This window comes from Notothenia coriiceps, unplaced genomic scaffold (assembly GCF_000735185.1).
Source record: "Notothenia coriiceps isolate Sejong01 unplaced genomic scaffold, NC01 NC01_scaffold00037250, whole genome shotgun sequence".
Lineage (NCBI taxonomy): Eukaryota > Metazoa > Chordata > Actinopteri > Perciformes > Nototheniidae > Notothenia > Notothenia coriiceps.
Window position 1 is genome coordinate 1,322,341 of NW_011369951.1, and position 70,092 is coordinate 1,392,432.

The window sequence follows — 70,092 nt, forward strand, 5'->3', positions numbered from 1 at the left end:
GTCAAATAAGATGCTACATTAAGTGTAGTGTGTCAGCTGTAGTTACTGTTGTTGATGGACAACAGACCCCATAATGCCTGGCACTGGGCTCGGGCCTGCTGGCTCTAACACAATGGAATCTTTTAAGCAGGCTTGCTCGGCCCTCCTGTTATCTGCCCTATCAAGTGTAGTTGCATTCCTATCTCCATTTCAACAGCCCTGAAACTCAATTTTGACCAGGAGGTGTGTTCACTGTAAGGTGAAATACAGAGGAATGTATTTTGGTCAGAAGAGCAAACATTCTTTAGAGTTGGTTTCAAAGAACAATCTGCTTTTTTAGATGAAACAACAGTTGAGTTTGTGCCATTAAAGTATAGTTCCAGTGTTGACTTACAAAAATGGAAGGTGTCCAGTCAAACAGGAAACAAATTGTGGCAATGAAATGGAAAGCAAAACCGATTTCATAAAAATCAAGTGGTTACAGGTGAGGTAAAGGGAGGAAGCTTCACCTGAATTTAACAAACAAAATAGTTTGTTTGGCTTCACTAATTTACATACTTTTCGTAGATTACCATTTATCCAAAACAACTTACAATAAGTGCTAGTTACTTAAAGACATTCTTACAAGTACATTCTCTTTCAATAAGCCAAATAATTGGAAGTTATATTGTATTTGTTTAAAATAAACCAAACCTATGCTATGTAAAGAAGTGAAGTTTTTTATTTATTTGTATTTAATTAAATATTTGGCCAGGTGGCATTTGAAACGGTTACACTGTCCATTGAGAATACATCACAGTGAAAGGAGCTACTGTTGATGCTGCTACTGATGAGAGATTACAGTTGATAAAAAAGGAAGTTGTTGAAATAACATTTGTCAAAATGCAGATAAATCATCTCTCTAGCCTGAGGTCAGTTTGTACTGAGTTGGTATACATGACCTGAGGTAACAGGCACTCAACAACACTTGTGTTTTTTTTAAAACAGTTTATTAATGCCTAATTCCTTCATTTTTTTTTTTACTTCTACTCACCCTTTTTTAGTGATGGAAACATTATTCAAATATTATAAAAGCATTTCTCCATTTTTTGCTTGAGCCGGTCTCCTGCTTGAAAATGTATAAAGTATTCATGGCCTATATTGTCATACATTTTTTTTGTCATCACTTAATGCAAATACTTGAGTCCCATGATCGTCATTCTCATTGCACTCTGTAACGGATGAAGCAATTCACTGTGTCCTTTTTTGCCCCGCCCTTGTTTGACTGGTTTCGGCTTAACCCGTTTGTCCGCCCTCTCTGTTTACTCTATATAACCAGCTCCCGTAGTCCCTGTGAACTCACTTTGCCACTGTGCTGACACCAGCCACTGACTGTCACTGCATTAGAAGGAACAGAACTACATCGTCTCCATGTCATCCGAACAGGAAGACTGCCACCTCTGTAAGGAGTACATCAGGGACCCCGTGTCCATCCCATGTGGCCACATCTTCTGCGCCGTGTGCCTGAAGACCTACTGGGACCATGCCGACCACACGGGCTCGTACATGTGCCCGCAGTGCAGGGTCACCTACAACAAGAGGCCCACCCCGAGACGCATGGGAGGCTCTCGCCAATCCACCATCCAACGCAACAGCGAGCCCTTCCCACCTCCCCCTCCGTCCCCTGACTACAACTACGCAGGACCCCAGGATGTAGGTTGTGACATCTGCATTGGAAAGAAGCACAAAGCCATCAAGACCTGCCTGATGTGTCTGGCCTCGTACTGCGAGAAGCATCTGAAGCCCCACTACGAGTCAAACACTTTCAAAAGGCACAAGCTGGTAGATGAGATCGGCCACCTGGACAGGCAGATCTGTCCGCAGCATCAAAAGGGACTGGAGCTGTTCTGTCGCACTGACCAGATGTGCATCTGTGTGCTGTGTACAGTGAAGGAGCACAAAGGTCACGACATGGTGTCTGCGGAGCAGGAGAGGGCGGAGGAGCAGGTACTGTTTATTTTATTTAAAGCTACAACACTGGGAAATATAAGAATGCTAAAATGTGCTTTAATCAACATAACAATTATTGTTTAATATATGCATTGGTAGTATGTTAAATGTAATTCTTTACTTGAGTTCAAAGTACTTTACTCAAGTATTTGAATTTTATGCAACGGTATACTTATTGTTGTCTTTTACCTCACTAGATTTGTCTGACAGCAACGTTTTAAATTCAAAGCTGTAAAATACAACACTTCCATTATTGCAGCAGTAATATTAATCAAAGCACTTCAAATATTATAGTAAAATAATGACAAATAACTTTTTACTGCACAATCGTAACTTTTACTTTTAAAACATTAGGTTGAATTTGCAAATCAAACTGAAATACTTTGCCTTAAGTAAGGTGTGAATGCAGGACTTTTACTTGTATTGGAGTATTTTCAGTGTGCCATAGTACTAAATATAGATGTTTATATTTCTATTAATAGTGACACCTATGTACCTATTATAGTTTGATGCACTAGTGTGGTAGTTATAGCAAAAGTGGAAGGTAAAGCATGACTCAGCAGCTTAAAAATTGATGAAACAAGCACGTTGTGAGACCCACCCATATGAAAATAATGGTCGCAAGTTGTTATAACAATATGAACGTTTTAAAAATTAATTCAAGGATTTTTTCGTTTTGATTTGTGGAATTGCTGTCATCACCAAAAACAATGTCTGTTGTTTTTGTCATAGCAACGGCTGGGCGCCACCCAGGCAGAGATCCAGGAGAAGATTCATGACCGACTCAAGCAGATGGAGGAAATGAAACAAGCTGTGGACACACTCAAGGTTTGTGCCACCATCAACCATTATATAGAACCAGACTAACCACTTGACATTGAATGGAAAGTTAATTCACTACCGACACAACCACATTCCTTGGTGTAGTAGCGATGACGGCTTCTAAGTGCGCTTGCCAAACCAGTGTGACTACATGGTGATTTATGGCATATGTGTCTGTTTTCTGTACAGAGCTCCGCCCACACAGCACTGCAGGAATGTGAGAAGATGTTTGCCGACATGATACGCTCCATTGAAAGGATGCAGCAAGAGATGATGAAGCTGATCTCATCCAACAAGAGAGCAGCGCTCAGCAACGCAGAGGGCCACGTGGAGCGTCTGAGCCATGAGATCTCTGATCTGAAGAGGAGGGACAACGAGATCACCCAGCTGTCCCGCACCGAGGACCACATCCACTTCATCCAGGTAACTGACAACAGGTCCACAGATAAATCAAATACATTGAGTACCATTAGGGACAGATTACTGAATCGGCCTCAAGCAAAGGCAAGATGGCTACAAGGGGATGTATACAGACCATAAGAAGTAGAACAATTACCAAAAAGAGATGCACAATGAACAAACAAGAGAAGCATAATGCTCCCAAAGATGTCTGTTTGGATCTGTGAATGTCATAATCTCTCTTTGACTACTACCTTTGCATTAAGGACGGATGATGGCACAATATCTCCACCCATCCATCCAGCAATTATTTTACATCCAGTACAGGGGGGCTATCCCATAAGAACACCAGTCAATACAAAGGCTAAAAGACAGACAAACTTGACATCACAAATATTTAATCTAATACACTCTAAGGTATACTGCATGGTGCAAAATGAACAATAAAGTAGTAGAAAACATGTTTTAGGTACCAGTTTTCCTTACATTCCATTTTATCCCTTATTAGAGCTTCCACATGCTGATAGCCCAGACTGAGGCGGAGGAGCTGCCTACAGTGAGCGTTAACCCCTACTTCACCTTCGGCCCGGTCACTAAGGCCGTCTCTGAGATGAAACAGCACCTGAACGAATTCAGCAATGAGGAACTGGTTAAAGTGGCCAAAGCAGGTGAGTTAAAACACACAGAAAAAACTTGCATTGATTCAAATATCTTCAATTCTCTGAACATCTTATGAACATATTACCTCTGTTATCATGCTCTAATTATTATTATTTCTTTTTTTGACAGTTAACAAAATGACCTTCTGCCAACTGGAGGATTCCAAAAAGAAACAGGCAAAATCAATCAAAAGTAAGTTGGCCATTTAAGAAAATAATTTGCCTGTTGATTTTATGTGGACAACATATTATTTTGGTTATACTAAGGGTATTTATTACTTTTAATCCCATAGGAGATCCTGTAATTCATTATTATGATATGCTTTTGTACAGTTTCTGACTTATAAAACCATTTCTCACTATTTTTAACAAAGTTTCTCATTATAATGACTTACGGGATCTTTTATTTTCAACACATTGGATTATATAGCCGATAGAGCTTTGGTGTTTAGAAATATATTAACCCAAATTTAAAGCATTTTAAAAGAGACAGTTAGATAGATTGACAATTCCGACTTTCCTCAATAGGGCTTTGTGCAGTCGTGTTTGATGTGTTCAGTGGAGGGTAACCTGAGGTCACTCAGTAGCCACATAGTTAAATGTTTACTTTGATTAGGATGTCAAAATGCCAGCGGGTTACCACAAACGTTCTCCTCTGAAATAGAATTTGGTTGAGTTTCACTTCAGATCTGCTTAATTGATAAAGACAGGACTGGATTATTATACCAATAATATCAAAACCACCACCACCATTGGGATAGAACATCTATTGTATTGTTGAATAATATGACGTAATAGAAAGTAATGTAGATAAGTAAAGTAAACACACCCTTCAATTCAAAGCCTAGTAATCCATTATGATACAAATATTTGTTTTCCCAGGTGAAGAAGCCACCGCCGTACAAGTGTACAAGTCCATGCCAATGCAGGAACCTCAGCACAGGGACGACTTCATGAGATGTGAGTCTTATTTTCGCTGACTTTTCTCTGCAGTGACAGATCACTGCTCTCACTTCCATTTCAGTCAAATTAAATCCTGATGAGGTTCTCTGCCAGGCCCTGTGGTCGACCACAAATCTGTATGTCCCACAGTGTTGACAGAGACTGGGATTGACTCATTAACAACTATATCAGATTTGCAGTTAAAGTGCTCCCTCCTTCCTTAAAATGAGTTAATAAAACACTGATTAACTAATTTAACTAACTAGACAGACAAGAACAAAACAATTGGAGTTATTATTCTTATATTATAACCAAATACCTAATATCATAAGAATTTGAAGTGGTACTGTTATTTTTAACTAAAACAAAACGGCATAGTCTTTGAGGATGCATTAAAAAGGAGTTCAAAGGTGGTGGGTCTCGCCTTTTTAGTAAATGGACTTCTGTTTGTGGTCAAACTCACGAACAGTGATGATACTCTGGCATTCCAGATAATAGGCCGGGAGATAATAGGCCGGCCAGATCTAGGAGGAGCCCCCGCATGTCCCACCAGCTGTGATCCACAGAGGTGGAGATAAACAGCCAGCAGGTGACATCCAACACCTGTCATTATTATTATTATTATTATCTGATTTCTGTCTCCAGTCAAAGGGTCTCCCATTTTGCCTTTAAATCATTTAATAGCAAAAGTTAGTTCAAAATGTAAAATAACTAGAAATATAAATTTCTGGCAGCTTGTCGCGCAAGCAGGATCGGTGCTGCTGTAAATAGGCTTCGTCATCTTAGGCTTCGTCATTTTCATTTAACACAAGCAATTTGAATTTGGAAAGTAGAAGTGTAACAAAATATAAATACTATTGCGATAAACATTATTATGTTTTGTGTTACTGTATTGATTATCATAAGCACTGTGTTGATCAATAACCAATAGTTGATCATAACAAATATGTCTGCCAGCACCAACACTTTTCTAAGTGGTATAAGTATATAGGCAGATATTAATTCTCCCTCTATCCTTTGTTCATATTCTAGAAAAAGGGTGCTCTAATGCTGGATGTTACAGGGACTGTAATAAATGCAAATACAAATCCCACTGTGGCAATAGCATAAAAAACATCATTATTTTTAAAGTACACTTCTTTTACTCAGATTTGCATATGGCAGTGTTTTCTTTATAATATGATGGCTTTTCTCAAATAAGATGGAAAGAATTCTCAAAATATCGCAAAGTAAAGCAATATATTGACACCATGTCCTGTATCATGAAATGTCTCTTATTGCCAGATTCTTGTCGATACACAGCCCTAAGTAAATGTTCATTTATCTTCCCAGATGCCTGCCAGCTGACTCTGGACTCCAACACGGCCTACAGACAGCTCTACTTGTCCCGAGCGAACAGGAAAGCCGTCCTCAAGAGAGACCCCCAAACCTACGGTGATCACCCCGCCAGGTTTGACTCCCTGCCCCAGGTCCTGTGTAAGGAGAATCTCTCTGGAGGACCGTACTACTGGGAGGTTGACTGGAGTGGAGAGGGGGCCGCCATCGGGGTCACCTACAAAGGCATCAAGCGGACGGGCTACGGAGACAACTCCCGCATCGGCTACAACCGCAAGTCCTGGAGCCTGTTCTGCTCTGATGCCAGCTACTCCGCCCGCCACAGCAAAGACCAGATAGAGATCAACGCCCCCTACTCATCCCGTATAGGGGTGTTCCTCGACCACGAAGGCGGTACCCTCGCTTTCTATGGAGTGGGGGAAACCATGTCTCTCATCCACCGCTTCAAGGCATCCTTTGCCGAGCCTGTCTTCCCAGGCTTCTGGGTTTGGTACGAGTCAGGCATTACCCTCATCCAGTAGGGATTAAATACACTTCCTATGATTAATGTACAACAGTGATTCAGTGTGTAGGTATAGATTACAAGAACAAAGCCAGTACTACTTTGTGAGGATGTGTTATAATTTTTTTTTTACTATGTGTTGTGTATCAGGGTTCTTGATGCTTGTGACTTTTCTGCAAATCAACATGTTTGAGGATCAGATGTATAAAGTGAATGCATTTAAATTATCGTTTGAAATATTGAATGATGTACTTGATTGAAACATGTCACAAGATCATTTATGAAGATGTTGTACTTATTTTGCTCAATAAACATTTTATATCAAGCATATACGGGGAAGTCTTTGTTGCATTTTTACTTCTATTGTCACTCAACAGGCTAACTACCTCTCAGACTGCTTCCTGAGCGCAAAAAAAGAAGAAGCTTGAAATAAAAGAGAACTGTTTGTTATTATTTATCTTAGTTTTGTCCAGATTAAATCTTCTAGGGTTTCATGGGCTATAAATATCACATCTAACGGGTTATAAATATCACATCTACCATGCTCTAAGAGTCTAAAAAAAGGCTCATGTTTCTAAGATCACCAATGTTTAAAAGTCAGATGTTTATGATATGATTAAAGGCAAAATTAAACGTTTTTTAAAGTAGTTTATATGCTTTATTTTTCAAAGTCAGTGTGGTATTGGACTGGAAAGTGAAGCTGCTATCAATACTCTCTTGAAATCCACTTCTTTGACAAAAACAGTTATGTTACCTTCCAGAACACTGAGGTTGCTGTTCTACTGCTGACTCCTTTGGTTAGTTTTTTTTATTGTGTGACTTTGGCTTTGGTAAGTTGGGATTCACTGTCGTCTCATAATAAAACAAACTGAGTAAGGCAGGGGGAAAATAGCAACATCTGAAAGGTACAATTACTGTTTTTGTCAAACAAGTATGGTGGCTTTGAGAAGAGAATAGAAAGCAACTTCAGTACCCTGTCAGAAAGGGGTGTTTAAAGGCAATATAAAGCCCTCAAAATACTCTTAATATTACATACACCTAAACCAACATGTTTTGTCTTTTGTTTATGTGGCTAACATGCTGGTACTTATATCTGTTTCTCCAAACCGAGGGTGTGCTGACTGTCCTTGGCTATAGGAAATACACTGACTATGGACAAGTACCTCCTAACCCCACTTCCAAAAATCCACTATCCCTTTTAATGCTTTGTCTGTGTAGAGCAGTGTTGGTTTTGCGGAGGTCTGAGAGGCAGAAGAGATTTGAAAAGGAGTAGGTGAGGTGTGACTGAGAGTCTCCTGACTTTACAGATGGATGAGCATCATCTGGGAAGCAGTTTTAAAATGTTTTTGGCAGTCTTACTTTTACGATTGTTATCATTGAGTTGGTCATTGAAAGCATAGATTCAGGCAGATAAAGTATAATTGATGTGACAAATAAGCTTTTCTTTTGCAAAATAGCTGTAAAAGTGTCTAGGTTCCAGTCAATCATTGTAATAGATAACTATATGCAAGTGTCCATGTTTCTTTTCACTAAATCTTAATGGCTTGTAATGGTAAATCAGCCTGTATTGACATTTTGTTTTCATTGGCACAATTTTAGCAGTGTCAAACTATAATAATGAAAAAACATGTTTATCGTTTGGACTTGCATTTTGTCAGTTCTATCTGATCATTTTAATCAACTTCTCCTTTGGTTTGAACACCAGGAAACAACACAACTGTTGACAACGGCAAACTAAATGTGTCTCGGTTCCAGTTCTCTGTAACGTTGTGGAATCCTAAAACTGCAGCTTTAAGGGAAAGTTTTTGATGATACAGGGAGAGGATATGAAAAGCTCCTCCAGAAACCTTGAGGTTAAAGTCAGCGGGTGACTTTCTCCTTTGTTCAGTGGAATGGTATCTCTGATTCATACGTTTTCTGGAAAAAAACTAATCCCACAATTTCTATGAGTAAGCAGAGAAATTTGCAGTACAAGGATAATTGATTGTGCGATTTAGGTAAATATTGATAGAAAAATCTATTTATCCCAATCCCCATGTATTTGAAACAATTTCACATTAAAAAGGTATTTCATTTTTAGTGCAGATACATATGCACTGTCAAAATATTGCCATTGTGTATTATTAATATTTCTAGTTAAATGCTTAATTAACTGACATCAAACATTGATTGATTACGAAATACATATTTAGAGCAATTATATGTGACAATTTGTTAAGTTTTGCTGTTGCAGCTGCTCTGCAAAGAAATTTTTAAACGACTTAAATTAATTTTGAGGCTTGCTACCTCTAGTGGAGAAATGTAGAATATAGTGCTCACCAATGCTGTCTTCATGGGCACCTGTTCACCTCACTCTGGAAAAGCTTCTGTGTAAGAAGATGAATCACTGTTGGAGATAGAAAACATTATATAACAGTGATAGTATAGGCCTAGCAAACAGGTCTCGTTGAGTAAACAGTAGGCTTAGTGGTTCGGTTTACCTATGCTTTAAAAGTTCAAACACAGAAACTATTATGGCATTGGTTACTTCAAACAACATATTAGAGGCTACCTCTCCCTGAACAAATGTACCTTCCTACGCTTAGTTCTTTTTTTAAACTTCAAACATACAAACATCATGTTAAGTGATTGCACACTTGTCATTTTGCACCACCAAGAGTTAAAAGACATTTTGAATGTAAATTAGTCAACAACGTGATAACATGAATGTTTAAGTTTTTAGACACAACTTGTTTTTAAATGGCAAACGTGATGCAGAGAAGCTAAATAAATACAACAAAATAAGTTAAATACACAGTATAACATAGATAAAATGCTTTACCTTTTTTCCGTACACCATGTAGCGACACGAGGCACGAAAGTCATTGACACGAGGTATAATCGCTTAAATAACGCTAGGCTGAAATTCAAACTTAGATAAACGGGCAGTCATTCCTCCAGCCACTCCCTATTTAATACACCTGTAACTTTATAAACGTATTTCATTTTTGCATCAAATCATTAGGCCACCCTGTCTGTAGAGGGCAGTCAATCTCAAAACGTACATAGAAAAAGAAAGGGTTGTTTCTCGTCGGACAGACTTACCCTGCGTACCACTGGAAAGAAGCGCCGCATTCTCACATTTTCGCAAGTGTGGCTGCACAGGTGAGTTACAATCATAACATAATTGTAATACATTATTATTAACTTTTCAAATCATAATACTGTAGAACTCTTACTATGATACAATCTCTTGCTATTCGCCTTCTAATCAAATCTTTGTAAGGTAACGTGAGCTGCTGAAGACAGAAAATCGTTTCATGGAGCTAGCTAGTTTGCTAACATAACATTAGCTAGCGTTAAATACTTTGCTTCGTTCTCGCTGAGGAGAAGATAGTAGGTAACATTTGTGGCTTCTGCATATCATCTAAACAATCTCATGTTGCTGATGACTGAGATGTGTGTTTTGGCAAAACGACAAACATGACAAATTAAAAGCCAAAGCGACATGGCTAACGCTCTCATACACGTTTGTGTTGTGGCATGCGTTACAACTGTCGCTATGACAACCGACCGGACAAGACATACTCAGTAGGTACATTGTTATTTTCCAGCTCAGATATTAGTGCTGAGTCTTTATGTGAAACCTGATGCTTCTTCTATGTATTCAAAAAATCTAGGACAGGAGTACTGAACATCTCACACCGGGCTCATTGTTAAGAGCGTTGGACAATATACATTCGAGATCTGGATTAGATAATTGAAATATGTATGGTCTTTAATTGTTAATTAATTGTCCAGAAATAAAAAACTCTTAGATTCTACAGTGCTCAATACCGTTGTTTCTTTTCGCATGGCAGCTCGCACACCTCTTGAAGTTTTGTGAGCTTCTTTCAGCCATGGTATTTCTCTCCGCTCATGAGGAAGATCGATTATTCCTATCTTCCTCTTTAGCTCACCAATATACACACTACAGAGTCACAAAGTGATTTTGACTATTTCTTTGTGACTGTGTTGTTATTAGAGTGTACCTCCTAAACTTAATATAACGGTATTTTCCTACTAATAAAAATAATAGTTGAGCGGGAAGAATTATTTTATTCTGAAACTAGTTATTGTGTTTTTATTAAAGATATTTTTCTGTCTGCTTATAATCAAATTCAGATGGCGACTACAAAGGTCCCAGAGGTCCGTGACATCACACGGATCGAGAGAATCGGTAAGCATCCACATTCACACTGAAACCCTGACTGTTTAGCTTCAATGGAGACACATTAATGATTGCTTGTGCATATTATGATCAGGTCAACGTTGATTGAAGTCTTACCAAACAGCAAATCCCTCTTCCAAATGTGCTTAATATTCATGTGTACATTTCTATTTTATTTTGTGTTCAGGAGCACACTCTCACATCCGTGGCCTTGGTTTGGATGATGCTTTGGAGCCAAGACAGGTAGCGTTCAGTCTTCTTCTTCAGTTGGCATTACAAACCTAAACAGATGTGTACTGTTGTATTTAGAGAATAACTTTGTAGACTAGAAGTACTTGGATCCCAAAAATGTGACAGATACAGCTATATTGTAAAAAGAAAACGGAAATATATTCAGATGTGCATTAATATTTGTGTGACTTCAACCTTCATATGTTCATGTTCACCTGCAGGTGTCTCAGGGGCTGGTGGGCCAGCTGGCCTCCCGTCGGGCAGCGGGGGTCGTCCTGGAGATGATCAAAGATGGCCACATAGCTGGCAGAGCAGTTCTGATCGCTGGCCAACCTGGCACAGGAAAGACTGCCATTGCTATGGGTAAGTGTTACGTTGGAGGCTTTCCAAAACACAACTTAATTTGATCCTCCCGCTGTGGAAGTCATATTGTTGTTGTAAATGGCTGAAGTTATTGTTAAAGCAAGATCTTATTTTCCTGGCCTCGATTTATTTTATATTTTGTATGCAGGCATTGCCCAGTCCCTTGGCCCTGATACACCCTTCACAGCGATGGCCGGCAGTGAGATCTTCTCCCTGGAGATGAGCAAGACCGAGTCACTCAGCCAAGCTTTCAGAAAAGCCATCGGAGTGAGGATCAAGTGAGTGATCAAAAAAAATATTTGTATTATGTCATTTTCATTGTTTGAAATGAATCAGTATTCATTGTGTGATTCTTCTACAGAGAGGAGACAGAGATCATTGAAGGAGAGGTGGTGGAGATCCAGATTGATCGACCGGCCACAGGAACGGTAGGCTGCTGACGTGACAACTTCAAGTGCACTCCCGACTCGCAATGTTCTTTTGATGCCAGAACACACTACGGACCTGTTTACTCCTGTTATTGACATGCGTCTTAGGCAATTGGATCATAAGTAGATAGTAATAACATCAATACGACAACGAAAATGTATTGGATCCCTCAAAGCAGTTGTTGACGTATTTTCCTATTGCGTCCTGGTCTGGGATGCATCTAACCTTATGCATCCTGATCCATCCCAGTAAAGAAACATTTTGTTCCTCTTTTACTCTTTCCGTTTTTTGCTGCTATATACTGCATCACTGCTTTTCAGAGAGAACTTATAATCACTAATGGCGTTCCCCCAAAATGCAACTCAACAATATAGCATCCACTGACTTAGGCACAATGTTTTAAAAAAAAAAGCAATGAGAGAAATCACAAGTGCGTCAAACATATTAGTTGATTTTAATTTCAAATATTCATTGCCTAATAGGCAGGCAATCATTTTTTAAAAGTTGTACAGGAAAACGGTACACCATCTTCTGTCCTTAAACAATCTTATACACATTAAACTTTCTCTTCCAGGGTGCCAAGGTGGGCAAGCTGACTCTAAAGACTACTGAGATGGAGACAATATACGACTTGGGAAACAAGATGATTGACAGTCTCAGTAAAGAGAAGGTTCAAGCAGGGTGAGTTTATATCTCTTCACACTTCAGGATCACTCAGGATAAGATGTGTAATCTAAACTGTCTTTCTCTGTTTTATTTTTTTCTCAGAGACGTTATTACAATTGACAAAGCCACTGGAAAAATCAGCAAGTTGGGCCGCTCCTTCACCAGAGCCAGAGACTACGATGCCATGGGAGCTCAGGTATCCTCTATCTGTCGCATCAATACAATTCCACCTTCAATGTTTTTTGGACATTAGCCATGTGGTTTCTCAAAATGCATTAGCCTGTTTTTGTAATGTCACCACATTCCTAGTGATTGATTTAATTTGACAGCTTTTCAGAATACATATTCATTGTATTTGTGTTCTGTAGACCCAGTTTGTTCAGTGTCCAGAGGGGGAGCTGCAGAAGAGGAAAGAGGTGGTCCACACGGTGTCCCTGCATGAGATCGACGTCATCAACAGCCGCACACAGGGCTTCCTGGCGCTCTTCTCCGGAGACACCGGAGAGATCAAGGCTGAAGTCCGCGAGCAGATTAACGCCAAAGTGTGTGAGTGGAGGGAAGAGGGCAAGGCCGAGATCATCCCTGGGGTAAGTGCAACTCTGTGTTTTTTATATCTGCTTTATCTGTGATTGTCCTTGACTAATTGTTCATGTGTCTGGTTCCAGGTGTTATTTATCGATGAGGTGCATATGCTGGACATGGAGTGCTTCTCCTTCCTGAACCGTGCCCTGGAGAGTGACCTGTCCCCGGTTCTCATTATGGCAACCAACAGAGGCATTACTCGGTAATCATCGTCTACATTTTTCTTGCATTTTATTATTAAGTTGTATTTTTCACGAGTTTTATAATAAAGCTTTATTTAAATGGCAATTTTTATCAGCACGAAATTCCCCTCAGATCAGATGTTAAGACCTTTTCAGATACATGCAGCATAGCAACAAAATATAAGATTTGAACAGGTCAAGAGACAAAAGGAGGTAAAAGGTATGACACAAGACTAAGTTAATCGATGTACCAATGTAAAACCCTATAAAATAAAGTAAACATATATGCACAAAAAAAATAATAGTAATAAAAACTTCATTATTCTAATAAAGCTTAAAAATATTAAAAGACCAACTTAAAAAGAAAAAATGTTGCAATTAAAACTGTTCAAGTTTATAAATGTGGGATTATCATTTTTTGGGGGATTTTTTTATTTCTAACAAATCTTGTATCAGGCTATCGTGTTTCTAAACCGTTAGTAGCTTAGAATTAAATTGAATACAGTACGATTCTGTAAATGATGTTTTTATTTATTATTATTTAAATATGCACTCTGTTATTGCTCTTAGCATCCGTGGCACCAACTACCAGAGCCCTCATGGCATCCCCATCGACCTGCTGGACCGCCTGCTCATCATCGCCACCTCCCCTTATACTGAAAAAGAGACGAGGCAGATCCTCAAGATCCGGTGAGAATCTGAGTTCATCAGCTGTCGGCAAACTATCTTCACTTCTTCTCAGCGTTGTAAATCTAACACGAACTTGCATGGTTTAATTTCAGGTGTGAGGAGGAGGATGTGGAGCTGAGCGACGAGGCTCACACCGTCCTGACTCGCATCGGCATGGAGACGTCTCTGCGCTACGCCATCCAGCTGATCAGCACTGCTGGGCTGGTGTGTCGCAAACGCAAGGTAAGCTCAGTCTGAAGAAGCAGGGCATATTTCTGCAGCTGTGACACAGTGGGAAAAAACTGCTTCCTCATGGATAGATTATATAACGGCAGTTTAGTCATGAGTTTCTGCAGTCTTAGTGTTGATGTCCTCTTTGTTTTTGCTTCTTCAGGGGACAGAAGTCCAGGTGGAGGACATCAAACGGGTTTACTCTCTGTTCCTGGATGAGGCCAGATCCTCTCAGTACATGAAGGAGTATCAGGATTCCTTCCTCTTCAATGAAACACGTGAGTTTGATGTTCATCCTCTCTTTCTAAATCAGGGGTTTCAGGCTTTTTGTTACAGGGACCCCTTAAAGAATACATACATTTACAATTGAATTACTTTTCATAGTAATAAACAGAAAGATATTTCCATTTGAGTCATGTGAATGACCTATTTTAAACAGAGAACCATTATTATTTAGATTGCATTTGGACTCATCTTGACGTCACCGATTCATGACACAATCATATCGGACCATCTAATGAACAATGCTTGTTTTATTGATGAATATAGTCCCCATCTAAACAGGAGATGCTACATTTACAATTATAAAGGATTACTCAAACTGCTCTCTATAGTACTGATGGCCAGTTGTTTCAGAGCAAAGCAGAGAATAGTGATGTAAGGAGAATTAACTTATGAAAGAGTTGAGCTCTGATCAGCATTTCACCAGTAGGCTAAGCTCTCCCATCATTTAATTTAAAATGAACAAATATTAAAGAAGGGCAAACATGTTTCTGCACAATATTCCTATTTCTAATGTTCATATTGAATAATCAAAATGTATCTGTCTACATTTCAGAAGCCCCTACCATGGATACCTCATAATGAAGATGAGTGCTTTGTTTTCTTACTCTGAAGTGTTTACGTTGTCGATCGTCTCAGCGCTTGGAGTCAATTCAAAACTGGACTGTGTCTAAATTTGAATTCAGCATTGAACTACATTAGGAAAGAATTCAAATGTATAAATTAAATGAATTCCTCTATCTGTTCACCTCTGTTCACCTTTAGTTCTACATTGTTTGAATAAAAAATGTTCACTGAAATGTCTAGTTAATTCTGAATTTGCCACAAATCTGTTCATCATCGAGGCCTTACGGCAGGAATATGCATTCCTTCAGTGTTTTCTTTTTTTGTTGACTTGTCTTTACATGGTTTATTTTTATGAAAAATATTAAACGGGCTTTTCTAAGCACACTTGGATGATTTGTTTTCCTTTTTATCATTCAGTCTGGAACGTTACAAAATATAATTTGTGAGAAAACATTAATTTGATATCATACCACAAATTTCATTTTGAATTTGTTTATGCGACCAGCACAACCTTCCTGGATAATGAAAAAGCTTTTATACAAAATAAAGCCCAAAATAAGAAATGTCTTTCTATTTCTGATGAATTATTTGTATTGTCTCAACACACAAGCAGTATTATGGTGTATTCACACTGATGCTGGTGAGCTCAGTGAATGTTCGAGTGTGCTCTTTTACACCTACCTGTAACCAAACGCAACACTAATATCAATGTCAGGAAGCACAACTCAGATTACACCACTAGAGGTCATAAAAAACTGTTTTTCAGGCCTTGCTAAGTGACTCTTTAAAATTGCATTTTTGGAGATGGGTGGTGTTGTTTGCCATCTCTTACAACACCTCTTTAAATATACATAATGGTATGAGACTTTTGTTTTGATACTTGGACAAAATATTTTTAATTCCTGGTTACATTTTGAATTATTTAAATATATCAAGCCAATACAATTTAAGACACATTTCAGACCAATTTAAACAGAGAAAAGGCTAACACCACAGATTGAAAATGACAAAACAGCCTAAGAGTGTGCGATAGCTTGAAATTGTTGCCACAAGGTGGAGCCCAAAGATCTCTTTCTACAAACTGTCTTGAGATAAAGGAAGCCCTGAACACGTTCTTCAATGAACAAGTCAAACAGCATTTCTGACAACCTAAAAATATCTTCCCCTTGCAGCAGGTAGTTTATTAAAGACGCCCGCCTGTATGATGGGTGTGAGCGCTTTCTGTAGATGACTGCAGCTAGTCCACACCTCAATCTCACACCCAGCCTGATACACTGTAAAGGTATTACCATGCTCTGCCTCTGAAACACACACACACAAATACACACACTCACACTTTTATTTTATGTTTGGATAATCTGATGCTTATTACCACAAGTCCCGATCTTGTTTTTATTCATAATTTGTCTAAAGCCACATTTATTTATGCTGTATTTGTTCTTAAATGTCTTTTGCTTTTAATCTGTAAAGCACTTTGAATCGCCACCTGCTGAAAAGTGCTATATAAATAAAATTGCCTTGCCTTGCCTTGCCTTAAAGCCTTTTCATTTGAACTGCGAAAAGAAATTCAGAATCAAAATCAGAATTATGATACTTTATTAATGTTGGAGGCAATTGGGTTTCATGACTCCATTTTCCATCCATCCATCCATCCATCTTCTCCCGCTTATCCGTGGTCGGGTCGCGGAGGTAGCAGTTCCAGCAGAGAGCCCCAAACTTTCTTTTCCCTGGCCACATCAACCAGGATGTGGCCAGGGAAAAGAAAGTTTGGGGCTCTCTGCTGGAACTGCTACCTCCGCGACCCGACCACGGATAAGCGGGAGAAGATGGATGGATGGNCACACACACACACACACACACACACACACACACACACACACACACACACACACACACACACACACACACACACACACACACACACACACACCAACTGACATTGCCCCAGTCTTAACATGGTGTCAGTCTGCCATTCAACCAGTATGTGAGCAGAATGGAATGAGGCCACAGGTGCTGTGTAAGTCTTTAGGCTAGAGCTCCGCTAACACACCAGACTTACATAAGAACCTCCAAGAATTAACCCATAACGTCAGGACTGTAGTAGAAGACAGCATTTGTGTCTTTGTAGGCTGTTAGGATCTTGGTATATACCAGGTCAAAGGCCTGGTCAGTTGTATGCCTGATAACTCACATTGGTTTACGTTAAGCGTAAAAGAGACAAAGCTGCTATCCAATTTTTAAAGTAAATTGCACTCCAATAATAGTTTTATAGTTAGGGTTTCTGTGAATCATTTATCAACTACATAGCCTCACCCTTCCTGAAAACAATGAAGTTTCCTCTACTTGTAAGGATCTATTTGTCTTTGTGAACAAAAATGCCCATTGGCTGTGCAATACTCATGTCTTCTAATGTTAGTAAAAACACTGCTGATGATTTTGCCATCTTATTGGAAGCATTGTTGTCATTGACAAAATCAAGTTCAACAAGTTATAGAGATCATGTCCATATATCTTACAAAAGGAAGATAATTACTTTGACAAGCCTAGCCAGTTGTTGGTAGGAAAGTAGGTTTATGGTCAGTGTCTATCAAAAATGTTCTACAGTTGGATGGAAGCCTCTCTGATTCCCTTTTACACTGTGGGAAGTTGTGCTTAATCAGCTGTTTTCGGGTGATCACAGCTGCTCTTATTTTGTCTCTTGCCCTCGTGGTATCCCTTGGTACCTCCCCTCTCACTCTCTCCTCTCCCTCCCTCTCTATCAGCGGTTTGGCAGCTGTTGTTGCCTCGTTGTCACTCCCACTGGCACCTTATAAGAGTTAGAGATGAAGGGGAGATGGAGGGAGAAGAAAGGGCCACCTGTGCCTTCCTCTCTCTAGTCATGCATGGCAGGGAGCTTTAATTTTCTCCACTATTGATTCCCAAAGCCAAATAATTGCATTGCGATGGTGTTCAGCAGCCCCTCTCCTGCTGGGACGAGAATAGAAACGATGACCTGATGTTGCTTCGACATCGCGCCGCGAATGTGTGCGTCTCCATCTTTGGCTGTTTTTATAGGCCATGTCTCGGAGGAAGGCAGCTGTGGGGCGATGATTGGCACCCTGCTCCCTGTCTCCTTCCCCCTCAATTCCTGTCAACGACAGAGTGACTGCAATCCAATCAGGATTTTAAGGCCAGTTTAACAAGCAGGCTGTTAACCCCTCTTCATGTAAACATCCTATCAGATCTCTAATCCCCTTTTATTTTTAAACACAGCAGGAACAGTATGAACAGTGGGAAGGTGGGGGTGTTGTGGTTTTAAAATAGGCTTGTTATTTCATCTTGTTTTTTAGTCGATATGGGAGTGATAGAGCATTTGTGGCGAAAAGGTTTTGTGCAATATTTTCTCCTGCTTCTTAGAAAAAGAGGCTGCAAACAGATAAATGCCTGACACCACGGGAGGCTACTCTCCTCGATCTGGCATCAACAGATCAATTAGAAACACACACACACATACACACCCCTCCTAGTAACACATGTGCACAATTTATACACACCCTAGCAAGTCAAGGTCAAAAATAAGGCTGCTAGTCGCTCATTTGCTCTGTTTTCATTCGTCGTTAAGAGTGTATGTGTAAGTAATGTGTGCCTGTATGTGTGTGACAGCACTAGTGTTCATATCCCATTAGTTCCAATAACAAGTGTAGCATACAGGAACACAAACGGGGTTCTCTGTCATTTCAGCCGGAGCTTGTCATTAAGCTGGTTGCTCCTGTAGTTACTACAGGAAAGAAAAACTCCTCAACACCCGCACTCAAGTGCTCTGCTGGATCTCAGCTCGGTGGCATGTCACCAGCCACAGGAAATATCCCTGGGAAAATATAACTATATGTTTTTATTAATGTTGCAGCTTGGATTGCAGTCTGGAACTCAAACTGGCTGCACCTCTCACTACTGTTTTCCTTTGCAAAGTATGCACCTTTCTTTATTTTTAACACATGTTTGCCGGTATTGAGCTGAGATGATGCACTGTTGCCATCCAGGCCTGGTATTTGTAGCGGCGTGTAATTCTCCCCAGCTGCAGCTCTCACACTGAGCAGGTAGAGGGAAAGCTCTGCTGTAGTTATCAGCTCTCAGAGTAGATTTAATAATAGAAAAAGGGATTTAAGTTGGCATTAGATAGCGCTTGACGGCAGCGTCTGCGGGAATTAGCTGCTGAGTTTGACAGAAACTGGCGAGAGAGTGCTGCATGGGTATTTCCCAGGCTGCATGTGGTATTTATCAAACGGCATTGGTAATCCTACACCGGTGGAGTCAGAACGGAGAGAATTAGCGGTGATCAAAAATCTGAGGAATGCAGAAATGTACGAAGCGCCACATGAAGGGGAACCCAGCAGGAAGAGATGTGATGTCTTAGAATGTCTGAGCTAAGACGTTGGCTCTGGTATCCAACTCAAACCAAAGTTATGTGTCACACCCTCCACAGGCAGTCCCATTAATCATTAGGGGTAAAGAGAACAAAGCTGCCACTCCCACCTGAACTGCACACCTGATTAACACAACACACTGTTGCCAAACTGCACCAATCACCATTGATAAAAACAAATATATACCACTCTGAATATCCTTATTCCGCTCTCTGTATCTCTTCATTTGCTGACTATATTAATCAGTGGCAACATCATGGTAATATCTTATCCCAACCTTTGTAGTGGAGAGTATTTATTTCTGCCACTCTTGTTCCATCTGAAGCTCATATTGAGAAGACAGGAAGAGGACTAAATGACTACGCTCCATTTGGATACACAGCAGCCTTTTTATGAGACCCTGAACTCCAGTAAACAGCATCAGATTTAGTGCTATGTGTAATAGAATATATAGAGACGGTGCAAACCTCCAGGCTGCGTTCAGTTAAACAAACAAATGCTGTCCAAAGCAGTAAACTCGCCATGCCATTCCAACCTCTGTAATACTATATATATATATATTGCACATTTGCATAGTGATAAGTTGTCAAATGTAATACCAAGCTGAACATGTGTAATGTGAAATAGAATAATCAATAATAGAAAGAGAGCTGCTATCTAAAAAAGAAAAAGTAGAAATTGCACTACAATAATAGTTTTATATTTAAAATATATTTATTAAACTGGTACACACCCTTTCTGAAAACAATGAGGATTCCTCTACCTATACGTTCACAAGTGGAAAACTTCAGGTACTTTTTCATGTGTACGGAAATGGACTGAAGATAAGATAGAGACCATGTTAAATCAGGACAACTGCAGGCTCTAATTCCACAAATGCCATAAAGTGTCTCGTTATGAATGAGAATGCTTTCACTATTAAAGGTAACCACTGAAGAAGCTCCATCAGAATCTTGCTTTACCGCAGATTCAGTAGGCGGTGTTGTCAAATATGTGTCGGCCAGCAGCTCATGCCAAACAAAAGTAGTGACATGTTGGATACCGTGGAAAGATTTATTCATTTGCTGTCTTTGATCAGTTGTCTTTAACGGCATCCATGCATCTCTGCTATCTGATGCAGAGTGGAATATTATGCAATATGGTATAATGTTTCTTTACTGAGGGGGGGTACATGTGGTTGAAGTGCCGGACATTCTGTGTGAAGTGACGCTGACAGACGTGTGAAGATTTGGTTACCTGTTGTGTTTCCACAACATTGCAAGGCCTTCTACCCTACATTTGAACTGGCACCCTTAAGGGTAATGACAAGTGTAGTTCTCACATTATATCTGAATGACAAATGTACTGTATCACAGAGTGTTGATTCTCTGCCCAAACCGATTGGGGCCGTCCCAAAATATACCCTTCGGCTTGAATCAGGTCCAGTTAACTCTCAGGTTTTATTTTTGTATAAGATGATGTAACACATGTCTTCTACTGCACTGAATAAACTTTAGTTGATTTAAGCTTCTTAATTAACTTAATTGGGGAACTTTTTAAGCTGTGGAATTGGTGCACAAGCGAGCATTCACACATATTTTTATTATATATATACAGTATATATTTTTTAATAAAAACTTGTATCTGAATTTCAGATTTGTAATCGCGCTTGGTCCCAAATTGGGATTCAGACGTGGGTCTGGCTTGGACAAAAACTATGCAGGTTTGCAGAGTTGGGTGATTATTATTTGTTGTATCGTATGCTCTTCTATATATTGGTATCAGAAGCAGCAAAAATCTAACAAGCATTTGGACTGAATATCTACCCAACAGTGTGTTGTATTCATTGCAAGTTTTGAGCTTAGTTCTTCTTGGATTTAGCCTATGCAAAGCAAGGACAGAGTTAAAAAAATGTTTTCACTGACTAACAAACAATACTTAGTCACAGTATCGCCTCGGCAAGCACATAACCTTGTAATGACGAAAAAAGCAGAGGCAACAAAGACACTGGAGATGGAAGTTGTATTTATGGAAGCGGTGTGTTTGCGATGTGCTGAACGCTGACACCTATAGACACACACCTCGTCCAAAGTGACACATACGGTGCTGTAAATGGCACCCAATGACAACGCCTGCTACAACGCAGGCATGTCCAGACCTGCAGATAGGATGTGGTTCTCCCGTTCCTCTAATTCTGTCTTTGGCAGCTGAAGGACATTCAAATTCCTTGAAATGCAGTCCCTCTGTTGCACTGTCGATCCTGACTGTCAGGTTTGACAGCTGCGAGGATGACAGCACCTTCAGCTATGGTGGGAAAAACCCAATTTACAAAACCAATACATTTGAAAGAGGACCGGAAGCAGCAGGTTTCAGACATGCCGAATTAATGAGATCTGACTTTAAAGGGGTAGAGAGTATAATAATGATCTCATTCACTAGGATACATTATTGGTTTGCATACTTATGGATAGCAAATATTGTTGCAATCTTCCTCTTTTCAACTTCCGTTTTTTTCCATCAACCCAAAAAAATGGGTTCCTGAAATTCTGCTACTGCAGTGAGAGTCTGTACCACTTTATTTCTATTTTTAAAAAGTATTTAATGGACTTGAATCTGTGACAAATAATATTTACTTTGAAAGTCTCAGAGGTAGGAGCTTAAGGGGAGCGGCAGGACACTTTGTGTGTACATCGTGAGAGGATTAAGCCACCTTTCAGTACTTTCATTTCCACTCTTTCCAACAGAATAACTGTCAGTTCCTTCCAGAGAAATTGAATTATTCCATATTCTAGTGTCTCAATGGCTTTTTGTGAGAATATAAAATAAAAAAGGATCAAATGGTGTGCAGAGCGCTCGGTATCCCACGGCCGGATGCGGGGCCTCACAGGTGCTCTGTTCAGTGGAAACTGGTGTTTCATAGGGAAATGTATCCCGAAAGGCTCAGTGAATATCAATCACACACACACACCCGCACACACACACGCACACTCACACAACATACATGTATCTGCATTTCCTCCCGATGCTCCATTGAGAGTGGCATTGAACATTGAATCATAGGGGTGAGTCATCCCAGGTGGTATTGTTCTGACCAATCAAAGAGGTGTGTGTGTGTGTGTGTGTGTGTGTGTGTGTGTGTGTGTGTGTGTGTGTGTGTGTGTGTGTGTGTGTGTGTGTGTGTGTGTGTGTGTGTGTGTGTGTGTGTGTGTGTGTGTGTGTGTGTGTGTTTAAGCTTACAAAATGAAAATTTGAGTTCCATTTTAGAAGGGTGTCGTGATATAGTGATATTTTAGAAATATTTTAACGTTCGGCAATTGATATTTTTTTCCATTTCATAAAGTCGTGGTTACTCTCTGTATTCGAGGGAAAGAGACAAAAAGCACAATAAACAAAGGGAAATATGAATTTCAAAAATGATATTATAACTTTCTGTAGGTATCACGATAATATTTTTTTTGTCAAATACTTATTTAACTGTAAAATATCCTGTAAAAAGAATATGACAAAAAAAAATACAAATTAGATTAACTTTTATAGTACGGTGCTTCAAGTCACCATTCATTGTCATAGGTCGAAATGTTAAAAGGGTTCCTAAGGTTCTATTGATGATAAAAGATCATACATTATGATGGGGATGGTAATAAAGGATGATAAATGATTAAGCCAGGACTCACAGACATTGATCATACTATTTATAGGTGTGTATCCTCATCAAAAAGAGGTCACCTGTGGATATATGCAGCATGATTCACCTGCGTATAACATCACAGTAATGTGACAGGAACACATGTTATTGTGTGCTTTTAGTCTTCTCACTCAGCTATTGTCCTCTCATGGAATGTGGTAAGACTAAGGTAATTGATGCAATTTGCTCTTTGTGGGACTGTGAGAAATATGCACAGCATCTTTTTGGAATTTGAAGAATATCAGAACTGGTTTGGCACTCCTAGCTAAAGCATTAAAGACCGGAATCGAGATTTATTGTGGGAAATTGTAATGTTTATCATCAGACTGCTTTTTTAAATTCTGTCAGAAGTTCACAGAGAATTCGAGAGACTTTCAATGTTTTCTTTTACCTCTGGCTACAAAGAGAATAAAATAGTTCAGAAGCAATAATGATCATTTATCTTCTCTGTGAAGGCTTTAAAAAAAATACAAATGTGCTTCTACCAGATTGACCTCAAATGGGTTCTCTGCAGTCAGATGAGGCAACAATAAAATGACCTTAATTATTCAAACAACTCAGTAATTTCACCGGGAATCGTCTCTGTATTCACCGCAACGCTTTGTGTGACATTGCACCGAGTATACACTATAATTAAGTCATGATGTCATTGCCATTAATTAACCGCACAACTTGTTTGCTTAACTCTTGTCACTGGTGAGGAATTTATAATTGCTCGAGGCCTATGAGGAGGTAGTTATCAGATAAACAATGGTTTTCAAAAGGAAGGAATCTGTGTTTGTTTAGGTAATAGCCGGAATATGTTGTATAAGCCTTATGACAAAGGCGAGATGTCAGGCAGAGCTGAAACTCAGAGCTGAAACTCAGAGCTGAAACTCAGGGCTGGTTCAAGTTGTTTTCCAGTCTGCTGTTGACTCACTTGAAGAAGTCACTAATGGCTATCATAATTACACACCAAATTTCAAACTATAATTATGAGAGTCAAAGGTCTTTCAATAATAATGAAGTTTTTTTTATTTTTTTATTTGTGACAGCGAAAAATCCCATTATCAGTTCATGTATTTATTTATCCAACAATGTTATTTAGTGTTAATAGTTTCATTTAAATAATTTAACATTATGTATTCATACTACAGATAGAGACAAAAGCATATTGTAATAATTTGCATATAGAAATGAATGACAATATTACAATTATGACGTTCAAACAAACATCCACTTTACACACATTCTAACAATAGTAATATATTAAATACATTTAAAAACTTTTTCTTTTTTTTAAATGTAATAAATATTTAAGTATTCAACACGTATTATCAGTACATTTCAACAAGTCCTCCAACTCATACGACCAAATAGGTCGATTGTTCAAGTGCTTATTATGACCTTTAAATGCAAACGCTACGGAGGGTCGTATATTCACAAATAACACTCTCTGGAAAATCCTAAAATGTAGGATAGTTTGGCCATTAAAATGCTTTTTGAATAGATTTCTAGCGAGAAGTGTATATTGTACTTTCAGAATCCACGTCCGGTGGATGTGTACGATCTATAGTTTGATTTAGGATTTTCCAGAGAGGGTTATTTGTGAATAAACGACCCTCCGGAGCATTTGCAATCAACGGGAGCATGTTGTTTCTTACAAGACCACTAGAGGTGCTACACTTTTAAAACGTGACTATGGGTCGTAATAAGCTGCTGAACAATCGACCTATTTGGTCGTTTTTTTGTAGGAGGACAGGCTGGAACATTTATGTTTTATCAATCCTATGATTTGTTTAATGTCATACAGTAGGTGTAGGACATGATTTGGAGCTCATTAATAAAAGCTGCCTCTACCACACTGAAAATGCAGCTTGAGTCAGACTGTCTGAACAGAAGTCAAAGCTGACCATTGTTCTATAATAGAGGTTATGAAAACTTTCCCCCCCTTTGGCCCGCAGTGTAAACAAACACAGTCTCAGTCTCCTCCAGACTGCGACTCCTCACTGGTAGGGCTTTCCTGCTGCATATTTGTAACATGTGCACTATTTATGAGAGATTTCCATCTTTGGTGATTAGCCAGGGCTTATCTCTGATGGCACAGTCGAAATCACACGAACACCTGGACTCGCGGTGTTCCACTATACAAACAGGAATAAGCACGACCAAGACAATGGTGAGACTTGTGAGGACGGGCAACATATTATGCGTATTATAAATTCAAGAGCTGTTGACTGTGTGCCAATCAAACCTGTCTATTCATTCAACTGCTAACTAATTATGTGTTCAACAGAGCGTTTAACGTGTTTTAGATTGCTTAATTTGACATTATCCACTGTAGTTTGATTTATGAACATTTAACTTTTTCAATTTACGTTTCTAGTTTTGGGTGAGACCTGGCATCTGTGAATACTTATTTTTAGTCATGGTTAGTTTGTCTTCTATACAATGTCTAGAAATACTCTGAATGGCCAGCAGGGGGCAACTCCACATGTTGAGAAACGAAGATTGAATAGAAGTCTATGAGAAAATTACTACTCTTTTGATTGGTATCCTGATTAAACATTTTCCTAATGATTTAATGATCTCCACAACTAGTTTCAAGTCTTCTCCAATACATTTAGAGTAACATAGACAATAAAGGGGGGCTACCTTGTGATAGGTAACACTGGTGTTGCCCAATTTGGGCAAGTTATTGTCTTACAACTTTAACCCATTCACAGTGTGTCTTGTAAAGACTCGTGAGCATTTTCATTTTAGCATTATTTTACTTTAAAGAAAACATACCAGATCCATCAAAATGAGATGTGCTCAGAGGAGGGAATCATGTTTTCCAAGCATGACAGATGTCTTCATTGGGCCCTTGTAGAATTGCGCAGTCTTGACAGAAGACTGACAGAAGAACAGTGGGATGTTTTTTACACTTTCTTTAAAGTGACAGGGCATTTCCTGGGAGCATGAAGATCCTCTATAAAGGTTACATGTGAAATCAGTGTGCATCCGGTCTCAGTAACAACATGTGTTATCCTCCCTAAATCCAAATCTGGAGTACAGCGGGGATGTAAGAGCCGACTCTGATTAGAAATAATGTAATAAGAGAAAAAAATGCAGCAACGCAACCCGATTGAGTTGAAGGGTGTACCTGTTTTTGCTTTAAATAAACAACCTGCCAACATTCCTCTATGCTTCTTGTCAAATAAAAAAAGCATGTGTGAAGGTAATTCATCGTGTTATTATTCTGTCAGTTAAAAGCAGCTTCTTGTCAAAATGTTTATCTGACACGTGCCCTTTTGGAAGTTCAGTCAACAATGTTTTTTTTATTAGATTTAAACTAAGAATGGTATTAGAGACATGTGTTTGTTCTGCACCAATGATTTATAAGGGTTGGCGTTATCTCTTTCCCCAGCTTTGTTGCTTACTGAAGCTTAACTCATACCATTTATGCAGGATATTAAAGAATATATACACAGGGCTCCCTCCTCTTGCTCAGAAAGCAGCAAGGTTACAACTAAATAAGTGTGAGCACACAACTAGGACGTGATTTCATTCGTGCTGACACTGCTAAGAGGTGATAATGAGCCTCAGTTAAAGGGCATAGCTTATCAACAAATCACAAAATTACCTGGAATAAGAAACACAGAGAGAGGGGGAAGGGTGGTCCTGCTAATGACTTCTAATAGGCCTGTTAATGATATGAGGGTATGTATTTCTATCAAGCTAAGGAGAGCAATGATCTCTGGCCCCTGGCTTTTAAAAAACCCATGTGGAACAAGCTGGCTGTGGCTGATAGTGGACCTCTCCCTCATTTTATCTCCAGCTTGCACTGCAGAACACCCTGCTCTGTGTGTGTGTGTGTGTGTGTGTGTGTGTGTGTGTGTGTGTGTGTGTGTGTGTGTGTGTGTGTGTGTGTGTGTGTGTGTGTGTGTGCGTGTGTGTGTGTGTGTGTGGTTTCCCCAGTACTGCCGTGGCTGCAGAGTAAGCTAAAGCCGTAATTTAGTGTTACACAACAAACCTGCAGCACTTAGCCACATAAATGCTCACATTGAAGGCTGTCGAAAGAGAGAGGAAGAGGGGGGGGGGACGTGAGGCTGAGGGGGAGAACCTACTGAGGGGGAGGGACTCATTATGTGAAATGAGCAGCACCTGTGAAAGCCCAAACTGTAATTGATTCATTCATTAATAATAATAATTCAAATTAGATTTTAAATTACATTTCGCCTGCTATTGTTTAACCTCTAAGTAATTACATTCAATATATTTTAGAATTGACAGGAATTATACAGATTATAATTAATTTCAATACATATATTTAAAAAATATGAGTATTTAAATAAAATCAAATAGATTTAAATGCTTAAAAATAAACTCTACCATGATTCATTTCTGTGAGTGTATTTGAAATGAGATTTTCTTTTTCAAGATGACACAAAGAGGTCATGTTGAGTAGGGTTATTTGAGCCGTTTTTGTATTTCCTGTATAAAATACAAGTTTAAATATTATACGGAAAATATATTTAGATGTTAAATGTCTTAATATATCACTGTAATATGAATTGACATCTATACTGTATACACAATCATTTTACACTATATTTCTTTAAAACATTGGATTACATTGCAGAATAGGCATTGTTTGGAGCTTAGTAAAAATGAGTCTCCTCACAAAAGCGCTCATATTTTGAAATTATTCCAGCATCAAATGTATTTATATTATGTGCATGTTTCTGCACCAGCATCAGAATAAAAACCACATTAACGTAAAAAGTAAAGAAAAAATTGAAAAATAAGGTAGAGAAAACTGAATAAAACAAGGTTAATGGTAGCATAAAGTCTTATTTAAAGTTATGATTTACATAATGGTATTGAAGCTTAGCTGACAAAATAAGGCCATCAAATAAATAAAACGTGGTAGATTGTATAACCAATTCTTGCATACTTGCTTTTATAGCATTTGTTGGGGTAACTATTCCGCATTATATGATTACAAAACCACATCTTTAAATTTGTATCAAACCCTCATATCACATGTTCATAAAGTTATGCTTTGATCTGATTAATGCCCCCTTATCCTGTTGGTTGGCCTGAGAAGATGTGGGATGGTGATGTCTTATATAACCCCCACTCTCCATTTTTCTCTCATGTCTCTCCTCCCTTCCTCTTCTGTATGTTTATGCTGATGATGTGTCAAAACACTTCAGCCTGCCTCCCTTAGTGCTGTCAGGAGAGAAACATTTTGCCCTCTCCCCTCTGCAAAGACGCGGAACACAGTTTGAGACATTAAAGATTCAGCTTCTGTTTGGGTTGGTCCTCCTCATAAATATTGACTAAAAGCCCCGAGAACGAGGACTAGTTGTCCCCTCAGCTGCGGGGCAATTAGGGAGGAACATTTTTTAAAGCGCTTGTGTTCTTTCATGGGACATAAGTCTGGTTGGTTGTAAGAAATTAAGATGGAGGAATTATTTATGACCACAAGGCCACCGCAGTCCTCTGGTGCTGCTTTGTGATATATTGCTATTAATATCCTTGCATCTGTTGACTTTAATTGTAATTCCCGCAGAGTGATACATTAAATCCAGACATGTTTTTTTTAAATTCCCAAATAACTGATATAATAAAATCTAACTCCCTTTTTTAAGAGCTACTGTTTTTGGCCACTTTCCAAACTGTAGCTTTTCGAACAATCCACAATAAATATATCCCACTTGATCTCTTATATAAAAAAAAGATTAGGTAAATACAACATTAACCCTAGCTTTCCTCTAGTCATTTTTGACTGTGTAATCTACTTCATTTCCAACTGTCTTTTGTAATTTAAACTGATTTTCATCTCCATATTACTTATATTATGTTTTTTACAACTCCTGGTGAAAATATATTTCTGTCCTCGGTCAAAATATAACTTGCAGTTTTTTAAATAATCTCTAACAATCAACAACATACCTTATATGTCTAAAGCAAAGGCAGAAAGCCATAAATCAATATACTCGAGGTTTCCCATCAAGGGTCTATCGCTCTATTTCCACAAATCGAATCACTCACGACCCTCATCACCTTTCTCAGAGACATCCCTCAGTGCTGTATGATCTCTATCTAATATTCCCCTTGCTAGGTTTCGTGTAGTGTATGTCAGGTTATGAAGGATAATGGAATCCTAATTGGTTGTGTTGAATGGAGGTGTCCTCTGGCAGTCCTTCAGTGTGCCTCTGGCTGACTGCTATCACACAGTCAATCTGGACTGGGTCTCGGCCTCATAAGGGGACCTGAAAGCTGAAACACTTGTCTGGGTCCAGTTGGAATTCAAGTTATGTTTGTGGGTCAACCTGAAAGATAACACCCCCTTATCCCCGTAAAAAAAGAAAAAAGGGAATGGGATTTTTCTGGTTGATTTTGGATTAGGGCAGAAAATAAGCTCTATGGCAATCACAGGATACCCACAGTTTTTGTGAAGAAAGATAATCCTCACAAATGATTGAACACCACTTTTAAGATTTTTTAAGTGTATTGCCAGAAGTAAAAAGCATTTAATACTTGAAGCTGTAAATAGCTAAATGCAATACAAAGGCTGAGACACGTATGATTGCGTCTGTATTAGTAATTTTATGTCCCTATATGCAACTAATATTTTCTCTTCTCCTTCCTTTCCGCAGTCTTCATCTGCAGCTTCATGGTAGCGGCTCCCATCTTCGGTTACCTGGGCGACCGCTTCAACAGAAAGGTCATCCTGAGCTGTGGCATTTTCTTCTGGTCCATTGTTACTCTGTCCAGCTCCTTCATCAGCATAGAGGTATGACACTGCATGACAGAAAGTATGGCAGCACCAGAGCTGCAGTCTTATTCTATTAGGCAGCCGTCACTGTGACAAGCTAATTATTGTGTTATGATCTGGATATGCTTGATGTTAAGGCTAGTAAAAAAATGACAGGCTCCTTATGTTGAACACCCGCTTTGCCTTTGTAGACATTCTTTATGTCCCTCCCTCCCTCTCCCACTGGCAACTAGCCAATCAACTAATGAAAGCCCATGCCTCAGACTTGTCTCAATTACAACTCTTTAGAAGATAAGGCTCTGTTGTTTCACTGCCCCTTGACAAGTGGATTTAGATTGGATATCTCTATAAGTCCCTGTGCGCTGTTGAATGCATTAAACAATACAATTATTCCCGGAGTGGGGGGTGGGGTGTCCCGCCGTCACATTACAGTAAAAGGCTCTGTGCATGCGGCTCGGGTAGACCGAACCATTATACAGTCATGATGGACGGTCTCGATACAATTCTGACGATCTGAAGTCGCTCCACAGGGATGTGTGGCATTAAAAGCTACGTGAGTTACATGCGGCATGCGGCCTGTCTGCAGAGTAGTGTCATGAAGTCCCGCAGTGAGTAAGCCAAAGCTCTTCAGCCCAGAGCAGTTGAAGGGAACGACAGCTTGGAAAGGTCTCAGGATGTCCTTCTCCTTAAATACTCTATAGAATTGTCTGCTTGGAGACAAGATGGCAGCCATTCCCCAAGAAGGAAGTCAACTCATGCTGCTTATGGCTAAGATAAAAAATGAAGGGCCTCTTCCGCTCCAACAGATGCCACAAATGCCGCTGATTGCTGATGAGGAGATGGGATCCTCAGCTCCCGCAGTACTTTGCCCCCAACTTTAACTTTCCCCTTTGAGGCATAATCCTGAGAGTGACAATCAAATGGGACACGAGTAGATGGCTCTTATGCAACAGCTGTCGCCATGAGAGATGAAAGACATGACGTGTAATGAAATGTTAATGACCACTTACAACTGAGTCCTATCATTACGCATTTAAGACACTGTGGGGCATTTTTGAGTGATCTGCAGCAGACTCAGAGTTCAGATCTTATGTAACAGACATTTGCCAGTGCTTAAAAGCGAGATTCTACCCTTTTCTCTGCACGAGCACAACAGATTATACTCGTAAAATGATCACTTGCATGGCATTTGAAACACATTAGTGGAAGTCTATTTATAAATTCGTACCCAATGGAAACATGATTCATGTCATTAAATATTATCTATAAATAGGGTGAGACCAGGATAATGAATGTTACGGTCCAATCTCTCTGATTCATGACCCTATCAAGTCTATAAAATGTTACCTTCTATAGTCATCAAATTTGTCGAGTGTCAAGCCTTCTAGGCCTTATTAAAGAGATATAACGCATGCATTAAAATAAACTATCTATGTACGCTACAATTTGCATAGTGGTAAGAATTGTTTTCTAAAAAAAAAAAATCACTACCATTACAATCCCACTAAACGATGGGCCATTAAATAAGAAAATAGACTGACTGTAAATCATTCAAAACAATGTGACAAACAGAAAGACATACAGCAGGGAGAGCTCAGCTGTGATCAATCATGAAAACAGTGGCTCCCACATAAAAGAAGAAACAAACAATTTAAAGAGAAAGTTCTCTGCAAAATCAAAATAGACTACACATTTGTTAGTTTTTTTCTGTAGTGCTATTTATCAATCTAGATTTTTTTGGTGTAAGGTTCTGTATGTGGGAGGTATTGATTATAGAGATGTCTGCCTTCTCTCCAATATAATGGAGCTCGATGGCACCCGGCCTGGTGCCCAGAGCACCAAAGAAATTGATTTGAAAAACTCAACAGCAATGTCTCTTTCATAAAAACATGCCCAGTTACTTAAGATAATCCACAATACCTGCTGTGAGCAGTTTAATGCAGGAACTAGCAAGCTAGCAAACTACAGCTGTTAGGCTAGCCCAGTGTTGCTAGGTGAGATAGCCATATGCTTCCATTCATCTGCGTAGTGAGACACTTCATGAGTGTAATTTGGTAAAAAATCAAATGGAAGAAACTGCTCACAACAGGGTTTATAGATTACATTAAAAAGCAGCGTCATGATTTTGAGAATAAAACATTGTTGTATTGTTGCGCATTGAACACTGGGCGCCATTTAGTAGTCTTGGAGAAAAGGCAGACATCTTTATGGCCGATATCTCCAACTCACACCAAAAACATTTATATTGATAAATGGCACTACAAGTAAGAGGAAAAATATGTTTTCTTGGATTTGGGGGAAGATCTTCCTTTAAGGCAAATGAAAAACAATTAAACAATAGGTGTAAATACCACAGCGGAGGATATTTATTTATATCTTAAATAGGAGGTATTTGTGTGTGTATTGTAGTCTCCAGTGCATGTTTGATGGCTGTGTGTATGACCCCATGACATGTTGTCACATCCACCAGCGTGAAGCCTCTATTGTCGGCTGAGAGCTCGGGTCAGCAGGGATCACCGTTTCTGCTCTGCGACCTACAGCACCATCATCAATCTCTTTTAACTGCTGACAAACCCTACAGTGGTACACCTCACCACGCTCCATCATGGCACACTCTCACATTATTAGGTCCCACATTGAGCATTTTTTAGGTGGAAATATAAACATTTCCTCCGTAATGTAAGGAAATAATAATGTAAGAAAATCTACGAAAGCTACCAAGTGAAAGTAATACAGTGTCCCTTTACTGAAACATTAACAAATTGCACTAGTTCTACATGAATCTAATAATAATCATGGGACTAATGGAAAAAATCAAGGGCCAATATTTGCAGGATGAGTCATTCCATCCAGGTTGTACAGGAACCAGATTACTATGTATCTTCACAAGCAGATATACCAGAGTCTGTATCCAGTGAGTAGTGGTTTCCATGGAGACAGTTAACAATCCAGCTGCCTACACAAGTGCCCCCGCCAGTGTGCATGCTCTTATTAAAGTCTTTTAAGTATTCATCTTTTCATTTATCACTTTATTACCTCTGATGGACGATAATATGCCATGCTAATTCAATACAGCTAAATTGATTACACATTAAAATGCTAATGTGAAGCTACTTGACAATTTCATTAGGTACATTTATTTTTGGTTAACCAAAGATAATCTCCTTAACATTTTAGACCAAGTGCAACAACATTTTGGATGTCTTGATATATGACAATAGGCAATATGTTTGCCTTGTTGAAAAAGGGTGAATGTCTAAGGATAACATGGAAAAATATTAAATGTAGCCAGGAGATCATGAAAGACTGCATAAGACTGCAAAGAATATTTTTACCAATATATTTCTACCTCTGATTATCTTATAAATAATCTCCTAGAGAGTCAGACGATATGACCACATGGGAATTTGTACACCTGCTTAGTATTTTAGGAGTATAGGAGTATAGGTAGACTTAGACCGTCTACACTGTGCTACACTGAAACTTTTCTTAGGAAAAATATTTCCGACAAAGATAAATAGCCGTTGGGTATTTGACAGTGTGCTCTGACTCTGAGCTTCATAACATAACTGATATTTTTTTTTTCTTTTTCTCTCTGCAGTACTACTGGCTGTTTGTGCTCTCCAGAGGCCTGGTGGGTATCGGAGAGTCCAGCTACTCCTCCATCTCTCCCACCATCATAGGAGACCTGTTCAATAACAACAGCCGCACCATGATGCTCTCTGTCTTCTACCTGGCCATCCCACTGGGAAGGTAAGTGCCAGACAGATACCGGAGAACCACATTTCTATATTTAGAGGTGTTCCTGTAGACATTTTATGAAACTATAGCTTAGTGCTTTCATCCAATCCAGCAGGTTCTTTACATGTTAAATCCAAAGGAGAATGAGCATCGACAATTTAAATTAGCCTCACATAGAAAAAGGTCAGGCTAGCTCCTATCTGGCTCTTTATTTTCTCGTGACACACAAAGAGCCCTCTGCAGAAAGAAAAGTAGAACTTACAATTGGCTGTGTGAAGCTTAAAGGAGGACGAGAGGCTTTTTGGGTTGTGGCGTGGGGCTGTGAGAGTATAGGTATTATTAAGCTCAAATCCCCTGCCTTTTCAGTTTATTCAATCAGAAAGAGGGCCACAGGGAAAAAACAAACAAAGCCAAGTAATAAAAGATGAATGTACCGGTGGATGCCACTTGAGGTTTATCGTTTTATACAGTGCCTAACAGTATGTGTCTGAGCAGCAGCATCCTGCAGTGTTTTCCAGCTCCTGCACGCAGGATCACAGACAAGGACATTTTAAGTAAATAGGGGATATGCTGCTCTGTAGATTGTTAACATAAAAATTGGTTGGCAACTTCCAATTAGTTGCATTGTTAAATAATAGGTTGATTATTTTCTTGATTAATTAATGAGTTAGAAAATGGCGTTCAGTGTTTCCTTGAAGCTCAACTTGATGCCCACAAATGTTTTGACCAAAACACAAAGACTTTCATTTTTTTGTAACTGAAGAGTAAAGAAACCTGCTAATATTTACATTAAAGAATCTGTAATCAGAGAATGTTGAAATGTATTTCTACTCAAACCATTTAATAAATTACATAGATGGCAATTCATGTAATAATTTACCACAAATCAATAAATCATTGCCGCTTCTATTGGCTGATTCGAGACAGTTGGACAAAAAAGGATGTGAAGTCTAAACTGAGTGGTTGTGTAATGCCAAAATGTTTGGGTCACAGTAAACTACCCAGCAACAGAGACAATAGAAGGTGAAAGAGTGGGCCTCAGTAAAGTGCATTCAAACATCCTATCCAGTCTCCCACTTGTTTGTACCAAGGTTGTTATGACCGTTTCCAGGAAATGACCTCAGGAATTAGACCGGATTCACAGGAAATGGATTCCCCTGCTCTCCCTTTCCCCCCATAATTTAAACTTGGCCACAGAGACAGCTTTCTGTGCCGCGCCGGTGCTTGATCTAAGCATATTTTTCATGCTCCAGTTTTATTGTGGCTGTTGAACTTTCCAAACACTCTCTGGGTCGACCCTGATAAGATTAGCTGTTAGTCACCTACTGGAAATATCATATGCTGTCTGAGCCCATTTATACTGCTGTGTTATTTTTGGAGATCTAATCATGGAAGCAGACTGTTTCCCCTTTGCTCTGTGTGTGCATGTTAAGCCAGTTAAACATGTTTTGGCCATTTAGCAGCCACTGCTGATAAGAACCCACTGTTAAGTCACATTTGCTTTTTATCTGGTTAAATAAAGGTTACATTTAAAAAAAATGGAAAACAGCACCTCCTGAGGCACTGACTGCACATGCAGAGAAACAGGTTCTCTGAAAAATCAGGAAGTCTGACTGACTTTTACTGGCTATTTCTACCTAAGGTACTACAATAGGGTGGGTGACAAATATAGAGGGAAAACCACATGAAATGTCTAGGTATTTCGCTACTACATCTTTAGTATTTGAGGTAAAGGAACACCATATTTTTTAAAGATACTCCCTCATTTGGTTTTATGATTGCGGTCAGGTGGGCTGGCACTAAAAATGAAAAGTCTAGTAAAGCCTTTTTTTTGTCCAACTGTTTTAAATACGAAAAAGGCAGTTTATTATCACATAAAACAAAGACATGTAGGAAATAGCAAGCTGGAATCAGATTATAATTGTTGCTTTAATAACGACTAAGATGAAATAGTTCAGGTTATACTTTCAAAGACGGATTAGATCTGTACTGTATTGTTGTGTTGAAATTATGACCACAGAGTTAGCTATCTGTCCTTTACTCTACAAATCCTCTTTGTCCTTTAAATGCTGATGCTATCCAGCAGTGGAGGCTTATCACAGCATTAGGAGCGCTTTATCTGATCAGATCTGGCAACATTTTCCTCAAAGCATTTAACTGCTATGTCCCTGTATGACGCACAAGACACACTTAAACTCAAGTAAAATGTGGTAGAATTCAATAACACTGTGACAACACACAGCCTCTAGCCTTCTGACAATTACTGGAGCGCTCTGTTGGCTCGTGGGCGGTACCTTTGCACCTGCATTTTGTGCACGAATCACACTTCCGTAAATATACCAACGAGATAAGTAGCTACCGGTGCTTTGATCAGTTAATAATAATAAATAATAATAATAATGCATTTATTTTACAAGGCGCCTTTCAAGGCACTCAAGGTCGCCGTACAACAAGGTTAAAAACAGTTTTTTTTACAAACATAGTTAAAATTAAGTTCATCACTGTCATAAGCCCTCCATGTCAAGCAACCAAACACTCGCCGCAAACAAAAAGGATATAGGCAGATGTGGATTATGGGCTCATTTACTTTATATACTGTGTACTGGGTGAAGCAGGTTATGAGCTATTTATATAATGTGTTGTGTCTTTCTGTCTCTCTGCAGTGGGTTGGGCTACATCCTGGGCTCCAGTGCCAAGATGGCTGCAGGAGACTGGCACTGGGCACTGAGGGTAAGGTCATCCTCCAACACTGCACACAAACATGGACACAACTTTAGACAGATGAAGAGCCCCTCCTGCAGGGCTCGGCACTGAGGACTGTCTTGGATCTGGGGTCAGAGAGGTCGGTGGTGGCAGTAGCACCTCCGGGAGGGGGGGGGACAGCCCTGACATTGTAGGGAAGTGACAGAGCAGAGAGAGCTCAAGGCTCTCACATACATCCACATCATCAGCAGCTCAGCCTCCAGCCTCCTACAAAACCCTTTCTAAAATCAAATCAAAAAAATGAAACATCAAACTCACTCAACGTCACCTTATGTCAAGCTAAAAGGCTGTGTTTGTGTAATGTTTTTCCGTCCTGATCCTAAAGCGGATTTGCGTAATGTTAAGTTACGCTGTGCTAATTAACATTAGTGCTTAGGTTAGCTCTAAGTATGTTGCTTTAATAATTTAAAACATGTGTTTTGTTTGTTACACTATGTCCGTAATAGGTTGAGTTTTACGTCACCAGCTTACTATTGCCTCTTCAACAGTCTATTTTTTAAACAAAAGAGAACAATGGAGTCCATGGGTGGGAAATGACGCATTTCAGGAACAGATGCTTTTCAAAGAGCGCAAAAATCCTTTGCAACAAATAGCCTACATACTGTATGTTGCCAAAAAGGCACCAACCTAGTATGAAGACACATTTTTTATTCATACTGGCTCAACATTGAGATGGTTCCATTTTAATTAAAGGCTGATTCAAGCTCTCAAGAAAATGTATCTGAAGAAAATTGGTGAGATTTCCAACCTTGATAAGGTATTGCTTTAACAAAAAATCCATATTGGACAGTTGTTGTTATTTTTGCAGTAGCACACTTACTGCATACTTAAAAGCAGACATAAGTGTTAAATCAGGACCATAAATAACTGTTGTCATAGCATTTCTTTACAAGGACTCCAATGAGTAGGCCTACCTGAGACAAAGCGCTTAGAGACATACCAGCAGTAATGGAGAGCACCAATGAACGGTCTAACGGGACTCCCCAGGAGCAGCCGACTTTGGGGTCAGCTTTTAAAAATCCTAAAAACAAAGTATGACCTGTATCTCATGAACCGACATTTTAAAGGAAGACATTAAACATTCCCTCAGCATGGCGTGGAGGAAGGGATTCCTGGAAGTGACAGCTCCCTAGATTTAAGGAAACAGGACACACGTCCATTTCTTCTTGTCTTTGTGGGGTATTAAAAAAAACAAAGAGCGGGGTAGTTTGTTCCACAGCAGCCACAATGACATTCCAATAAAACAATCTCAAAGCCAATGAATCACTGGTGTGGCATGTAGAGGAAAACAAATACCAAGACATGAAACAGATTCTGTGAGGCGGTATCCTGCTTTAAGGAAAAAAACACTGCAGCGCTTCCGTTTGTTTTTGCCCAACATGTTCCAGCTACCTTGTTTTGCGAAATGTAGTCGATAAGAAAGAATAGTGAGGGGTGCATAGATACAGTATGAGGAGCAGGAGAGGGCAGCAGCTAACTTGTTTGATTGCCAACCATCCATGCAGGGAGTGTCTAATGGGCCCTGTGGGAGTGGGGGTCAAAGATCACAGACTTCTGGTGTCTTGATGAGGGGACATGAGTGCAAAACGTGTGCAAAGCAAATATTAATTTTATTTCAAATGAGCCCGCTTTGTTTCTTCCATTAGGCTGCCTCTCGCTGAAAGCATATTATAATACGCCGATGTGGATCCAATTAAGTTGCTCCACACAAGTAGAAGGAGAAAGGAGACATTATAGGAAAGGAAATTATCAGTGCTGTGTTATCCCGCACCTGAGACCTTACCCACTGCATTGAACCGCATAATCAGCAATGTTATGAGCCACATCAAACTCAGAATTACTCCCTCGGTGGAAAACCAGTGCACACATACACACATCTACACACACACACATTTTACTGTACCCCAGTAATTGTGCATATAAATGGATTTTATAAGCTATAATAATATAAAATGATGAATATCCCTGGCAGATTAAATTGTTTGGTTTTTTGTGAGCAATTTTTATTACTCTACCAAATCCTCCCCCACACATCCCATCCTGCTTTGTGTCCTCCACACAGACACACACATGCACAAACATGCTACCTCATAAAGGATGGTAGTGAACATAATAGCAGGTGGCCACTTATAAAGGGTTTCACCTTGGTGCAGAGCTCACAAAGCAGCTTTCAAAGCCCAAAAGCTCTTCTTGAGTCTTGAATGCTGATGCACACAGAAAAAAGCCCCCCCCCCACACACACATAAATGCACAACAGAGTAAGCAGAGGGAATGTTCTCGGCTCCAAATGGCTTGTATAGGATGTCAGGCGTATCGGCAAACAGTGGACTTCCATTCAGATTGCAAACACACTTTTCTTTGTCCTGAATCTCATGTCTGCCCCCCTCTCAACCACACACACTGTGAACATCATGTCAGGGAGATGTGTTAATACGATCCAAAGCCTCATATGTCTTTCTTGCCCTGATAGGTGTCCCCAGCATTAGGAATCATGGCAGGAACTCTCATCCTGCTCTTCGTACCCGAGCCAAAGAGAGGCACCCCTGACGAGATGGGATACATCAAGACCCGCACCTCCTGGCTCTGTGACATGAAGGCACTCGCCAAGAAGTAAGGCCGACTATCCCTTTTAGAGAACATACAAGGTTTAGGAGGTATTGACCTGTTAACCTGTTCAGAGATTAGGCCCTAACATCGTCTATTTTACCCCAATAGATCAAATACTCTATAGCCAGGCATGCAAAAAAGAAAATTCTTCACATTTTGAATATGAATCATTACATATTTGATCTTTTGTACAGGAGTTTTTGTTTTGTATACAAATTGGATTAGTCCATTAAATATTTAGTCAATCATCATCAAATTAATCAACTATTTTGATCATTTAAAGGAATACTTCCACCTCAAATTATATTTTTGTATCATTTACTCACCCCATTTAACCTTGAATCCTTAAAGAAGACTTTGTTTTTCTCGCAAAGTTGATTATTTGATCAATGTACTTAAGGATAAGTATTCTCTTAAGTCATTCAAAATGCTGAACATTAGCTGAATCCAACTTCTCAACTGTTTAACACAGTTGTTCTTTTTATTGAACACGCTTATTACATAAACACATTCACTCCTGGTTAGCCTATACTAGCCATTAGAGGCATAGGAATGTCTACACAGGACACAGTGAACCAGTATCATTCACTCAGCAGCTCTCTGCAATACTGCTGAACTGTGAAGGCACTTTGCACCCTGGACACTGTAGGCCCTTGTTATTATATGACCTGCGGGCTAGACTTCTTTAAGAAATGTTATAAACTCTACTGAGATGTTGCCATGTACATTTATGAGAGCTCAGTACGACTTTTAGCTTTACACAGTCTTCCACATTCACAACCAATGGAAAGTGTTAAGTGTTATTGTTGTCTCCTGAGTAAAACTGTCAACCTTAGCTGCATATGATTTCAGCACCAGAGCTGCTTTAAATTCAAATATTCTCACCTGCAAGATAATGCTTATCTTGTATAACCTCCCTTTTATCAGATGGGATTTACAAAGAGATAGAGACGGAGAGAGTGTGACAGAAAACAGTCGCTTGTTTATGTTTGCCTTTTGTGAGCCAAGATAATCACTTGTTCTAATGGCTTTGTTTCTTTGTCTGGCTAGTCGGAGCTACGTGTTCTCCTCCCTGGCATCCTCCTCGGTGTCCTTTGCCACTGGTGCGTTTGGTATGTGGATCCCTGTGTACCTGGCCAGAGCTCAGGTGGTCCAGAAGACGGCAGAGCCCTGCACCAAGGGGATTTGCAGCAGCACAGACAGGTGAGAGGTTAATGACTAAACACATTAGACAGGCTTTGAAGTCACTGGTGTAATGTGAAACCTAGTAAAAGAGAAAGATAACCAGTATTGTGTTCACAGCTGGATGACCTGGAATGAACTACAAAAGAGATATAGCTGTACAGTCTAGTTCATCTACAGGGAAAAACGCATATAAGATCACGGTTAAAACAGCTGCTTGCTAACTGAAACTTCCTTTGAGTGATTGTCTACAAACTTGCATGGAATATATGTTTAATAACAGTCTCTTCTCTGCTCTCCTGCCCAGCTTCATCTTCGGGGCGATCACCTGTGTGACGGGTCTGCTGGGCGTGGTCATCGGGGCGGTCACCACGCGCCTGTGCCGCCAGAAGACAGAGCGAGCCGACCCGCTGGTGTGCGCTGTCAGCATGCTGGGCTCGGCCATCTTTATCTGCCTCATCTTCGTCGTGGCCAAGAAGAGCATTATAGGAGCCTATGTAAGACTCACTGTAACTATTCTGTGTATAATATGTGTGACAGAGGAACTTTAATCAAACAATGGAGAGGGGTTGTAATAAGGACACATTTTGCTTTCTTATTTCCAAGAATCAACAGTGCCTCAGTGAGAAATGGCCCTCTACAAAGAGTGATTATGTTAATTAAGGATTCGCCTCTGAGGCTGAGAATTAAAAGGGAAAGTCTGGTATCCAATCTAACAAGAGAAGGCTTAGTTAAAGCTCATCAGGTGGAATACAACATGTTAAAGACACCTTGCCTAATGCCAGATCCTCTCAGGCCCACAGGCAGTGAGTGGGTGTCGCTCCTCATAATGAATAGTGTAATTGAAGGTTAGACTCAGACAGCCTCAGGAGCCGCTGCAGGTAGCTGAGGCTCATACCTCATCCAGCCAAAAGTTAAAAGTCACAGGCTAATGCCCAGAGCGCGTGAAAGTCTGATTGCCTTGTGAAGCAGGAAAGGGTGCAACTTAAAAAACCCTGCCCTGAAACAATGCACTCCGAGCTAAGCACCAATTTTCTCACTCTTATCAGAGACATGGGAATAGGAACTGACTCTCAACAACTTGGGCGGTAATACTGCTGGAAACTGGAAAAGATGGAAAATATTTCCCTGCGTGTAAAGGAACTTGCTAACCTTGGCATGCTTGAACCCTGACTTCCTTGCTGTATATGTGAGGTGTGTTCAAGTATGTAATCTTATCTTGGACAATGTCTGTTTATATAGGAATGCGATAACATGCCATTTCAGTCAACAAAGCAGTATTAAATAATAACCTTATTAACTAATTGGAGAATGCTGGTGGAAACAGATTTTTAACAAAGTAGCTACTAAATGATAAATGACTTACTTAACTGATGATTTTAATTTAATAAGTTCAAATATGAACTCAGATAAGATCAAAAGCCCACATTTATTTAGTGTTTGACTGAAGAATGATTTGAGACATGAGGTGCTGAAATGTCCATATTCATTAATTAAATAATTACAGATCCGTCCAACATTATTTTATATATAATATATTAATCTTCTTATTAACACATTTGGGAAAGATTTTTGCTATTAGATTTAGCAATAAGGGTTAGCCGATTATAGCCCCTTAGTATTGAGATAAGTAAAGAGATCTTTTTCAAACAAGTGTAATAGAAGTTCAATCAAACAGGCTGTAACTTTTAAAAGGTTGCCTTCTTCTCAGACTAATCTACTGTAAACTATCAAATGATCGTACAGTACAGCAGCAGTTGTAAGTGATCAGCTCAGGTTTCATGGCGAAGCACCGACAGATGTGCCATGTTATAAAGCGTGACGCGGCTGTAACCAGCGACCCTTCGCAGCTGTTGTCTCGTCAACACACGAGCTAATCTGAGGAAAGGCCGGGCTTCTCTCTTCTGAGGGGCAACACGTCGGTCACGGTGTCTGGTTCGCAGCTCTCAGGACAGACTTGTCTAAATCTCCTCCGTCAGACTCCCTCTGTAGCTTTATGTGTTGTACTGTAGATCTGGCCCACTGGCAGAGGGGTTATTCCCCTGCAGGAAACACACATAAACCTCCCGTAGTAATCCGTACCAGACGAAACCTTGCAATACAGACATACACAGAGATTCCACTGCAACCAAATCCCTCTGGGTCTGTTTCTAAGAAAGCAACACTAGCTGGCACCGACCCGTGTATATACAGTACCCTACATGCACAAATAGTTCAGTGTATATCCAATCCATCATGTTATTTAAAGTTGCTGTCCCACCCATTCAGAAGTGGAACATAAATTCAAATAGTGCAGCTGGATCTAAACTTAGGAAGTGTTCAAATATTTCCTTACAAGAATAAACAATCCTTATCATCCTATGGTGTTTTTCAGCTCGTGGGCCTGAAATGAAGGCCTTCATGTATAATTGGGTCACAGCATAATAACATGTTTGTAAACAACAGCAACCGAAGCACTTTTATTCAGCAGAGGATCCCCACACGCAATGCTGCACAACACCTCAAAGTCTGGTTACCAGTCCTTTGTGCAGTCTTAATTAGCACCTCTAAATGGACCATTCTTTTTCTGCTTCATTTAGGTTTGCATCTTCATAGGAGAGACGCTGCTTTTCCTAAACTGGGCCATTACGGCGGATATTTTAATGGTAAGTACTGGAAACCTATACCTATATAGTGGGTCACTGGAAATTCCCGCAAAAAATGGCAGTCATCCAATCAGTCAGTTTTGATAATTATGTAAGTGGGCTACAGTTTTGGTGGGGGATGATAATTACTGTCTGATTGATTGAAACACTGCTCATGGAAACAAAAAGGGGAGCCCCTTCTCTCGTGTATGGTTTGGTATCTTGTGAAGGGAAGACTTAGACTTTCAGTAAGGTGTACCAACCAGTGCCTGCATTTGTAATCAGTTTGGAGACTGGGGTGAGTATGTAGAGAAAGAGATAGACTCTGACTGACAGATATGCCTGCGGTGTTCTGACCCACTGAGGTGGGCTTTGCGTACATAATTGAAGGCAGCACCAGCCGTTTTAACATGGCTGAGTGAATCTTTCTACCTCTGTCTCATCATCATCTCATGTGGATTTTTTACCCTCCGTTCCTCTCTGTGTGCAGTTTGTCGTCATCCCCACGAGGAGAGCAACGGCGGTCGCCTTTCAGAGCTTCACCTCGCATCTCCTGGGTGACGCAGGAAGTCCGTACCTGATAGGCCTGGTAAGATTTCTCCAGAAGAGGATGTTTTCTTATCCCATTTCGTAAAACCCTTCAGTGTTTCTGTGAGCACCTTATACATGCACACACCATGTATTCAGATACCAATTCAGCGTTAGCTTTAAGTGGGCCAGTGCAAAGTGAGGTACAAGAGGAGCTTTTAGCACACGTCTCGGGAGGGCTGGTGAACAGAGTCGTGATTTCACCAGCGCTCTTCAGGCTGTCAGATGTGTTTTCTAGTAAATCAGGAGGGGCCGGTGTTGCTGTATCCGATTGGTCAGGAGATGAGAGAGAGTGGTTCTTACTAGGAGGCTAGGCCCCTCAAGGTCAGAGTCAATCAACCCACAACAGCCCCCTTAACCAAACAAACCCAACCATCTAAACTGCATGCATACGTCCAGGAGGCCAGATTACAAATGCTGCTTGCTATTCAATGGACTGTAAAACAAGATCCACCGTCAAGCAGCATACTTCTTATTCCAGATAGAGAATGAACTAATCAGAAGTGAAATAGTAACTCCGTGGAGAAATGCATTCTGTTTGCCTTTTTTAGGAAGCAATATACAACACGCAAGTGTGAAATTAAACCCATATGACAATCTTTACATCATATCAAGCCTTTTAAATAAGTATTTATGATGTGCCAGACAAGAGAAAAGACTGCATTAGTGTCATATGTTTACATTGTGTTTTATTTGTTGTGCCTCTGGCTCACAGCCTAGGTCATTTTTACAAAGGCAAAGTGGAAGTGTTTGATTAGTGAATCAAACTGATCCTGTAGATGCTCTGTCGGGTCCTGACAGGCTGGCAGCAGACGCAGCTGCTTGTCGTGCTGCATTCAAAGTATACTGCTTTTCTTTTCCTCCTTAAATGGAGATGTTGAACTATTGTTGAAGCCAGATAAAAGGAGCAGTAAATTATCTCCGAGTACTGACAAGCCCTTCAAAAGACTAAACAAAACTAGTATTGAAGAAAAAATCAAAATCCTGGGGAAGAGAATCTGGCTCCATGGTGCTGTATTATTTTTGTAGATCAAATAATACCCACTGTTATCTTCTATTCTACAAATATACTATTAACAATCAAGAGTTGCAGTAATTTGAAATACTATGACTGATTCTGGATCACCCAAATGTAATTGATATGTTGAAAGCAGTTATTTAAATTTGATTCATAGAAAATATAAATACAGCAATTATGATATTTCATTTTGCCTATACAAGATTAAGTGCACTATATACAGGAAATAACCATTTGCCTTGTAAAGAGCTATTGGTGCAATGTCTTGACCAAATAATTGTGTCAAACTCTCTGTGTGTGATGTAATCAGAGCTTCAGTTAGTGCATGTTAGTCCTTGTCGTCGTGCTTGCTAGCCAATGGCCGCCACTGTGCGCTGAACTCATACAGCACTTACTGCTGACAACAGCGTCGTTTCATGTGTGACACCCACACCCCGGTTTGAGCAAAGTGAATTAAAGCTAACATTGTAAGCAATGTTGCTGTTGTTTGCACTGTAAGCGCTGTTAGTATCGTTAGCTGGTAGCATTGTTAGCTGTTAGCCACCAGCTCAGCCATAAACAATGGTGTTAGCTAAGTGGAAATAGTCCCTAATCCCAGATGTCCTTATTTCGAACCTTTAAATCAGCAATACAAAATATTATACATATTAGCTTTTTTTTGTTTCTCATATTTGCTGCCTCATAGCTGTTTTATGTAAATTAATTAATAACTAAATATATTTGAGTTCAGGACTGTTAAAGGCAAAATAAGCAATGTAATGATATAACTTTTAATGTCCAATTTTCACACATAAACACGCACACACACACACGTGCGCGGTCGTACACTGCCAGTCAGAATTACCCTGTCTTGGCACCACAGTATGCCAGTCGCCCTGGTCCTCCATCCAGCCTCCGGGGTCACGACTCTGCTCTGAGTGACACACTGAATGTCCGGGGGTTTCTCACTCTTCTGCAAACCTCCTGACCATCAAGGCCCAGAATGCTCCGAGTGCGTCACAACTCACTGCCTCAGTTCCTGCACTGAGGTTTTGCACGCGAGTGTGATGGACTCGTCGTGACGCACTCTGAGCGCAGGCAAACATACAGTCAAGTCATGCAGAATGGCTCAAATCTTGAGAGCAAAGTAAAGAATCTCAAGAAAAACAGACTCGTGGTTATTGCTAAGCAACCACAAGAGAAAGTAAGCCAGTGATTCAGTCATTTTGGTACACAATTGTGTTACATGTGCACCAAACAGTCCTTCAGATGAAGTGCTCCTTTCTGCAAACCAATGTGGTGTTCGCAGTGTACCATAGATGTATTTATGAACGCCTGCAGATATAAATGCAGCACAACCACCACTTCAACTATAACACATCACCACCTCCTGAAAAAGTGCAACTGAAATTCTCCTCAGTTTATGCCAAGATCCCCTTCCATCGGCACGTAGACCAAAGCAGTTGTCACATAAGAGTCCCTGGAGAACCACATAATGGACTCCTCCTTACTGCATGAGTAGGACATGGCTGCAGGCTGAGTGGGTGGCAGGGGAACGCCGGGAACAATCTCTCAGCAATCTCCCAAGAAATGCCTTCTAGCTTGATAATTAGACATGCAGCAGTTCACTATGTATTTTTAGTTAAGCTGTACTGGCAGGCAATTTACTTTACCTGGCGAGATTCCTCTGCACAGGCCACACACAGCTGCTATTGTTGTATAGATTTATTTTACTTTTTCTTCCACCATCCTTTCTTTCTCTTCATGCATGCATACATGAACACATACACACGGTGACTCACTCCAAAATCCTTCTGTCAGCAGTTCTGCAGCTCTCTCCGTAGAGAATCTCATTCTGCTGACACTAACATAATCAATGTGCTTCAGCCAGGATGACCTATGGCTGCTCAGACTCTCTCTCTCAGACTAGAAGCTTTTACATGTTCCTGATGTGCATACATACATACAACATAATATCCTAAAAGCTACTATCGGCAGCCTCCTCTACATCACGATTGCTGTAGAGTGATCTATGCTGATTGGGAGCTGCCTTTTGAGTGACACTGAGAGGTAGAAATGGTCACTTCACACCCACCATTCTCCAGCTGTTGTTTTCCTCAGCGCAGAAGCATGACAGACTGAAAGCCTTGGACAGCAATATGAGCTATTAGCTGTGAAATACTGCCTCGCTTAAAACAAAAACGAGGCATCTTACATCATGCCGTTACTTTCGTCTGTTGCTATGATGAAACATCGAGAACTCACCCTGCATGTGTCAGAGTGAGTTCATAAGAGCATGGCGTCATGTTGTATGTCAGTGCTTGACAGGATATTTTAAGAACTTTTGGTCGATGATTAGTTTTAAAAGAATCTCTCCTCTCTTCTGTGTGTCTGTGTTTGTTCATGTGCAGATTTCGGACGGCCTTCAGCAGAGCTACGCTACATCAGCGCTTTGGCGGTTCCTCAGTCTAGGCTATGCCCTCATGCTCTGTCCCTTCATCATCGTCCTGGGGGGCATGTTTTTCCTGGCCACTGCACTGTTTTTCCTGGATGACAGGGAGAAGGCCGACAAACAGTAAGTGACTCAGACATTGTTTGAGTAACTCATCATTGTTACATTTGGTATTAAGTCATTCATTCTTTAGATATTTAAGATTGCCTTCACTGACTTTCTGAGTAAGAGCTTCACAAATCCAAACACGCCACTGCAGTGCAGGAGGCTGGAAAAGTAGCAATAATATTGATGTTATTCTGTCAGACACAAATAAGTTCTACACAGTATCTTGACAAGGCTATACTCTGTACCCTAGCAACGTATCCTTAGCGGTTATATGATTTCTTGTATAAAGGTTATTTAAAAGTTATACTACTAAGCACAAGCAACCCATGCATGATTTGGAACTAATTGTGTTTTGGGTTAAAATTAGGGTTAGGGCTTGATCATTCATCAATCCAACCCAACTTTCGCAGACTTGTTCACTATTTATTCTACTTCACTATTTCATTAGAAGCGCTCACGTCAGGAGTTATAAACGTACTAAAATATATATAACTTTTCGTAGATTCAAGCACAAAAAGTGAATGAGAACAGTCTGACCCAGAGGTGATGGTAGAGTTTGACATGTGTCAGGGACAAGCTGCATAGTGAAGCCAACAAAGGTGCCAACCCTGCACTACCCAAAAAGGCCCGGGAGCCAATAGAAAGTCCCTGTCAGCTCAAAGTACTCCAGCGCTGACACAAGCTGTTCTTGCCATCAATTTCTTAAAGTGTTCTTACTTAGACTTTTACCAGCTGCCTCCCCTTTCATTCATGCATTCATATTTTCCTCTTTGGAACCCCAAAAAATTTGAACTTAGTTCACAGTAGCTGGTCATTGCCTTAAAAGGCAAAAACAAACACACACTCATCCTCTTTCAGATGGTGAGACATGACTTCTTGTTTTTTTGGGACTATTTTTTCCTTCTTTATTATCGCATTGGCTTACTCCCCTGGTGCCAGCGCTCTCAGAAATGACTTCCTTCCTGTTGAAGATGAGGGACGTTTTTAGACAGGATGGCAGTTCTTATGTCTGACGTCTGTCTGCTGTCGCCTTGTCTTCACCCACTGGAGTTAGCCGCTTGTTCTTCCCACACTAAAACCCCATGAAGACAGATTTAAGAGCAACTTAAGCACAATAAGCCTATTTGTAATCTTACGTTTACTGTAGAGGACAACTAAAATGTGGAAAAGAAGTGTGGAAACTAAACTTGAAGTATCAGTGGACTTACTGCCTTTTATAATCCTGGGGTCAAGCTACCATCCAAGCCGTTAAATATGTCCTCTGTGTGTTGTTAATAAACACTTTTAAAGGGGTCTTGCAAGGCCACCACTAAGCTGTGTTGTGGCTTCTATTGAGCATGGTTCGGGGGGGGGGGGGACGGACAAGAGAAATGCGGAACAATGACAAAAGAAAAGTCACACTCTTGCCGTCGTGCCAAAAAAGATACTATTTTTTGTGGTCCAATCTGTGGCTTAAGCTTTCTCACCACATTATTGCAAACTGTGGGCAGATGGCACATGTTCAATCAAACTATATCTAACCACAGCCCCTCCACATTCACACAACATGCTGTAGGGCAAAGCTAATAGAGCAACAGATGGAGTAAACGATTTTGAATACGAAACAGAAAGACTTGAAGGCATGGAATGTTGTTCCTGTAAGTCCTTTTTCACTAATACTATCCTTAACATAGATATGTGGAGAGCGGCTGTTTGTTTTTTTACCACTACATTTGAAAGCTTATAATGATTGTACACATTTTGGTTCCCAAACTAAGAGCTCTATCACCCCTAAATAAATGATTTACTTGTGCTTTATAGATCAGTTATGCATCATTAATAAAGAATGACTTTTGGTTTGCTAGGTTTTGTAAAGTCTCTCTGTCTTTTAAGTCTATTGAGAGGTCAAATCATTAAACCATCATTAAAAAGTCAACAGCAAGTCATTAATACGCGATAATAAACAGCAAGTTAGCAGCTACAAATGGTAATTAGTCATTTATACATGGCAATGAACAGCAATTCTGCAATTATAAGTGGTAATAACTCATTAATCCGGGTTAATTAATGGCAAGGGGTCGAGCTCCCCCGGACCCCCTCGTATTTCGCACACTGGGTTAACCATACACCAGCTTGTGAGATTACATCAAGGTGTACGCAAAGCAAACACACGTTTTGAATACCTCACATAGTATAATTACAACCTCTACAAAACTGTACCGATTTGTACAAAGCATCCCAATGGAGAAAAAACCCAATCTTAAACAGAAGCAGCTCTTATGTAAGAAGCTGCGAACAGCACCTCAGGGACCAAGACAACATCCACAACTTTGTACAACTAGGCTTGTTTCGTGGCTGTGATATTTATAGATCCCATTCACGCTATAAAGCCCATGATTTATAAATTCCCCCTGACTTTACCGAGCGCTTTGCGTCTTTTTCCCCCCTCCTTTGAGTCTGTCCTCAGTTACTCAGCGCTATTTATAAAAGGCGCGTAGCCGAACAAGTTACTCACTGGGAGCGCGCCTTTCTATTTCCAGCCTTAAATAGTGCTTTATTATTTCTAGGTTGTTAGCTTTTTATTTGGGCTGCAGGGTTGCCATTAATAGCTCCGCTTCAGCGCATGCCCCCCCTCCATTTATTTTCCCAGTCTACATTTACACTTAGTGAAGTGTGAGAGCAGAATTGTCTCATCTCCCATGCCAGTGCGCCTTCATAATACAGATTGAGTCTGGGTCAGGGCAGAGTGAGCACTGCAGCCTTGGAGATTGTGCTGACTGACAGACCGAAGAAGACAGTTACCATGTGATGAGTGAAATTGGGAGAAATTGGTGAAGAAAGAGAATAATAAATGTTGAAAAATAGTGTGAGATTATGTGTCTGAGAGCATTTTTGCATCTTTGATGTCTAAAAACTTTTTCTCTCTTCTCAGGTTGAGCCAGATGACGAGACAACCCTCCACAGTCAAGGTATGACCAGGTAAATTGCTTTTTCTCCCACAGACGCTTTTAGTGCTTTTCACATCAGCAGTTTAAGTGGTTGCTAACAAAGAGACGGTCTTGGAACATCAACATTTATAGTGCTCTCTTCTCATTACCTTGGAATTATTATGTAGAACTCCTTTCATTACGAGGAACAAAGCTCTGAGACAAGATTTTTAAGTTCTTAAAAGGCACTTTGACCTGAGGCCATCCAGAGCTTAATGACAGTGTAAAGGTGACATGATTACACACAGATGATTGATCTATGAACCATTTCCCATCCCATTGTAATCAGGGAGTGTCCAGGCATTCTTGGAGTAGTGGTTATTTGACCAACTATCAGGCATCTTATCATGAAGCGAGCTGCCTTCCCTCCTTCCTGCCTTTATCAGACTCACACACATGGTGCAAAACCTCTCTAATTATTAACCAAGCATAGAAAAGACACAATAATTGGCAGCATACCAGCCAACTCTGCACTGCAGGACAATGGAGGGCTACTGTAGTTGTCGGTAAAGGATAACAAGATTAAACTCTGACTCACTGATTAGAAGGACATGGGATCTGTTGTGACTTATTCGTAAAGGTTATCACGCTAAGAGAAGAGTTCAAGGTTTTTGCCCCTTCCTTTGTAATCTGCGTTTTTTTTTCCTTGAAACATTTGTCAAAATTGTATTTACATAAAGTGCAAAAATATAGGTCATCATTCGTTGGTTTATTATAACCACTGGCAATAATGCTCCCTGTGTGTTATTATATAACTAACACATCACTTCCTTTTTGATGTCTTTGAGTTTTCTTAGAACGGAATGCTAATTAGTTATTTCCTTGGTGTGCAAGGATTAAAATTTGACAAGCGCTCTGATTTTCTTTCATTACTAAATTGCACCAACTTGTGAAAACCCGGAAATCGAGGTGTGAAGATTGTTCAGTTGAGGATGCTGTGTGATCTGCCAGTAGCATCTCCCTGCAGTATTTGAAGGCAACAGCCCAATTGGTGAAAAAACTGTACCAAGGTGCAAATTCCTGCTGGAAGAAGCTATGATCCCATAAACTACCAACCCTTTATATTTACAATTACAATAATTAATTATTGACTATTCTATTAAGGCTTCATTCACTTTTTTGTGCTTGAACATAATTTTTTAATAATTTCACTTAAGAATAAAACATCCACTTCCAGGGGCTCTTTCTTTGTATTTAAGGGCGCCCTGACATTTAAGCATTAGTTTATGAAAAGCATTGTATTCAGGGTTGAATGTCAGGCTTCATTGTATCATTGTGCAATGCTGTATTGTATTATACTCATATTTGACTGATGGAATGCAAATACTGAAAAATCCCCTTAGTAATTATTCAAAATGTTGGATAATTGGCCATCATTAAGTAGATACGTTGCTGGAAATACAAGCGATAGGCAAACATTGATGTTGTGAATAACCATATAAATGTAGATGTTATTTGCAATCAACCAAATGTCAGATCTGCAGTAATAGTGTCCTTAATATTCCAACAATGAAACTGTTCCAAGTGTGTGCTTGGTGCTGCATAATACATGACATAGGCCCAAAAAAAGTGTGATGGATTACCCATTACAAGCAACTTTGAAAGCTCTTCAACATGATTTGCATTGTGCGCTGATGAATTGGAGGCAGTGCCTGAATAGAAGGCAGGAAATCAATCTAAAAGAAATCGAGGCATGCTCAAGGAAATATTCTGCAGGAATATCAATTATACCCAATTTGTAGTTAATGAGCTACAATATGCAAAACTACTAGTAGGGTATTTTACTGTACAATGTCATTACCATTGGCAGGGTGGCATTAGTGTGCAGAGCTAATGACAGGTGACATGAAAGGCTCCCACATGGCTGCCACACATCTCAGGTTTCAGGAGCACTTTAAGCCTCAGGGTTCGTATGACTTCTGTCACACACAGCGGCTAGAGCATTTTCTCTCCGCTGTCAAACGGGGCTAATGATAGAGAACAGTGATTACAGCTACGTGAGGTCAGAGTTGAATGTGCCTGCAAACTGATCATTTATATTCTGAAGTGAACCACCTCAGCACTCACTGCTGATTGATTTTCAACACATTTGTTTTGGAGGATAATCCAATCAGTGACAGGAAACATTTCCTCCCATGGTGTCTGAGTCTCAGATCGATACAGTTCACAGTTCATCCGCTCTCTGATGACAAGTGTTCAGTCTTCACACTCACTCTGACCGCTGTCCCCAGAGGTACAGCATGCAGCTCAATTAGGAAAAAAGTGGAAAAGAGGGGAGGTGGAAGAAGAAGTGCTGAGGTAGTTCCAGTAGTGGACAGTAGAGTAGTACATCTTCTCAAGTACTGTACTTAAGTATTGTTTTTAGGTACTTGATCGTACATTTCCTGCTAATTTGTACTTAAAATCAGCTTAAATTCTTCACTACTACTCCACTTTTTATCCCAACAGCTAAATGTAGTAAAAAGTGATGAACACATTAATGCATCAGTAATTATGATTCAATAATATAAAATACACCATTGGGAAGAATATTAACATTTACTTTTGGTACTTAAAGTTTATTTTGATGCGAGTACTTTTGTATTCTTTTTCTTTGAATGCAGGACATTCCCTTGTAACATAGTATTTATACACTGGGATATTGTTACTTTAATATAGAGGGTAACTTCACTATTTTTCAACTAGTATATGTACATTGACTGTGCTGAATTCACTGATATGATTACATAGTACTTGGTCCACCACTTGGAAGATTAAGAAGACAATTCAGATTACGGAAAAATTGTTCGGCTCTGACAGGAAGTGAGGTGATGAATTTAGAGGAGGAGAGAGAATAGAAACAAGCGCTGAATTAATGAGGATGAGGAGAAGCATTAATCGCCGAAGCTGTTATAAATCGCAAGCTATTAATCTCCGGAGATGCAATCCCAAACAGAGATCAGATACACTGAGATCCAATTAACTTCCTCTGAAGGAGGAATCGGCCTCCGCTGACCAGATTCACCCCACACTGCATGATAACTAGAGGACATCCCCGAGCTGGGGGGCTGTCAAAAGATCAGCGTGAGATCTGTCAGCAGAGCTTCACACTCATTTATTCAGTAACTACAATCTGTATTAATCTGGGAGGAAACTCGCATCACAAGGCCAAACTCTGATTAAGTCAAAGCTGTCCAAACTTTTACTGTCAAAGTGTTTATACAGCTGCAAGGCACATACTTTCCTTCTTCGCCCTCTTATCGTTCAACAACAGCTCCGAGTCTTCTGTCAGCAGTGACCACAGACCACACACGCACACACACACACGCACGCACGCACGCACGCACGCACGCACGCACACACACACACACACACACACACACACACACACACACACACACACACACACACACACACACACACACACACACACACACACACACACACACACACACACACATACAGCCAGGCTCTAGTGTGACCTGTAGAGCTTCCAATGCATTGAGAAATACTTTCAAGCCTTAGATCTTTCTTTTACATAAACAGATTGACATTTAAAAATAAATCATCACCATATCCATACAACCATATCCAACTTGCAAAAGGCCCCCAGAATATAATGAAATGACAAAATAGCAAGCCCATTTTTCTATACTGGGAACATACCCCTGCATATTAACAAAGCCATACAAAGGCAATATTGCAAATAAAAGTTAGTTCAACTATGATGGTGCACTTTTAAGGGAGGTTTATGTTGTAATTTCCATTGATTGTATGTTTACTTGTTTTGGGGAACACTTTGAGCAAAGTGCTATCCTCTTAGATTTCCGTGTCACAATACATGTGTTAGTTGTTGCAAAAATCCAATCAAACATCACTGTTTTCTCCATCCACTCTAGAATGAAAAGCCAGAGAGATAAATGGCAATGGCATCCTCCCAGCCAGAAACCATCACAAGTGTGTTAGATGACCTTCTATTTGGTTGCCAGACCCATCAGACCTCCCCTTTGCTTGAGAAGCAGCACAGTAATAGTGAAGCTGTGAGGAGGCAGGCTAATCCCGCACATATCAAAGCATTCACAGCTTTAATTACCCCTATGTCATACTGGCATTTGAGCAATTTCCTTTCAAGTTTGGCTCTTCAATAATTCCCAGTTTACGGCAACAACTGACACTAATCATTGAGGGAAACAGTTAATTACAGAGAGTTGTGGATGTGCATCAACAGAACCAAAACACAATCCTCCTGTTGAAGCTATTACTCTTGTTTGTATGCTGTGCGGCTGTTGTGTTTCTGGAACACAGCAGTGTCTCAGGGGTATGTGGATGTGTGTGTGAGAGTATGAGACACTAGCTTGGAACATCACTTTCCCCGAGCTCCCTGCACTAATCCTATTGTAGCAACAGTAGTAGCTTGTGCACTGGAGCATCCAGGGTACCGTAATGACAGACCACAAAAAAACAACGGGACACACATCTCACTCTCATCCAATGTGAAGAGATCACAACGCGTCCACCTGATCGCTTAATGGTACAAAAACCGGAGTGTGATTTTCCCCTGCGGTGCCACAATTTCCCCTCATATGCACAATTTGTGTATTCATGCAGCTGGAGAATATCTTAAGTCAAGGTAATTGACATTAATAGATGATGATGATAGTAATAACACAAGTCGGTCCATATCAGGATTTCTGTGCTTATTATTTTCGGAAATGAACTGCAAGTGAGCACAGTGCAAGTGAAAACAGCATAGCAAAACTGTTAACTAATGTTGCTCTGTTTAAATAAATGTTTCATTTTCTTTCCTGTGATACAGAGTATGTAAAACACCATTAATAATATGGTTTGACACCTATAGATACATAACTATGTATTTGAATTTTATAAAGATAAAATCAACATATTTTTCTTGCAGAAAAACTGATGATCTAAGAATTTACTCTACAATAATATAAGACCATAAACAGATATTCAGCATTTTGCTAATAACACATTTGTAGCTTTGCTGGAGTAAGATTTTGAATGCAGGAGTCTTACTTGGAATAGAGTATTGTTACATTGCTGTATTCATATATATTATTCTACCTCTGGCATACTGTACAATACCACTTTTAAATCATAGATTAGTTAAGCAAACGTTTCCAAGATGGTTGGTCATACAGTGTTTTTAACATATTTTATACAAGGCAATTTATGCAGTCTGTATTTACTGAAAGCCTCAACAACATGTTATCTCTTTGTGTATAATTAGAAGTAGTATACATGATATGTACACTGTGAGGGATATACACAGGAACATGAACATATAATGTAAAGCTGCAATCTGGAGAGGCAGCATCTGTGTGTAACTGTGGCTTATAGCTGGCTGCTGTACAGATTGGGGTGTGTGTGGAGGGGAGGGGGGGGGGGGTTTAGGCTGCATTAAACAAACTGTTATGTGTTGGTATGCTGTGTGCAGGGAAATATGTAGGTCACAGGCTGGTCCTGGTGTGCAGGCGTTATCAGGAAGGTCCTAACAGATGGCCCCAGAGCTCTGACCTCAACATTAATTACATGAAAATGGCCTGTGGTGATGACGTCCTCTAACCGAACTCTTCTCCCCTTTCTCTTCCTCTCTCGTTTAGGTGACTGCCATATGAGGAGCAACCAAGGATGACAAAATGGACATAACGCAAGGGGAGCTGATCCACTTCTTTAATTCACCTCCATCTTCTCTTCACCGCCACCGCCACCATAATCATCCTCCTCCTCCTATTGGCTCCTGCTGCTCTACCTTTTCCCCACAGAGGCTGCTCAGAACTGGAACGAGGGAGCGTCTTGCCCCTCCTTGAAACGCCTCTAAATCACAGGTCGGTGAGAAGACGCACAGCGATGCGCTAAAGCCGGCACCCGAAAGCTGGTGTCCTCCTCACCTCTGCGAGGATCCACTGAACCTTCCAGGGAGGAGGTGGGGTGGCATATATCTCCCTCAGTGACCCCTCTGACTCCCGATGCCATACTACTGAATGCTGACCATGAACCTGCCCTGTCTCTCTCTCTTTGTAACTGTCTGTCTCATCGGCTGTCAATCTGCACCAAGTGCCATAGCGTCATACATTCCTTCAGACATTGCACTGACCACCAACAACCCTCATGACTTCATCACTGACTATGTTTACATGCACACTATAATTAAGTAGCTGTTTAGACAGTAGAAGCAGTTGTTTACTGCTGTCATAAAGCTCCACTGGTGTCTCCTCTGCTCCCATACAAATAATCAACACTTAATTCTGCCCATCGCTCGGAGCCTGTAAACAGACAGAAGCTTTCAAATTGAAATTCTTTAAAGAAGCTGCAAGATAATAATTCTCAAATGGATTTTCAACCGATCAAAAGAGCTCCAAAAGTCAGATCATTCTGCACATCTTCATGGCAGTATTACCAACATAAACTAAAGTGTTTACACGATAAATGCAGTATTCTCATAATCGATCAAAGTCATAGCTGTGCATGTAAACATAGCAGTCACACCCAAAGCCAAAAACTGTCTAAAGGTCAGTGAATCAGCCTTAAAAATTGGAGCGTTCCTATCAGCAGCTGTTTCTTTTGACCCCTACATGTGTTTTTATTTTTAGCACTTACATCAGAGTAGACGGTGCCAGACGTTGACGTTTCCAGAGATGACAGATTTCTGCACATCTTTTTTTTCACAAGTTTTCTTGTGATTTTTATTTTTCCTGTGTGATGTTGGATTTGAAACTGGAGGTTACTGCCTATGATTGTTTCAGAAGGACTATGATGCAATCGGGGCGATTAAACAGACACTGGACTCTATATTTTATAATTTATAATGTACATGCTTTTCCCAAAAGTAAATGAAATGCTACTCTTTTGACTTTTAAGGAGAAACACAGGTGTGTTTTTATGTGTACATTAGAAGCAATACAAACCTTTTTTGAAGGAGCCAACCTTTTTATCCACACTGCCTTATCAGTGAGCTTGGTTTTCTCTTTAAAGAGATTAGCTCTCTGATGGTTGGTTTTGAATTTCTGGACACATCACCCACACAGAGACGGAATGGCTTTTAATGATGGATTCCAGTCCAATCTACCCTGGTTACAATGCCAGGCATTGTGGAAAGAGACCTTTCCCCCTCGCAATTGTAGATATCCCATTCCACGATCAAAAGAAAGGACCTTTGAGAAGACCTGGAGCCACGGTCATCAAGTTATTACTGAGAGACATCAAAATCCCAGACAGGAAGATGAAATCCTTCAGGCCCAGGTTAGACTGATGGCGAGCTCTTATCGTAGATAGCGGATAAGAAAGGAATCCCCTATGAAACCAGACCATCATGTCCTCAGCTATGTCAATGCAGAAGGTGAAAACAGAGTCAACTTGAATACCTGCACCCGTAACATGTTCTCACTCCCAACTCGTCAAATACAGCAGCTCTGTTAGGGCCCATGGCGACACTTTTTAATGCACTGGCGTACTAGACATTTTGCATAATTGTTCAACATGCAGGGTACTCCAAGAGAGTAGAGAGTCTGTACAGTTAGGTTTCAGTAGTTTAAATTATGTTTAGATAAATTCAGTTTTGTTGGAATAAATTGCGCTCCATTGCATTGTGTTGCGTTGCATTATGCTACCAAATGCCACGTTATGCTTTGCTATGTTACGTTAATTACATTGAGTGCGTTACATTAGATTACCTTACGTTTTGTGAGTAAATTAATTGAATTATGTTGCGTTACTACTTGCGTGCGTGATGGCAGTTGAGTCCGTTTGTTAACTTTAATTAAGTTAACATTAATTTCACAAGGACCACAAACAGCTAACTCCTGAAAGTCTTAAGTTGACCGTCCAGCCTTACCCTCTTTTTTTTGCTATATAGGCCTACTGTACTTGACATCCCCCTCTAAATCCGTCATTATAACCATGGCCAATAGAGGCAGCCCTGCATCTGTAAAAACGAGGCTTGAAGAATCCGTAGTACCACTGGCAGGCTGCCCTATTTGACAAGTATAGGGAGTGAGAATGACAGAGATTTACATAAGAATCAGTACACAATCGATAGAATTTAGTTTTCATCCCTGATTAATTACACTATTTGCATCATATTTGTAATAATGCGAGTTTAATGCTAAAAATTACAAATGAGAAAAATGTCTGCTATTGCTAGTTGCTTGTATATACAAAGATGTAGGCAGAAGGCTCATTAGAAGCTACCCTGAAGAATCATGTTGTTGTTCATTACCTGGTGGATACAATTTAATAGAAACCTTGAAGCCACTAATGGAGTCAAAGATTTTAAAACTGGCGCATAAAGGGAAGAAAAAAGCACTTTGCAGACGTCCAAGAAAAACACAGAAGGAATAGGATGGAATGACCTTAGCGGAGGAATAAAAGGGAAACGTCGAGGTGTTTTGTGTAGCATTGATGTGTGAGCATGACTCACCGGCTGTGTGCGGGGTGCTGTGTGGGCTGTGTCCTTGTTGCCAGATCATTAGCTTTAGCTTCTCTCCAACTGCGTGGAGCTTTCTGAATGTGATTCTGTCCAACCTGACTTGTTTTTACACCTTCCTAATGAACTAAGCTTCTTACCTTCCTTTTGTTGATTTTTTGTTAATGTTACCAAATTTGTTTTTCTTTTAAATAACTACAATAGAGATATATATCACGCAGCAACTTTAATATATTGTAAATGATGGCTTGGATGCAATGTATTTATTTGTTTGTTACCATAATGAAGAATAATCTATAAAGGGAATTTAAGGTTTGAGTATATTACACGTTGTTGTATGTCATTGGGTTTAGAAATGCCTGTTTGTTCATCCTTTTGTATCACAATGAAACAACACAATACCTTTTTACATCACTAAGATTCCTCCTGTTTACTGTGATCATGAATTGGACATCTCACGCATATTACACACAAAAGGAACTGCGATGTGATGCATTTAGGACAACATATCGGTCTCATGTTTAGGGTGCAATACTTTTTTGCATTCATTTTTGTAGCTCTTGTAAATGTTTTCAACTGATCATCCATTTTGCACACTTAATGTTCAGGGATTTATTTGAACCATAGCCTAGCATCAACTCCACGGCCTCTAACACAGGTCTGTCTCTTCATGCTCACAGTACAGCTAGTACTGACATATCGTCATCATGAGAAGGGACGTTGGCTCTGGTCAGATGGGTCATGAATTGAGTTTCACTTTGCCAAATTTTTGTTCATTTAGCATCAATCCTTTAGGAGTATAAGTCCGTTTTATTGAGTAATTCTATGTTAATAATCACTGAAGTGATGTATTGAGAATGTGCTATTTCTTGTCATACAAGAATCGTGTATAAAGAAACCTATTTCTGATATTGAGCAGAAAACAGAGGTTATTTTTTATTTTTAGAGCAAGTCATTACAAGGGATGTGTAGAAAAATCAAAGGATATTATTCTAGAACTGAACTGTGAGGCTCCCTCGGGGGGTTGATAGAAAATGTATATGTCTGTAAATCAAATAAACCTATTTAATCACTTCATACCCCCGTGTTGTCTCTTTTTTTTCTTCTCATATGTGTCTTGGATTCATCAAATGCAAATAAATCCAGTAGTGTCTTCCACTAGAAATGATTTCTCACTTAACTATTTCCCCCCGATCTATTTTAGGAGACTTTAATAAAGAGCTTGCTTCAATTTAGAGTTAAAATGAGTCCAGCCAATGGCAGTTTGAACAAATTATAATTTCACACTACAGAACCGTTTCAGTGTAACATTACTGAGTTTAGGATTTAGGTATATGCAGTTATGCTACACATGCTGTGCATATGATATGCCCACGTTTGATTCCAGAAACAGATGGATTCTCATCTCATGGATTGTTTTCAGAGAACATATTTGTTAATTATCACATCCACATGTCTTATTCTGTAGCATTGGTATTGCTGATGTCCAATGTGAGGTGTCATTTCTCAAACATCATAGTTAAATCACAGGCCTTGGAAATAGTGTCATGGCAGACTTATGATATCAGTCCAAAGAATCAATATAAAATAATATTGTGGTAAAACTTGATTTACACACCTGGATATATCACTTTACTTGAGGGAAATAAGGGGTAGGTAATCGTAAAACGAAACAATCTCAACCTTAGCAGCTTATTATTCTTATTTCCCGAGATTTAATGAACAGTTAGGCAGTGTTTATTCAATTTTAAAAAATGACATATTAAAGTATTAAAGTTAAGAAAATAAAAAATATAAATAAATACATTTAATTGTAAAAATAAGAAAAGATTGAGAGTTTAAAAAAGGAAGAAATGTCAGTAGGCTATGTATGATGGTGCTTACACATTCAATATACAAAAAGACATATACAGTATACATACATTTATACAGACACAAAAATGTCAAAGGGAGAAAAGACTCTTCAAACTCTTCAGGGCTAAATCCTTCAATAATGTTTGAATATGAGTACAATACAATTATTCCACAAGTATTATTTATATTCATTGATTTGTTCCTAACTCTTATACATTTGTCAGAACTGGATGTTACACTCGTTCAGATGTACCCAATGAAGAAGAGTAAGGTCAGAGGTATTCATACATAGACTTTTTTTTTTGTACATACTTTTGAGAACTGGATACTATATCCCCCCTCTCCTCATCTTTGCAGAGGCTTACAAAGACTTGATTTTTATCACAGTGAGAGAGGGCCGGAGTTAGTGAATGAACTACTGTATTGTTCAGGTGCAGTCAGGCAGGCCTCTGTGCGGCTCACTTTGCAAAGCAATCTTAAATTCCCCAGAGGTTTACAGACGCACTGACACATCACAGACATGACACATCCGTGCTGTGGATGAAGAGGAAAAATACATAATGTTTACCTTCACAGGAAGTGAGGAAGTACGCAGCCAAAGGCCCGCTGTGTGCTAGCATTCATCAGAAAGGGCCTCACATGGCAGCTAATGGCACTAATGGACTTGTCTATGACAGGGCTACTCAAACACAAAGGCTAAGTATCCACTGCCATTGTGACAAAAGAAGACTTGAAATGTTGGTTTGAGACCTTTAATTAGGCAGAGCTACATTTTAAACGAAGCATTGTAACCGACTTGCCCTCAGTTGGAAGAGAGCGAGATTACATAGGAGCCCGAGGAAGCTCAAAGTGAAGGATTAGTGTTTGGTGTGTGGATGACCAGGAGAAACACACACCCTTTCCCACAGTCAGACCCATCTGTACCCCGAAGTCAGGGCGCTCCAATCTCAAAGTCAACACACCTAGTCATGCAGCAGGCAGGAAACACTGGGGCGTAGACAGGAAAAGGGGAGCCATTCTAGCAAGCACTGGAATTTCCATTTGGACTTTGCCAGTTAAATTCACAGAGGACAAACTTTGTACAACACGCAGGGTACATTGAGGTTGAAAAATAGCTGTGGGTGGATGTGAATGTTTAAAATGTCAGCCTGTCCAAGGTTAGAAAGCACCATTGTGTAGGCCATCCGTTTTTTAAATGTTGCCGTGCACTATGAATGGTGGATGGTTGTTTTGAAATGTACTCAGAAAAGAATATAGTACATTGAACATTGGTTTACAATGCTTTATGAACATTCAAATTTAGTACATTTTCATCATGACATTTCAATTTTAAGTTTCAATCTGTATTTATGGATAGAATTATGTTATGTTTTCATATTAGTAAATACTGAACTGAGACATTTACCTCCAATTTACACACTTCCACCCTCATAACCACCTCTGAATCCTAATATTTCCAATCTTCTTAACATCCTGGCAGTCCAATAATGTAATAAAGCCTTGAAACTTGTTCAACTTCCTCCCAAGTGATCACAAATAGTCTGTGGTGGAACAACCCCAAAAGGGTAATGTGTGTAAGCGGGTTAAAAACATATAAAGGCTTCAATTAAAGACCTAAATGGGTTTCTTTCATCAATCAAAACTGGCTTGTCTTTGCAGCGTCTCATTGCAAAATTAGAAAACAAAAGGTTTATGTTGACAGGCAACCACAGTTACATAATGACTTAAAGTGAGAATCTGTCAAGAAACATTACTCACACCATTGTTTATTGACAATAAGAGTTGTCATATATTTGATTTATGTTTTCTCCTGAAAGGAAGATAAATCCATGTAATAGGACTGCTTCTTAATGCAGTTACCAGCACAGCATGACATGGAGGTTGGGGGAAGAAAACTAGACGTGATAATTTATATTTCTATCGAAAATCCATGAATAAGAAGTATCTGCAGTCTATAGAATCACATCTCCGCTGTGAATCTCTCACCTTCCCTCTGTTCACCCACAGACTTTTCAAACCTGCTTCACACTGAGGAAACACATTTACTTTCACTAAAGCAAGTGTAGGGGAAACATTACAGAAGTCTCCGATTGCACCTGGTGGGAGATTTGTCATGTTCCCAGACCTTTTTGATGTGAAATAGTGTCATCTGTATGTGAATGTGAGATCAGGGATCTATTTTCTACTGGCTGTTTTATTACACCAACATTTTTACATGGTTTAGAGTGTTCATATTGCTTGATCAAAACATGGATGAAAGATTGATTAAATGAGACTTCGGTACACACTGTATCGTGCAAAGACACATATACAAACTGACTAACTAAGTCATCAACTGAACCATGTAGCACTCTTTTATTTCTATCAACACGATTCAACACGAGGAATTAAAAGGAGAAGAGAATCGTGAAATACAAATGACTCTTCAGGCTGTTTGTGCAATTGAGGGGAAAAGGCAAGAATAGCTCTTTGCTTCATTAGAGGTTGACTTGAGGCAGGGACGTGCTCAACTGTTGTCATTACACGAAGACACAACGAGCTAACAACTAAGTAACCTTCACACAGCGCTGATGGCAATAAAACACCTCCACGGAAAATGTAACCATCTAGGAAAATGTCAACAGCAGAATACAAAATGCATTATCTTTTATATAATATTATTACATTAGGTAATGTTTTTATTGCATGTTTTTCCCGGAGTCAAATCCAAATACTAAATCTGACATATAACATGAAGACAATGAAACCTCTACAAACCTCTTCATTTCTTGACTAGTTATAAAGTGAGAGCATTTAGAAATCACTGCGATATGCTTCACATAAACTAGCCTATCCTTCTGTTATATAATAATAATTATTATGTTATTTATATAAAATCTTTCAAGGCAAAAATACTTTTGATTTCAACATGAAGGAAATCTTGTATTATGAAAAGAGACAGCCAACTTCAGATACCATGTAAAAGAACAACCATTGCAAAAAATCTTCCTGCCTATTCGGTCTTGTGGGAGGCGGGGCTTAGCTTCCACTTACCAGCCCGCACCTCAACTCATTTAAGGCTTGAATCAGCCCTGCTCAGTATGGGGTCTGAAGCAGCAAGCTGATTCACATATGCTCTCCTCACCAGTTGACTGTTGATGAATTATTTTACCTTAAAAGCATCATCTTTAACTATGACAGTCAACAACTCTTGTGAAAGCAATAAATGGTTAAACGGCTCTCATCTCTGGTCAAACATAAATATATTGACAGAAAGGGAAGAAAATGTCAAGTCGGTACGAAAATGGCTTGATTTATTTGGTGGCGCAGTTAATATTTTGCCAGGAAGTATGACAAAGAAACAACTGTATAAGAAGATGCTTAGAACAACTTTTCTTTTGTGTGTATTGGAGAAAATAGAAAGACCACACATTCACATCAGTAGTGTGGCCATTTCCGAATACTGTGTTTTTTTACTTTAAGGTATGAAAATAAACCACATTCGCACATATCATTTGTTCTAACTGTGTGCAAAGTGAGTGAGAACGATAGTGGTCCAAGAAGTGATCCCTGATGTACACCACTTCTTTTCTTATAAATATCAACACACTTTAAACCATGACCAGCAAAAACATTTACATAAAAAGAGAGACGATACATAACCAGCTGCTCAACAAGAAAATGGACACAGATAAATAATATAACCAAAAATATTGTACAGACAAGCGGCCAGATGAAGTGTTGAATGTCATACAGCTGAGAAATGTCTCTCCTCTTATTCCTTTCCCGTTGTTGAGCCTCTCTCCTTTCATGTGTGAATGGATACCCAGGCCCGAGGAGCCAACTAACCCTTAGTTGTCAGAGTCTGCATTAATGCATAGCAGCTCTGTGTCATTAAAGAAGCCGACACATGTTCCAGAGGAGGCATGACATTGTGCTCCTCGTCTTTACTGTCTACCCATGTGGAATGAATAAGGGATGTGCTTCATGGTGGGCTGAGCAATGTCAATGAGGAAACCAACGCCAACGATTCAACAAGACATAAATGGCAAGTAATGGTCAGGCTAGCTGTCGTAGGAGCCACGTTAGCAGAAGACGTCATTACCCCACAGCCTGCTCTAATGATCACTCCTCGCCTCTCGTCAGGCCTTGAAGCAGTGGCTTCACTTCAAACTGATACAGAGGTCCCAAATGCGATGAGGAATTAATTTGATTTGCATGCTCACTAACAAGGATGTAATGTAAATGACAGTGGAATAGTGTTACCGCATCTGTGCTTGTTATGTGGGTTCAGTGTCGCGGGTGCAGCAAGTGTGAGTTATGGATACCAAGGTTTTCTGAATTAAACATGAGCTTACGCTTGACTTGGCAAAGAGTGAATGATGTTAGTTGGCTTTAGTTGCTGTTTTTAGCTCTCATGGTTCCATATTTAGAACTACTGTTTCCAATGCAACATAAGCTGATTCAGAAATACTTCCAAAAGCTATTTATGCGCCTATGTGTGTAATGTAGCATCTGCATTCATGTGTCCCACACGTGAGGAAGGAGCTTTGTGAATGGTTTGTGTTTTGCTAAAGCAATGAAGGGAAACAACAACATGTATGCACACACACAACCTCTTTCAGGTTATACAGGTGTGTGCAGCCAAGAGGCCACAAATATACTAGATCGAACAACCCACTCCCACAAGAACACAAACTATAAATGCACACAGGAAACCATTCTTCATCAAGAGAACAAGAGGTCAAGTGGGTTAATTTCATAGTTTCACGTCGTTAAATATGAATAGATAACAGATTCAGGATATTGCTTCATTTTTTGGTGTGATTAAAAGTGCTTGAGTACAGGAATACATTACACAGGCAGCTAATATTGCACTTCCATGGGAAATTAAGTGCTTCCTAACTATGGGGGGAGGCAGTTATGCTCTAATTATACTTCGCAGCAGTTTATCCTAATACTCTCACTTCACCATTTTAGTCCAGACTGAATATCTAAACTATCATGTTGGTTGCCTTGAAATGTGGTACCCATTCATGGTCCTCAGAGGATTAGCCCTAATGAGTTTCATTGCCACTATGAAGTTGACATTTTGACATTTTAGTAAATTGTCTCGACAACTATTTGGATAAATTGCCATTCAATTTTGTTCAGACATGGTGTCTATTCGGATTAATCTAAATGCAATATTGGATGACATTTGTGGTATTGAGTGAAATGTCTCTGCAACTTCTGGAAAGTTTGCCACAAAGCCATGAAATGTGGTTCAGACATTCAGGTCTGATTCAAAACATCCAAATCAACCTAAACTGTAATTTGTGTTTTAAAATTAGAAAATGTTCGCATTTTAACACAGAGAAGCCGTACATGGAAAATCTTTAACTGCTCAACATTGAAGTTATGGCATTTTCCTTTGTAATATATTAGCATGGCACAAAACTGCTACTGTGGTTGTACACAACATAATGAACATGCGGAGCAATGTCATGCATCAGGGCACAAGTCAGAGAACTGGCATATGGAAAGTAATACCCTAACATGGAGTTTATAAATGACTTGATCACAGTGTGGATAATGATTTATTCATCATCAACATTTGGTGATTAATTCGTCTCTGACTCAGCATAAAGCAAATGAGCCGAAAAAACACAAGGCCATAACACCTTACGTAAGCATTAGCGTGTTCTATCATTTTTGCCCCCTTTGTCATTACATGAGTACACACATGCACCATCTCCGTTTTTATATTTTATTTTGAATCAGATATTATCCTGGTATTACTCTTTCCAAGCCCTTACTTGAACTAAGATGCTCTGCTCTCTTCTATGACTTCCTTCACCTCTTACACAACCAGAGGAATGGGTGCAGGGAGCTGTTAACCGCAAATGAATGAGTCTCATTGAGGGAGCAGCACTCTGAGAATGATAAATTAGCTTGATAGATTATTCATGATGGTAGGTGACCTAAAAGACAATGCATTCTATCACACAGCAATGTCAAAACTGACTGCATGTTGCCACTCAATCTTCAGATTAGTCCAACCAGAAAAGTTGTGGTTTATAACGTCAAAAATCTTTTGGATCAAAGTGGAATAACATGTGGATTCAGAACTTAAGTTGGTGGTCGGGGTGATACTTCAGCAGCCCAGTGGTGTTTTTTTCCTAAGAATTCCTTCATGTGCGTTCAACCAAATCTGATGTAGCGTGATTACATTGTGTCACTTAACCTTGTTTTTCCAACATCAGAGAATACACACATTGCCATATGTGAAAGAACATACAGTATATGCACTTCCATTGACCTCATCCTAATTCTACCACAGGAATCACTCTTGGCCTTTTCACATATGGCGAACAGAGAGAGGATGGAAAAAGGATTAATTTTTTTCAGTTACTCTATCCATTCACAAGCAGCACATTCCAAATGTTGCATACATCCTAAAATCCTATTTTGGAACCATAGTATGGAAATAGAAATTGTAGGAAGAGAGACTAAATAATAAATATAGTATGTGTGCACAGACAATATGCTTAAGGCTTTACTATTCTTATGGGTCTTAACAAAACAGGAAAAAACATTGTTTTTACAATCACTGGTCAATGTTAAAAGTTTACAGAGGGCTATTTCGCTTCCAAAAACATTTCTTATTTCAGATTAGTGGAAAGAAAAACATCCAAAATACATATTTAGCTGTGATATTACTAAATTCTGTCTGTATGTTTATTCTAATTTCATCAAAAGTTAACATTAGGTCTCATTTGCATATCTAAACATAACATTTCAGACATACTTGTTCACCTGCACAATCCCCCTTAGTGTCCATTATTGTGTCATCAGTGTTTTTGCCCTGAACACTAACTTGACTCTTTGCTCCTGACCTTCTTTTAACACTTAAGTCATCTTTGCTTTGAGAACTCAACCTCTGCATAAACACGTCTCTGAGAGGGGCTTGAGTCAAGAGTAGAGTCAAGTGTAACTTCAAAGTCTAGACAAAGGTTAGTGAAATCAGTTTGTGTGCTGAGTTCAGTTTAAGCAGGGAGCATCATCATGGCACATTCAAAGACCACACACAGTAAAAGTTAGGACGGGCCGATAGAGTATATAAAATATCACTATATTTTTGACCAAATACCTCAAGATCAACATTGTGACGATATTGTTGGTTTGACTATTGGTGCTTTCATAAAATATTTTCAAATTGAGATTAATTAGAATTTGGGGATATTATGACTACGTGGCTATAAAGAAAAAATAATTAAAAAAAAATAGAAAAATCACATCACCCTTGTAATTCACCCTTTAAAACCAGACAAAGAAAACACTTACTGTTTATGACGTTATTACGATATAGTAAACCTAAGACTAGCCTCATATCAAAATATCAATGCAATAATAATAAATTACCCAGTCCAATACAAAATAAGACAAAGGCATATATAGTATTAGGGACTGTGTAACATTCCAATTCATTCATTTAATAACGCAATTTCTTACATCACTACTTCAATGTTGTATTTGCTTCAAGATCCTACTTATATGAACAAAAGTAATTTAATCTATAAATATTGATACAACATTTGATTTTGGTATTGCAACAATAGGAATCCCAATTGGACCCTCATTGTGGTAAAAGATGGATGTGATAATTCCAGCTGACAATATCTCAAATCAATCACATTGATCAGCAAGTCGATTCATTGCATGAGTGATGGAATTGATTTTGATATGGATACATTAAGCTAATGACATCTAGACGGAAAGCCTAGTTAGACTATGAGAATGTCAATGACCTCGGAAATGGTCAATAGAGTAAAGAGATTTCCTGCCTGTTGTTGAGATACAGCCACTTCTGATTCTTTTCACCTGTATCATTGCTATCATGCTCTGATTTCTATTTTTGATGGAACTAAATTGTCTGGTGACAAATCTCCACTTTAAGAGATGAAGAGGGGTCAGGTTTTAAGTCTTTTAAAAGTATGTGTTTTTTTTATAAATGTTTACATGGACTGGCCCCCCCTCCCTTAGGGGAATTCATCCACAAAAAACACACTGGACGCTGCACTAGGTCAGAAAACAGAGGAGACTGTGAGGTCCACCGTAGACGGACCACTTTTGGACAAAATGTCCTTTCCATTAAAGGCAGCTCATTGTGGAATAGCCTCCCAACTGAGATATGGGATTGTCTCACTCTCAATAGTTTGAAAGGTCAACTCAAAGAATGGTTGAGAAACAAACAGACGTGCAATCATGTCAACCTATCCTAAGGGAGTCCATGTACGTAGACACGTTAGTTTTGCTGCTATAGGCTTAGACTGTCGGGGGAAACCTTACTTCTTTCTTCTGTCTGTCTGTACCTGTGTACTCTCATGTTCCGAATAGCCCAGCTTCCCCCAAATTTCTTTTTGGTGTCTATCTATCTACGCCGGGATCATGAGTCGTGGCTGATCCTGTTGCTGCGGTCCTGTGTCCTGGATCCTGCATCCTGAGTCCTGGATCCGGAGTACTGGATCATGAGTCCTGGATCCTTAGTCCTGAGTCCTGGATCCTGTGTCCTGGATCCTCTATCCTGAGTTCAGGATTTGAATCCTGGACTTTGAGTGGTGGCTGAGCCTGTCTCTGCGGTCCTGCCTGACTCTCATCATACTACTTCCCTGATGGCTCCCACAGGATTGATGACATCCTCATGGATTCATCTTCTTATTATAGACACATGCATTTCCAACCATTTGGAATAACTATGTTGTAAATGTATTATCTTTTCGATTTACACACGGCATCTATTGCACGTCTGTCCGTCCTGGGAGAGGGATCCCTCCTCTGTTGCTCTCCCTGAGGTTTCTCCCATTGACCCCTTTAAACTGTGGGTTTTTCTCTGGAAGTTTTTGCTCGTACGATGTGAGGGTCTAAGGACAGAGGGTGTCGTATTTTCATACTGATATTCTGTACAAACTGTGAAGTCCACTGAGACTAATTTAACATTTGTGATATTGGGCTATATAAATAAACATTGATTGACAAGGTGGGGGCCGTTTGGCCAATTTTTGTATTGGCCAAAGGCAATACAAAAACTTCATTGTCAGTCTGCGACGTCATTGCGCCACTTTTTCCCATTGAATTGCATTGGGAAAGAGACATATGTCAATCAGCATTATAGTTTTTTCTAGCTAAATCAACTACAGTACGAACATTAGCCTTATCAAGCCCTTATATACTGTGAATTATTGGGATCTAAAAGTTGTAACCCTTAGATGCACAAGTAATAATAATAATAATAAATGGGATTTATATAGCGCTTTTCTAGACCCAAAGACGCTTTACATTATGAGTCAGGTCGACAAACAAAACAAGAACAAAAACAGAAACAAAAACAAAAACAAAACAAAAACAGAAAAGCAGTCAGGAGGATGTTGGTTCAGGAGGGGAGGGGCGGGTTTAAGGATAAGCAGAGTTGAAGAGGTGGGTTTTGAGACGGGACTGGAACAGGGTGAGGGAATCAGACTCACGGAGGTCTTGGGGGAGGGAGTTCCAGAGCTTCGGGGCTGCCACAGAGAAGGCTCTGTCCCCGAAGCTCCGGAGTTTGGCCTTGGGGATTGAGAGCAAACCGGCTGAGGTGGATCTGAGGGACCGGGGTGGTTGGTAGAGGATGAGGAGGTCAGTGAGGTAGGGGGGGGCCAGATGGTGGAGGGCTTTATAGGTGAGGACCAGGAGTTTTTAGTGAATGCGGTGTGAGACGGGAAGCCAGTGGAGTTCTTTGAGGACCGGGGTGATGTGATGCCATGATTTGGTGTGGGTGAGGAGTCTGGCGGCTGCGTTCTGGACACACTGGAGTCTGTTGAGGGATGTTGTGCTGATGCCGAAGAGGAGTGAGTTGCAATAGTCAAGGCGGGAGGAGATGAAGGCGTGAATGAGTCGCTCAGCTACGGGGCGGGTGAGAGAGGGACGGAGTTTGGCGATATTGCGGAGGTGGAAAAAT

The 70,092-nt window shown here is 39.8% G+C and overlaps 4 protein-coding genes across 6 annotated transcripts in view; 3 read left to right on the forward strand and 1 right to left on the reverse strand.

The window, feature by feature from the left end:
- Positions 1 to 6,951, forward strand: part of ftr83 (finTRIM family, member 83) — an 8,467-nt gene extending 1,516 nt beyond the window's left edge. The window contains exons 2-8 of the mRNA XM_010795836.1: positions 1,298 to 1,965; positions 2,701 to 2,796; positions 2,980 to 3,213; positions 3,698 to 3,857; positions 3,979 to 4,043; positions 4,733 to 4,808; positions 6,123 to 6,951. Coding sequence (XP_010794138.1) covers positions 1,390 to 1,965; positions 2,701 to 2,796; positions 2,980 to 3,213; positions 3,698 to 3,857; positions 3,979 to 4,043; positions 4,733 to 4,808; positions 6,123 to 6,646 — 1,731 coding nt within the window. The 5' untranslated portion in view covers positions 1,298 to 1,389 and the 3' untranslated portion in view covers positions 6,647 to 6,951. The remainder of the gene's footprint in view (positions 1 to 1,297; positions 1,966 to 2,700; positions 2,797 to 2,979; positions 3,214 to 3,697; positions 3,858 to 3,978; positions 4,044 to 4,732; positions 4,809 to 6,122) is intronic.
- ftr82 (finTRIM family, member 82) overlaps positions 1 to 9,585 on the reverse strand; it is a 27,595-nt gene extending 18,010 nt beyond the window's left edge. Inside the window, exons 1-2 of one of the 2 annotated variants that reach the window (XM_010795838.1) lie at positions 9,449 to 9,585; positions 8,947 to 9,013 (exon numbers count right to left, since the gene is read on the reverse strand). The gene's annotated coding sequence lies outside the window, so the exon portion shown is untranslated. Of the gene's footprint in view, positions 1 to 8,946; positions 9,014 to 9,107; positions 9,127 to 9,448 lie in introns of those variants that run through there. The other variant, XM_010795839.1, reaches the window with a different exon arrangement.
- Positions 9,586 to 9,694: 109 nt separating this feature from the next.
- Positions 9,695 to 15,408, forward strand: ruvbl2 (RuvB-like AAA ATPase 2). Its single transcript, XM_010795840.1, has 14 exons — positions 9,695 to 9,771; positions 10,771 to 10,825; positions 11,004 to 11,059; positions 11,269 to 11,410; positions 11,559 to 11,688; positions 11,772 to 11,838; positions 12,414 to 12,520; positions 12,608 to 12,701; positions 12,874 to 13,092; positions 13,171 to 13,289; positions 13,840 to 13,959; positions 14,052 to 14,181; positions 14,333 to 14,447; positions 15,008 to 15,408. Exons 2-14 carry the CDS (start codon positions 10,771 to 10,773, stop codon positions 15,031 to 15,033), a joined length of 1,380 nt encoding a protein of 459 aa, XP_010794142.1. The 5' UTR covers positions 9,695 to 9,771; the 3' UTR covers positions 15,034 to 15,408.
- Positions 15,409 to 29,716: 14,308 nt separating this feature from the next.
- spns2 (SPNS lysolipid transporter 2, sphingosine-1-phosphate) lies at positions 29,717 to 59,365 on the forward strand. Of its 2 annotated transcripts, none has more exons than XM_010795842.1 (11): positions 29,717 to 29,851; positions 33,435 to 33,586; positions 36,238 to 36,304; positions 38,808 to 38,947; positions 39,995 to 40,147; positions 40,434 to 40,623; positions 42,706 to 42,771; positions 43,241 to 43,339; positions 46,747 to 46,910; positions 49,807 to 49,853; positions 55,465 to 59,365. In XM_010795842.1, exons 1-10 carry the CDS (start codon positions 29,732 to 29,734, stop codon positions 49,847 to 49,849), a joined length of 1,194 nt encoding a protein of 397 aa, XP_010794144.1. In that variant the 5' UTR covers positions 29,717 to 29,731; the 3' UTR covers positions 49,850 to 49,853; positions 55,465 to 59,365. The 2 variants fall into 2 exon arrangements, with proteins under 2 accessions (XP_010794144.1, XP_010794143.1); XM_010795841.1 differs by having other exon boundaries at positions 49,807 to 49,843.
- Positions 59,366 to 70,092: the final 10,727 nt, after the last annotated feature.

Excerpts from the sequence above, each read along its gene's own strand:
- ruvbl2 (XM_010795840.1), top strand. The coding sequence starts at position 10,771 with ATGGCGACTACAAAGGTCCCAGAGGTCCGTGACATCACACGGATCGAG. Across the intron at positions 12,702-12,873 it reads ACGATGCCATGGGAGCTCAG|ACCCAGTTTGTTCAGTGTCC; the intron begins GTATCCTCTATC and ends TGTGTTCTGTAG. Across the intron at positions 14,182-14,332 it reads TGGTGTGTCGCAAACGCAAG|GGGACAGAAGTCCAGGTGGA; the intron begins GTAAGCTCAGTC and ends TTGCTTCTTCAG.
- spns2 (XM_010795841.1), top strand. The coding sequence starts at position 29,732 with ATGGTAGCGGCTCCCATCTTCGGTTACCTGGGCGACCGCTTCAACAGA. Across the intron at positions 29,852-33,434 it reads GCTCCTTCATCAGCATAGAG|TACTACTGGCTGTTTGTGCT; the intron begins GTATGACACTGC and ends TTCTCTCTGCAG. Across the intron at positions 42,772-43,240 it reads TTACGGCGGATATTTTAATG|TTTGTCGTCATCCCCACGAG; the intron begins GTAAGTACTGGA and ends CTCTGTGTGCAG.